Genomic DNA, 72089 nt, shown 5'->3' with positions numbered 1-72089 from the left:
AACTGGAATCCAGGCTGAATATTTTACATCAACCACCACTCGCTGCCTTCTTTCAGAAAGCAAGTTTCTAATCGAAACTGCTAAATCACCCTCAATTCTATGCCTCTGCATTTTTTCCAACAGCCTACCATGTGGAACCTTGTCAAAGGCTTTATTTTTGTCCATGTATACCATGTCAAATGGCCTACCCTCATCTACATGCTTGGTGACCTTCTCAAAAAACTCAATGAGGTTTGTGAGACATGACCTGCCCTTGACAAAGCCAAGTTGACTATCTGAAATCAAATTGATGTTTGCCAGATGATTATAAATCTTATCTCTTATAATCCTTTCCTAAACATTTCCTACAACAGAAGTAAGGCTCTCTACTGCCCTTCTTGAACAAGGGCACAACATTTGCAATCTTCCAGTGCTCTGGTACCAAATCTGCAGACAATGGCATCTCAAATATCCAAGCCAAAGTCTATGCTACCTTCTCCCTAGCTTCCCAGAGAATCCTCGGATGAATCCCATCCAGCCCAGGGGACTTGTGTATTTTCACTCCTTCCAGCATTAATAACACGTGTTCGTAACTAACCTTGATAATTTCTAGTCTAATATCTCATACTTCATTCTCCTCCTACACAATATTCTCCTTTTCCTGAGTGAAAACTGATGAGAAATGTTCATTTAGCATCTCTCCAATCTCCACAGGGTCAACACTCATCTTCCCATTCTGTCTGTGATTGGCCCTATTCCTACCCTAATCATCTTTTTATTCCTCACATACCTATAGAAAGCTTTAGGGTTCTCCTTTATTCTATGTGTTAAAGACTGCTCGTGTCCTCTCTTTGCTCTTTTTAACTCTCTCTTTAAATCCTTCTCAGCTGATCTTAATTCTCCATCTCCTCATCTGGACCATCTTGCCTCATCAACACCAAAGCCTCCTTCTTCTTCGTAACAAGAGATGCAGTTTCCGCAGTAAACCAAGGTTCCTTTACCTTATCACTTCCTCCCTGCCTGACAGGGACATACATATCAAGGACACGTAATATCTGTTCCTTAAACCAGCTCCACATTTCCATTGTCTGCATACCCTGCATTTTGCTTCCCCATTCTGTGCATCTAATTCTTGCCTAATAGCATTATAATTGCCCTTGCCCATCAATAACTCTTGACCTGTGGCATGTACTTATTCCTTTCCCTTGCTAAACTAAACTTAACTGAATTATGGTCACACTCCAAAGTGCTCACCTACAACTAAATCAAACACCTAGTCTGGTTCATTACCAAGGACCAGATCCAATGTGGCCTCCCCTCTTGTCGGCCCTTCAACATACTGTGTCAGGAAACCATCCTGTACACATTGGATAAAACTGATCCATCCAACGTATTAGTTATAGCATTTCCAGTCAATTTTGGGGAAGTTAAAGTCCCCCATAATGACCACCCTGTTACTTTCACTCCTATCCAGAATAATTTTGCTAATCCTCCCTTCCACCTCCCTGGAACTCTGTGGAGGCCTATAAAAAAAACTCCAAGGAGTGTGACCTCTCCTCTTCTGTTTCTAACCTCAGCCCACACTACCTCAGGAGACTCGTCCTCATCAAAAGTTCTCTCAGCCACCGTTATACTCTCCTCGACTAATGTGACATGCATGGACCCATTGCAGAGCTTCAAACTCCATGAGGCAGCCATACTCTGTGACAGACAGACTCAGTCTGGAACCTCCTCTGTCCTTAAGACTTTATGCACTGCCTGTGCTCCTCCATTTCCCCTTTGCACGTTCCCTTTCCAACCCACCCCACCTGCATCACTCCACGAATGGTGCTGTCAAGGGCAGAAGTCTGTGGAATACCCTCTCTAAACTTCTCTATCCTCCTTTAAGATGTATTTTAAAATCATTCTCTTTAATCAACGTTTTGATCATCCATGAAGCACCTTAGGAGATTTGCCATTGTAAAAGATTCCATACAATGCAAGTAGTTGTTGTTATTGCTGTACAGTAGGAGAAACAGGAATGATGCATTCAAAATTCCGACAAGAAAGTCACTGATAGGTGTCGTGTGCAGGCCACCAAATAATAACATCACATTGGGATGGGCAATAAACAAAGAAATAACTAATGCCTGTAAAAATGGTATGGTTATTATCATGGGTGATTGTAATCTACATGTAGTTTGGTCGAACCAGCTCAGTCAGGGTAGCCTTGAGTTTATTAAGTGTATCCATGATAGTTTTCTTGAACAGTATGAAATGGAACTGACAAGGGAGCAATCTATCCAGCATCTGGCCCTGTGCAATGAGACAGGAATAATTAATGACCTCAGAGTTAGGGATCCTCTTGAAAGAAGTGATCACTGTACGGTTGAATTTAGAATTCATATGGAGAGTGTGAAGATAAAATCTAATACCTGGGTCCTGTGCTTCAAAACAGGGAACTACAATAGAATAAGGGAGAATCTGGATAAAGTAGACTGGAAACAAAGATTTTATGGTGGGACAGTTGATGAGCAGTGGAAGATTTTCAGAGGCGCTTTACAAAGTGCTCAGCAATGATATATTTCAGTGAAAAGGAAGGACTGTAAGAAAAGGCATACTCTGCGATGGGTATCTACGGAAAGCAATCAAATTGAAAGAGAAGGCATGCAAAGTGGCCAAAAACAGCCTGAAACTAGAACTGGGAAAACTATAAAGGTCAACAGAAAGCCACAGAAGAGCTATAAAGAAAAGTAAGATGGAACATGAGAAAAATAAACTAGCACAGACTATAAAGACAGAAAACAAAATTTTATATTGAATGAGAAAAGAGTGGCTAAAGTAAATGTTGGTCCTTTGGAAAATGAGAAGGAACATTTAATTATGGGATATCACAGTGGAGGACACTAATATCTTGCCAATAATTAGCAAATAGACAAAGATAGGTGAGGATTTGGAAACTGTCATTATTACGAAACAGCTCGTGTTGGACTGTTGGAGTTAATTGAGCTAATGACAGAAAAGTCTTCTGACCCTGATGGAATGCATCCCAGGGTACTAAAGGATATGCCAGGAGAAATAGCAAATGCACTGGCAGTAATTTTCCAAAATTCACTGGACTCTGTGGCAGTCCCAGCAGATTGGAAAGCAGCAAAAGTGATGCCATGTTTTTAAAAAGGAGGTGGACAAAAGGTGGGGAATTATACACAAGTTAGCTTATTCTCTGTAGTGGGAAAGATGCTTGGGTCTATTGTCAAGGAAGAAATAGCAGGGAATCTTAATAGAAATTGTGCCATTGGACAACAGAGCGTGGGTTCATGTAGGGCAGGTCATGCTTCACAAATCTTTTGTAATTCTATGAAGACATTTCGAGCAAGGTGGACAACAAGGACCCATTAGATGCGGTGTACCCGGATTTCCAAAAGGCCTTCAACAAGGTGCTGTGCAAGAGGCTGTTGCATAATATAAAGGTGCATGGTGTTAGGAGTAGAGTATTAGCATAGATAGAAGATTGGTTGACTAACAGGAAGCAAAGTGTGGGGATAAATGAGTACTATTCCGGCTGGCAATCAGTGACTAATAGTGTGCCTCAGGGATCAGTGTTGGGACTACGATTATTTAGAATTGATACTGATGATTTGGAGTTGGCGACCACATGTAGGGTGTCAAAGTTTGCATATGACTCTAAGATGAGTAGCAGAACAAAGTGTGCGGAGGACTGTGAAACTTTGCAGAGGAACATTAATACATTGAGTGAGTGGGCAATGGTCTGGCATTTGGAATAGAATGTTCATAAATGTAAAGTCCTACTGTTTGGTTGGAGTAACATTAAAAAAGAGATTATTACTTGAGTTTTAAAAAGTTGCATCATTTGCTATGCAGTGGCACCTGAGTAACCTTCTGCATAAAGGTTGGTCACCAGGTACAACAATCAACTCAGAAAGCAAATGGAATTTTGGCCTTCATTGCTGAAGGGATTGTGTTTAAAAGTAGAGGTTATGTTCCAGCTGTATTGGGTGCTGGTGAGGCCACACCTGGAGTACTGCCTGCAGTTTTTGTCTCCTTACTTGCTCAAGGATGTACCGGCACTCGAGGGGGTGCAGAGATGGTTAACTAGGTTGATTCCGGAGTTGAGGGGGTTAGCTTAACAGAGACTGAGTAGATTGGGATTATATTCATTGGAAATCAGGAGAATGAGAAACATATAAAATAATGAATGGAATAGATAAAACAGAAGTAGAGAGAATGTTTCCACTGGCAGGTGAAGCTAGGACAAGAGGGCATCACCATAAGACTAGAGGCAGCAAATTTAGGACTGAATTGATAAGAACTTCTTGACCTCTGTGGAATTCATTGCCCAGGGAAGTAGTTGATGCTAGTTCAGTAAACGTTTTTAAAGCTAAGGTAGTTTTTTTAAAAAAGAATTAATTAATGAATTAAGGGATATGGTGAGAACGTTGGTAAATGGTTCTGCGTCCACAAAATGATCAGCCATGATCTTAATGAATGGCAGAGCAAGCTCAAAGGGCAGGACAGCCTTCTCCTGTTCCTAGTTCTTTTGTTGTTACATTTTGCATTCCTCCCACACTCTTGTCTTTCAGGTGCTGGTGTTCGATTAGGATGGACAAAATTAAAATTCACAGAACACCAGGTTATAGTCCAACAGGTTTATTTGGAAGGACTAGCTTTGCAGCTTCTTCATCAGGTGGTTGTGTGATTTTTAACTTTGTGTCTCACTCTTGTAACTGATAAACAGCAACAAAAGCCATGAAGCAGTGCGCATGCTCCAGGCAACAATGGGCCCCTGGTAGTTGATGTCAGCGGAAGACCAATGGAAAGGCAGGGGCAGAGCTGGAGGACCTGGCGGGGCATTTGGTCCTCCGACCAATCAGAGTAAAAGAAGGACGGGACGAGACTATACCACGTGATCATCCTTGCGGTGGGCGCGGATGTGCGGGACATGTGGATGGAGAGCTGTTGGTAAGGAAAGAAATAAACAGCAGGAAGTGGGAGGGAAATGGTACTGGTATGGGCTGAGAGGCTTTACAAACATTTGGTGCACATCGGAAAATACAAATTTGAAACATACAGTCCCGTTTTTGCAGTAAACTGGAAAATAACCTCATTGTGTGATCGCTGCCATCTTTATTCGGGGCAAAGATTCACTGGACACGTGCGCAGCCGCCAGCTTTGTTGGGGGCAAAGTTCAGAGGGATGTATGTGCAGCCCTCCCTGGTAGAGATTCAGAGGGCAGGATTTACCCAGAGCACATTCAAGCCCAGAGAAATTGATGTTTTGTTTTCTTGGATTTGTTTCTTCATCCATTTAAATGATTTGGATGTGAATAGAGCTGGTACTGTTCGTAAGTTTGCAGATGACACCAAAATTGGAGGTATTGTGGACAGTGATAAAAGTTATCTCAGAATACAATGGGATATTGATCAGATGGGCCAATGGGCTGCGGAGTGGCAGATAGGGTTTAATTTAGATAAATGTGAGGTGCTGCATTTTAGAAAAGCAAATCAGAGCAGGACTCACACTGAATTGTAAGGTCTTGGAGAGTCTTGCTGAACAAAGAGACCTTGGAATGCAGGTTCATAGTTCCTTGAAAGTAGAGTCACAGGTAGATAGGACAGTGAAGAAATTGTTTGCGATTCTTCCCTTCGTTGGTCAGAGCATTGAGTGAAGGAGCTGTACAGGACATTGGTTAGGCCACTTTTGGAATATTGTGTGGAATTCTGGTCTCCCTCTTATCAGAAAGAGGCACTGAAACATGGAAGGTTTGAGAATTGATTTTTTAAGGATGTTGCCAGGGTTGGAGGATTTGAGTTGCAGGGAGAGGCATAATAGGCTGGGGCCATTTCCCTGGAGTGTCATAGGCTGAGGTGTGATGTTGAAGAGGTTTATAAAATCGTGAGGGGCATGGATAGCGTAAATAGACAAGGTGTTTACCCTGGGGTGGTGGAACCCAGAACGAGAGGATATAGGTTTAGGGTGAGAGGGGAAAATTCAAAAGGAGCCTAAAGGTCAACCAAAATTGTAACATTTAAAAGGCATTTGAATAGGAAGGGTTCAGAGGGATGTCAGTCAAGTGCTGGCAAATGGGAATAGTTTAGGTTAGAATATCTGATTTGCATAGATGGCTTGGACTGAAGAGTCTGTTTTTGTGCTAGACATCTCTGACTGTGGGATCATAAAAGTGAACACTGCTCTGATTCACCTCTGGGCTCCTTGATGTCCACTTGTTTGTTATCTAGCTTTCTCAGTCTCACGTGAGTGTATTTTTGCCACGTTTAGTATTTTACTACTACGTTCACAGACCTTTTTGTAAATGGATTGTCCACTGCTGCCAGACTCCTGACCGTATGCTGCTCCATTATCAGGTTTTTTTTTTACACAATATCTTTGACAGTCAAGAATTCTTGTTTTCCAATAGTGAGTGGATTTTTCTTCCATTTCTGACAGTCAAATTCTGCACCATTTTCAATCCATATAATTCATATTGCACTCCCTGAAACATCATGTGTATTTTCTCCTTCCACAGATACCAGTGATCATTGCCAAAGCCATGTTGCCTGTGGAGAGGGTGATGTTTGACTTCCTTGTACAGCTGCAGTTGGTATGGTGAAGGTGCTCCCACAATGTGGTTGGGCAAGAGACATTACAGATTATTCACTCAGCGATAGTGAAAAGTAGAAGATATCTGTACAACTCAACATGTTTTTAATTTCACAAAAATATTGAGAACTTTTGACATAAGGCCACAGCTGGAGAATATTATGTCCAGTGACCAAAACCATTGCCAAATAAGCAATTTTTCAGGAATGCCTTAAAGGAAGAAAGCAGATCTTAGAGGGTGGGAATTCCAGACCACGTTGCCTTGGAATCTTTCGAAACAGTCACACAGCTGAACTCAAAAATAAACACATCATTGGGAGTCTAAACGAAGTTATTGAGATATGAAAGGGTGTGTGGTGCAGGAAGATAGGAATGATTACAGCCAGGAATTAAGTCAAGGGTGTGAAAGTAAATTGTTGTTGCTTATAAATGGGAGCATTTTGATGGATCAGCAAGTTCTGGTACAAGTGAGCACTTGGGCGGTAGAGTTTTCAATATTCTGGAGATTATAGGGAGGGTGATTGTGGGATGCTGGCCAGGAGTGGGTTTAGATAATGAAATCTAGAGTTAACAAAATAAATGAATGAGAGTTTCAGTAAATGAGCTGAGACTGTGGTGAGGTCCGGTGATGTCACTGAAGTCGAAATAGTGGTCATGGAGTGGGACTGGACTATCACCCTCACCTCCCCTTTGGAATTCAGCTGTTTGTCAGTTTGTGAATCCAGTCTGTAACAAGATCAGGAACTGAGTGGTCCTGGCAGAACCCAAACTGGGTGTCACAGAAGGTTATTGCTGAGCAGCTGCATGACAGCACTGTTGATGACACCTTCCATCACTTCACTGCTGAGTGAATGTCGACTGATGAAGGGAAATTGGATGCGTTGGCTCTGTCCTGCGTTTTTGTGTTGAACATCCCTGGGAAATGTTCCACAATGTTAGTAGGTGCCAGTGCTGGACTTGTCTTGGTGGGCAGCAATTTCTGGAGCACAGCCATCAGTATTATTGCCACAATTTTGGTAGGGCTGACTGCCTTTACACTACTTCTCCATTTCTTGATCTGATTTGAAATAAGTTTTCAACCAAGTTGATTCACGTCTCTGATGTCAGGGACCAATGTAGAAGGCTCATCCACTTGGCACTGCTGGCTGAAGATTGCTGCAAATGCTGTTTTCTTGTCTGTTGCATGGATGTGTGAGACCCCTCCATCAGTAAGGGTGGGGATATCTGTGATGCTTCCTGCAGTGAGTTGTTTAATTGTCCATCACCATTCCTGACTAGGTGTGGCAGAACTGCAGAGCTCCGATCTGATCCATGAGTTGTTGGATCACATAGTTCTATTTGGTGTTGCTTACGCTGTTTGGCATGCAGGTTGGGTAGCTTCACCAGGTTGGCACCACATTTTTAGTTATGCCTGGTATTGCTCCTGGCATGCCCTGCAGAACTCTCCATTGAACTAGGGTTGATCCCCTGCCTTGATGTTAATGGTTGAGTGGGGAATATACCAGGCCATGAGATTTCAGATTGGGCTGGAGTACAGTTCTGCTGCTGTTGTTGGCCCACAGTGAGACAGAAGGGTCAAGAGGGCTGATTGTGTTGTATTTTCCAGTGCATTGGTAGATGTAATGTGATCCATCCAGTTTCATTCCTTTGTTGAGACTGTGCAGTGATTAATACAATGAGTGATTTGATGGGCCACTGTCAGGAATGCAACTTTAAAAAAAAGGTTTTGTGATTTACACATGAAAAAAGTGAAACTATCATGGTATTCGAACAGGTGAAAGACTCAACAGACAATCAAGGTATTTTTCAATTGATAATTTCAGTTACATCACACTAAATTTTTGCTATAAATTCTGTGCCTTAGAATTGTGCCCTCCACAATCACCTGATGAAGGAGCGGTGCTCCGAAAGCTAGTGTGCTTCCAATTAAACCTGTTGGACTATAACCTGGTGTTGTGTGATTATTAACTGAGAATATGACCGCACTACGAACAGGGCAGCATGTAAACAGGCTCAGTCCAGTTAATCAATATATTCGGAAGGATTTCCTCCAAGTTTGATGACGCAATATTCGCCAAAACCGTCAACTTCAACACGCAATGTTGCTCTTAACAAAAACTTCAGGCTGACACAAAGCTCCCCACCCCACTGCAATGTGGTAACTGGGCCCGGCCTAGGAATTGCAACGGGGACATTTGTGGACTGTGATCTCAAAGGAAGGGAGCAAACACAATTCTGACAGATTAGTTCTCAAAGATGAGTAGCAAGTTTGAGACAAGGCAGGTGGTATGCCGCCTTGCACTTAGCTTAATTGTATTTCTTATTTACAGTTGTGTTTTGCAAAGTATAAAGAACTATGTGTTTGTTTTCCATGGTTGGAGAGTTTTATCCGAGTTGATCGCAGTTGCTGCCTCTCGCTCCCCAAGTCAAATCATAGATCTATAACAAAACAATAAACTGCAGGTGCTGGAGATCTGATAATGTTACATTTCAATTTCAGTGACTCTTCGTCTGAACGGACAAATGGTCATGAGACTTGGAGCTTCCAATGTTTTATTCCCCTCAGAGATGCTGCTGGACCTGCAGTTCTCCAGCACTGTGCTTTCTCTAGTGAACTTTATTTACAAAACCGATCAGAAAAATACTAATCTCCAAAAGTGAAAGGTTCATTGCAAACGTGAGCATAGTTTCCACACTTGAGTTACACAAGTACGTCTCGGTTTAAAAACAAGATTTAACTCTCAATAATATTCCATCTCAAAATTAGCCAAGTTACATCAGTAATAAAGCTCATCCACCCAATGATGCACTTCAGCACAACATCCTGCAGTGTTACACACAGCCACCTTTACCAAAGAATGATCACATGTCACAAAATTGAAGGACAAGAGCATGTCTCTTTAAAGGAACTGAAGTCAAACTCAGTTTTTGGAAGGATTTTTATTAAACCTGATTGAACATTTAAATCTCAGAGCATAATCTTTGCTTTTTTAAACAAAGTGTGTGGGAAACATCCCACATCTTGCTAAAGGTTCAGTTCAGTCTGATACATAGAGCCAAAGGTCAAGCAAACATCACACTTTCCATTCACTTCTACAAAGGGCTGACATCACATTTCTTCAGGATTTAAAGTATTTTACAAATTGTTTGTAAAATCATTTGTCACGTTAAAGAACTGAACAATAAATGTCATTGTATGCAATAAGAGTGAAGCCTGTGAGAGCAGATTTAGCTTTGGAGGGCAGTTTATGTGCTTTCTAAATTCTGGGAGCACTTTGGGAGACTGCTCCCAGATGGTGAGAGTGAGCATATCTGGAATGCACTGTTTAGATTTTGGAATCCTTGGGAGAGAATCTGTGGTTTCACTAATACTTGGCTTGTGTTGTTGGTGTACAGTAAGCAATTCATAAAGTTACTTATGTATTGTTGTTGACGACCTGAATGGTATTCAAATCTGCCAGGTTGCCTTCAGTAGTGTGAATGCATCTATTGTAAATATTTGGAATATTCCAGAATTGCCCAGTGCTTGGCAAATTCAGGGGGGACAAAATAATCACATTGAGTAATTTGAAATTAAGAATCCAAGAGGATGTAACCACTGAAGTATTCAATTCAAATAGTTCAATGGAGTGCCCACATTTAAAATACCTGTTATCCATAGGAATGGATGGACTGACAGAATTGGGACCAAATTCCTGGCTGGGGAGTGTGAAATGTGCTTTGAAAAAGTCACCTGCATTTACCAACAATAATTTGGCAAGCTCGGAAATTTAAAAAAACAATTCGAGCTTCATTGCTGCTCCAGTCGGGTCACAAGCTCTGTGAAAAAATAACAATGTTCAGGTTTATTGCATACACTCTGAAACACGTGTTCCTTCTGCAGATCCTGCAAGTTTCCCCAATGAGCATAGTCCATCCAAATGATGTTGCTTCCTTTGGCCAACTCATTTCTTTCCGAGCCTCTATAACCTGAAGACTGACCAGAAGCAATTACTCCACATCTGTGGGAACATTACCGACGAGGATTTTTTTCTTTCAGAATTGACTTCCATATATTCAAAGTCCAGAAAAAATAAAAAGCTTGTTACCTTTTATAGAGGAATGATTCAGTGGGAGTAAAACGCTAACCTTTTCTTGCTTAATAATCAAGCTACCTAAATTTTAAAAATGAACACTTCTTAATAGTTCGCAAGATCCTAATGAAATATTTTATGTGAAACAAATCACATGATACATAGTTATTCAGATAACAAAACAAGTTTGTTCATTGAAGAACCCAGAGGAAAAGGTCATGAAACAATGTGAGTTTGATATACCTTGTTAGAAACGAAAATCGCTTCTTAATAATCGCTCGAGACAAATTCAGGAAAACAAAGGTTTATTTACAAGTCTGCAGAGTTGGGCACCCTTCTGAGAAAAAGTTTCTCATTATTTTCAGCACAAGTCCCTCCCCTCCTTGGCTCTAACGAGCCACGAAGTTCACATTCTTAAACCGTCATTATTCTCCATTTTGCACCCTTATCACAAAGTCTGCAACAAATGTCTCCAGAGTTGTTGTGTTTTTTACCCTGTAGTCTTATCAGTCAAAGACTTATTCTTCTCTGTCTGTGCTAGCGGTCTTATCAATCTGTAGCAGATGTCTCTGTATAAATCTGTAGCAGATGTCTCTCGAGTTGTTTTTCTATCCTGCAGTCTTTTCAGTCAAGGACTCAATCTTTCCTGTCTGTGTTAATGGTTTCATCAATCAAGGACTTGTTTTTACTCTGCTCACAAAATGTCAGCATTTGCACAATTTAAATTATCCTACTTTTGAGTATACAAAATGTTTTAGAAAAGAAGCAAAAGCCTTGTCTTTTATTATATAGCAGCCTGTTGGGTCAGGCACATCTTAATTGTTTGAACCGAAATTGCCTCTCACAATTCCACCCTTTCTCTTTTTAAGATAAGCCTCCCCTCCTCAAGGGCCCGGGAAATCCTTGGTCTTTCGCAGCAACAGCACCTTAAGTTCCTGCGTCCCATGTTGTGGAACCGCCACTGCCTGGAGTTGGGAAATATTTTTCTGAATTAAAAACTGAATACAGGGGGTTGGGCAGGGTAATATGAGGAGAAGCATCACGCCCCCCCCCAACCACCAGCAACGCCGTGCGCCACCAACTACCACCCAGGAGACCATCCCACCATCCGATGCCACTAAGAGGACGCCAAGATTGTACTGGCACATGGGCCAATTTCCGAATTTCATCGGAAATTTTCAAAACCGCTTTACCATTATCGTCAATTTCTAGACAGCAGTTAGTCAGGTTAAATTTCCCGCACACGCCCCCCTCCGAGGCCAACAGATAATCCAAGGCAAGTCGGTTTTGATATATAGCAGCCCTCATCTGATTCTGCTGCTTAGCCAGCAGCTCCAGGGCCAGGGCAGTCCGGTTAGTAATAACCTCTACGACTGCTTGGAGCCTGATAATTCGATTTAACATATAGATAGGAGTACGGTATCCCCATGATCCGTCCTGTGCCCATGTAGCTGGCCCGTAGTATTCAATATAACCGGGCCGGTGGCCACTCATCCCCCCAATCACCGACTTGGATATCCCTTGGCGACCTACGGAGGGAGTCAAAGAGTTTAATTCCCAAATCGTCGCCTTCCTCCCAGGGTAATAGGAAGAACGCAGGTCGTATTAGACCCAGGAAGCATACCCCAGCCCATTTCCCATGGGCAGTTTGGAGTATGCCTGATTACCGCATATCCAAAATAGGCCATCTGGAGCAGGCCCTCCCTGCCTGACAATGTCATCCCACAGCTCCTTTACCCCAGGGACGCCCTCATAAGGACCAGGACCACTGCAATTCCAGTAATCAGCCCCCAGCTCGTCAGAGGAGGAATCAATACGTAATGGAACGCAATTTCCATGACCTCGGTTTGCAATGTACCAAGTAATATCCTCAGGCCACCATACTCGCGTGGTCGTGTCCAATACATTCTGACAGGGAATAATCCCTACCTCCACGGTCCCCTTGCCTTTAACACAGAACTGGCCCTCAGGGCTGTTTGTCAGTCTCCACCCCTGGCTTTTCCTTTCATTGACATGACTCCAAGTGGTTTGCAGCAATTCCCATATGTCTAAGCTTTACCAGTCCACGGCCATTGTTCCGACATATGCGGCCCCCCACAAACCCAGCAATTGCTAACATTTAAAACAGTGGCTATTCTAGAGGTGAGATCAATAAACAGGTTTTGTGTAACATCAGGGAGTTCAATCTTTTGTTCTACCTCTTTGTATACAGATGGCAATTTAGAGAGCACGACCGTTCCCTGACGGTCTTGCTCTTTCCCCAACCGCCGATCAGTGTTCTGTATCTTGGCCTCCTTGACTCTGTCAACCTGCTGCCTGAGCAATACGGAGGATAGGCCCCACCGCCCAGTTTTGTTAATACACACCCAGCGGTCATTTATAGGGCATGCACGGATTTTGCCACCGTATCCTTTATTATACAGCTGATAATAGGGTCTTCCACCCTCCCAACATTCGTGTCGTGCACTCACATCGTAACACCAATCGTCCACATGGGAGTGAGACACAAATGATCCCGAGTAGATTCGAATCCCGAGCCTTACTGTAGTCCAACATTTGTCACATCTCCCCTCACCCTCCCCCACATACAGGAGTAAACTGATCAATATCCCCACCAATACAGTCCAAGTAGAGTTCATTATCGCTGTCTTTTCAGTTTTACCACCAACGGCTTGTCCCCTTGCTCGCATGTCCAAGTGCTTTCTCCTTCAGGCGGAACAGGCCCCTTTATCCTTGATGCGTGGACCCACCCTTTTTCTTTCGTCCGAACAGCTGCTTCAGTTGTTAACAGAACCAGGAACGGTCCTTCCCACCGCGGCTGGAGCTTTTCGGCCTTCCAGGTCTTAACAAGTACCCAATCTCCGGGCTCCACCTTATGCAGGAGGAAGTCGAGCGGCGGAGTCTGAGCCAGGAGACCTTTCCTCTGGAGTTCTGCAAAAGAACGGGATAAGGCCAGTAAATAGTTTCTGACAAATACATCTCCCCCTTGTAGAGTGGGACATCCATCAACCTTACTCCAATATGGTAATCCGAACAGCATTTCATAGGGGGAAACCCCGACATCCCGGCGAGGTGCCGTATGTATCCTCAATAGGGCAATGGGCAGGCACTTCGGCCAAGGTGACTTAGTTTCTAACACCAGCTTAGTCAATTGGGGCTTGAGCGTGCCATTCATTCTCTCAACCTGACCCGAACTCTGAGGATGCCAGGGTGCATGGAATTTCCATTGGATACCCAGGGCAGTACAGATCAAATGGTGTAGCTTAGAAATAAAATGTGTCCCACAGTCGGAGTCGATAGATTCCATTATGTCATATCTCGGGATTATGTTCTCTAACAACAGTCGGGCCACGGTTGGTGCATCGTCATTGGCAGTTGGGAAAGTCTCTACCCAGTGAGTGTAATGGTCTACTATTACTAGCAGATATTTCCATCTCTGTACTGGGGGTAATTCTGTAAAGTCGACTTGGATCCTCTGGAATGGCCTAATTGCGAGGGGCTGACCACCGGCTGGCATAGAACGCATGGCTTTCTGGTTAATACGCCGGCAAGTGGGGCATCCGACTACCTCTTGTTGGGTTAATGTGCATATCCCCCTGCATACATAGTCTCTCAGGAACGTGTCACACATGGCTTGCACCCCCCAGTGGGTCTGATGGTGTAATCGGTGCAGAATACCCCGGGTGATCTGTTTGTTCAGTACTTGTCTCCCATCAGGAACCGTCCACTTCCCGTTAGTATCGAGCCGGGCACCCAATTGATCCATTTTATCAATCTCCCCCTGGGTGAAGACGGGTTGTTTAGCGAGCCCTTCCCTCAACGGTATTAATGTTAAAAATTGGACGGATTTTTCGACCGCTGCCCGCTTGGCTTCCTCATCTGCCAGCCGGTTTCCCACCGCTTCTGGTGTCGACCCCTTCTGGTGACCGGGTACATGGACTACTGCGAGTTCCGTAGGTAACGCCAGGGCCTCCAACGTTAGGCTGATCATTTGTTCGTGAGCCAATTCTTTTCCCCGGGAAGTTATCAATCCTCTCTCTTTCCGGATTTTTCCGAAAGTATGAACGATTCCGTATGCATACTTTGAGTCAGTATATATGGTCCCCACTTTCCCTTCCAACAACTTCAGGGCCCTCTGGAGGGCGTACAACTCACAGGATTGGGCTGACCACTTCCCAGGCAGTCGTCCGGACTCAATCGTCCGTTTTGTTGCGCCATCTACGACAGCATAGCCACTGTACCGGATCCTACTGACGCACCGGGAGGATCCGTCGATGTACAGTTCCTGTCCCTCACCCAGCGGGGCCTCTTGCAGGTCCTCTCGGCTTTTGGTCTGCAGGGCTACAAATTCCACACAATCATGCTCCTGTCCTCCATCTGCAGGACATCCGTACAGAAACTGGGCAGGGTTGCAACTGAGATCTTTTGCAAAAGTAAGATCGTCTCCGGTCATCAAAATTGTCTCATACTTGAGGATACGAGAGTCTGTTAACCAGCGGTGAGCCTTCTGATCCAGTATGGTGCTAACTGAATGTGGGGAGTATGCTATGATTCTTCCTCCAAAGGTAAGTTTCCGGGCCTCTTCTACTAACATTGCCGTAGCTGCCATTGCCTGTATACAGGTCGGCCATCCACAGGACACAGGGTCTAACATTTTTGACAAAAATGCAACCGGATGATGCTTCCCTGCACGCAGCTGGGAAAGCACACCCTGGGCAATTCCGCCGGCGCTATTGACATATAACTGGAACGGTTCCTTCAGGGTGGGTAAGGCCAATACCGGAGCTCGGATCAGTTTATTTTTAATAATATTAAATCGCTGCTCCTCTTCATCTGACCAGTCCACCTGTGGTCCTTCTTGTCCGAGTTTGTCGTACAAAAATTTTACTAGAGTGGTGTAACTTTCAATCCATATCTGGCAATACCCCACCAGCCCCAGGAATTGTCTGATCTCCTTCTTGGTCCTGGGTACTGGCATACCCGTAATCCCCAATATTCGTTCCGGCGTGATACGGCGATGCCCCTTTCTGACTCGATGGCCCAGATATCTTACCTCTTGCTCCACAAACTGGAGTTTCGTTCTGGAGACACGTAGGCCCTGTTTCCCCAGGAAGTTCAGCAGGGCAACGGTGTCTGCTCGTACTTCCTCCTCTCTTAGTCCTGAGAGTAGGAGATCATCGACATATTGGAGCAATTGATTCCCCGCGTTACACTGAAATCCTCCTAAGATCTGCTCCAGTATTTGTCCAAACAAGTTGAGTGATTCCGTGAATCCCTGCGGCAAGACCGTCCATCTTAACTGTCGCTTTCATCCTGTGAAGGGATTCTCCCATTCAAATGCGAAAAGGTTCCGACTTTCTTCGTCAAGGGGGCAACTCCAGAAGGCATCCTTCAGATCTATTACACTGAACCATTCATGTTCGGGGGGAATTTTACTCATTAACGTGTAGGGATTGGGTACCACCAGGTATCGAGCCTGGACTACTTCATTCAACCCCCGCAAGTCTTGTACCAACCTATACGTCCCATCCGGCTTCCTCACAGGAAGTATTGGAGTATTGAAAGGGGACATACATTCCTCCAGCAGTCCATCTGTGATTAATCTTTCTATCACAGGTTGTAACCCTTCCCGTCCTTCCATAGCAATCGGGTACTGTTTCCTTCTTACCGGGCCTTTTCCTGGTAACATGGTGATTTGGAGAGGTTTGATGTTTAGACCCCCTCTGTTCCCCTCTCGGTACCATACGTCCGGGTCTATTTGTTGATCATCTTCTTCGGTGAGGGTGAACAACCTTACCACCATTTCCCCGTTACTTGGTACCGTTTCAATCCCTAGTTTGACCTGCAAGTCTCTTCCTAACAAATTAAACCCCGCCGATGGCAGTAGAAGGAGGTCTCGTTTAGTAGTTCTGTTTTCATACCCAATTTCCACGTCCTCCACTACTGGGACTTGCAATTTCTGTTCTCCAATTCCAGATACTCCCATAACTGTTCCTCCTGCTCGGGCGCCGGGGGGTATTTGGATTATACTTGATCTTTCGGCTCCCGAGTCCACCATAAATGTGATCTCCGACCGTTGGGGCCCTACTTTCAAGTTTACCAGGGGTTCCTGTCGATAGTCCTTTTGCCCCAAGGGTAGGAACCCCCGACCTCCCTAATCTTCCTCCATCAGGGCGTACGACCGCACCTCCCGCTTGTAGCGGGGGCACTCTCGCTTAAAATTTCCCTTTTCATTACAATAGTAACATCTGAGTATCCTCCTCGTTTCCCTGTCGCGGTCTCGTGTTCCTCCACTCTTCCTTTGTTCAGGCCATGGTCCTCTTTTCCGCTGCTCTTGCCATGACTCTCCCCTTTCCTGTTGCTGCCACGGCTCTCCCTTTTCCCTTCTGCCAGCTGTCACTTATTGCACAGTCTGCATCATTATCTTTGTCGCCTTCTTTTGCTTCTCATCGTCCCTTCTCACAAACACCTTTTGCGCCTCCCGTAGTAGTTCACTTAGAGGTTTACTATCCCAATCATCCATTTTCTCTAACTTCTTTCGTATGTCCGGCCAGGCTTTTGATACAAACTCTACCCGTATGAGTTATTGTCCCACATTCGTCTCAGGGTCCACCCCAGCGAACTGCTGCAAGTTCTTCCTAATTCTGTCTAGGAAGTCCGTAGGGGTTTCTTCCGGGTTTTGATGATTACCAAAGGCCTTGGTAAAATTGTGCCCCTTCGGGGCTGCCTGCCTTATTCCTTTTATCCAATAATCCCGCATGTCTCTCATGTTGCGCCATCCTTCTTCTGTTTTCTTATCCCACTCGGGGTAGGTGAGGGGAAACTTCTGCTCCCCTCCTTCTCTCCCCTCTCTCTCCCAGATCAAGAGTGCAGCTTGTCGTATCATCTGTCGCTCCTGGCTAGAGAACAATGTTTTCATGATGGAACACATCTCTTCCCACGTGTAAGTATTCGGACCCAGGAACTGATCCAATTGTTCAGCTAGGCCCATGGGGTCCTCTAGTAGACCCGTCATCTCCCTCCCGAAATTCCGTACTTCAGTACTCGTCAAGGGAACGTTCACATATCCCATCCCTCCTTCCTCGCCCCCCGCCATGGGCACTTCCCGGAGTGGATTCATTCTTGCAATCGAGACAGGGTTTTGTCTGTGACTCCTTCCAGCTTGAGATCTAGTCTGTACCCCTGAGGCAGCCTGTGATTCCTCCCCATTTTCTTCCCCTTCCCCTGACTCGTCGTCACCCGAAGGAACATTTTGTGGGGCAGACGGGGTCACGTAGGGTGGCGGTAAGTGATCTCAAGGTTCCCATTCTTTCTGCCCTTTCGAGTCTTCATTAGTTACCTACATTTTGCAAGATATTGTGACCGGTAGCCAACAAAGGGCATAATCACTTTCTTAAAGAATAACATTAGGTTTCGAATTGACATATAAAATGAGAGCTTGCCGGACCCAGTCTTCGTCAGTACCGAATCTAGGCCACCACACTGAGTCGCCCTGAATAGGTTTCTGGGACCACTTTTGACAGTATTTTACCATCTTCCTTCTAGATTTTCCTTTTCTCCTACCCTGATTCCAATTATTTAACATTCTTCCTAACGGACTATCGTCAGGTACCCCGAGGTATGTGTCATTGTCCCTGTTCAAGCCCACCCTTCCCTTATTTGCCTTGGATCCCTTATTTCCCATTGCCGAGCACTTCGTATTTCTTGTATTATCCCGTGATAATCTATCACAATTTAGCCAATTCCCAGACCTTCAGTCCCGTGATCGCCCAGGTTCCTTTGCAGGCATCCCCGGTCTTTGGATTCCTGTGTCCTACGTCTCTGTGACACAGATCACAGGCACCCCGTAGGTACACGTTCCTCCTCAAACACGGTCTCTGCAAAATCCCTCACAGGCGAGCCCCGGTCTCTAGATACCTGAGTCCCACGTCTCTGTAGAAAAATCCACAGGCACCCCGTAGGTCCACAGGCCTCCGGAAACACGGTCCCCGCAAGTTTTTTTCTTACCTGGGTTCGGTGCACCGAAATTACTCGATCGTTAACTGTCCACACTGCCTCGGCCACACCCCTCCTTTGTTTTCCTGAGCCTCCCGGATATCACTCGCTCAAGCCGCGCGGGGCAACAAGCAAGGAATCAGGGACTGCCGAACTCGGCAGGGTGCACCTTCTCCGATATCCTTCCTCAGCTCCCCTCGCGGCCGGAGGGTTGATCGGACGAGCCCCCAAGTTTGTTAGAAACGAAAATCGCTTCTTAATAATCGCTCTAGACAAATTCAGGAAAACAAAGGTTTATTTACAAGTCTGCAGAGTTGGGCACCCTTCTGAGAAAAAGGCGCGCCGAGGCTTACAAAGTTTCTCATTATATACAGCACAAGTCCCTCCCCTCCTTGGCTCTAACGAGCCACGAGTTTCACATTCTTAAACCGTCATTATTCTCCATTTTGCACCCTTATCACAAAGTCTGCAACAAATGTCTCCAGAGTTGTTGTTTTTTTTACCCTGTAGTCTTATCAGTCAAAGACTTATTCTTCTCTGTCTGTGCTAATGGTTTCATCAATCAAGGACTTGTTTTTACTCTGCTCACAAAATGTCAGCATTTGCACAATTTAAATTATCCTACTTTTGAGTAGAGAAAATGTTTTAGAAAAGAAGCAAAAGTCTTGTCTTTTATTATAAAGCAGCCTGTTGGGTCAGGCACATCTCAATTGTTTGAACCGAAATTGCATCTCACATACCTCAATCATCATTTCACGGGCATTCTCTGCATAAATTCTCCTTTTCCTCCTCGAAGTATTCAACTTCTTGAATAATTGAGAGAATGAAGTCACAGTTGTACAACACAAAATCAGACCCTTCAGTCCAACTTGCCCATGCTGACCAGATATCCAAAATTGATCTAGTCCCATTTGCCAGCATTTGTTCCATATCCATCTTAAACCCTTTCTACTGATTCAGTTTATTTTACTTTATCAGCACTTGAAATACTGACATTTTCTTTCTCCCGACATTGATTAAAGAAGTTATAAGTTCATTCATCCAAGTTAATTTTGTAATCTTTCACAAAGAAAAAAGTGAGAACAACATATCGCTCAGTGCAAAACAAAATACTGCAGCTGTGCGATATCTGGGAACACTGTAAAGGTGAGGCACTGATACTGCACAAGTTTGTCAGCATGGTTTCAATTACTGACAATAATTTAGTCATGACTTAGCCTTCCCATACTTAAGGTAAATGTGAGATATCTGAATTTCATGAATTGGTTCCTATTGCACTTTGATCAAAAAAAATTATTCTTGGTTTAAACTTCTCAAATGAGAAAGTGACGACCAAAGAATTTGGATATCAGAGTCGAAAAGTGTCATGCTGGAAAAGCACAACAAGTCAGGCAGCATCCAAGAAGCAGGAGCGTTGATATTTCAGGCGTAAGCCCTTCATCAGGAATCACAGGCTTCAGAAAAATAACTGGCATAGACTTATGCCAATACATTTGTAGAAGGGTCAGATTAGAGACTAATTTCAGATTTGGTACCATTCAGTGCAACATTTCAGTATGATATTTACATATGTACCTAAAAGAGAAGTTGTCTAAAATTACAAGCTCTAGGATGATTATAGGATTAAACCTGGAAATAAAGCTGGTGACCCAGAGGGCCAAGTGAAGTCCCATCAGTATCGCCTTGGGCAGTGTCAAGTAAGAATTTGATAGCAGAGTTGCCACTTTGGTGTAACCTGCAGTCTGGCCAAAATGCAGCAAAAATCTGTTCAATTTTATCTGCAAACTATTGAATGCAAAATCCTCCTTGCACAATAATGAGGCAGCATTTTGGGATGTCATTTTTAAAATATATTATTTTCAAAGTTACTCACAATTAAGAGTGATCACTTGGTGCTGTCTGCATAACACAGTACGAAAAGGAATTAATAGAAAAAACATTATAACCCAAATTTAGAGTCACTAATTCATTGATATTGCATGGGTCCAGCATTTAGAAGTAATCAATTTTTAAAAATAAATACAGATACATTTACTAAGTATATTGGAGTACAGTCAAGTTTCTTACTGAACAGTGACAGGATTGGACAGAGTCCACATGGATTTAAGAGAGGGGAATCATACTTAGCAAATCTACTGAAAGAATCTACAGAGGTCAAATATTCAAGTAAGAAATTGCAGGATATTTAGAAAAGCTTATTATTAAACATGGTAGACTGGGTTTTGTGAAAGCGAAACTATATTTGACAGATTTGCGACAGTTCATTGAGGAGATAACAAGCAGGGTGATAAAGGGCAATCCAATAATGTTCTGTGTTTGGATTTTAAAAATGAAAATGATAATGTGCTACATAAAAGTTAATTGCACAATTTAGGAGCTCATGGTATCGGCGAAATGTATTAGCATGGACTGAGGATTGGTTAACCACACTGGCTGTTGCTGAGTCCTCACTTGCAGTGCTGTATACAGTGTTAGCTCCCATATTTAATAAAGGATAAACTAACATCGGAGACCATTCAAAAAAGATTTACTTAGCTGCTTTGAGGGCAAAAGGGTTGACCTATCAAGAATAGATAAGCAGGGGTGATCTAATGGAAACAAGATTCTGAGGAGCTTGACAGAGTAGATGTTGACTAGATCTTCTAGCACCAGTGATGTCTCAAACCAGGGGATATTACATAAGGGAACATTCATTTTAGAAGAAGTAAAGAATTTTTTTCTCTCAGTGAATGGCTCGAATTTTCTCGCCCAAACAATTGTGAAAGTTAAATGTGGGAGGGGAATCGTTGGGTTACTCTTTGGAGGGTTGTTCTGGCTTGTTGGGTTGAAGGGCCTGTTTCCACATAGTAGGGAATCTGTGATTCTGTCTCAAATTATTTTAAAAGAGGGCAGATAGATTTTTGAAATATTGAGCAGTTGAGGGCTATGCGGATCAAGCATAAAAGAGGTGTTGAGGTCTGGATTGGCCAAGCCATGATCTGATAGAATGGGGGAACAAGCTGAAGGCGATGAGTGCCCTACTCCTGCTCCAATTCCTTGAGGCTCCGTTTCATGTTTTTTTGTTGTCTCCAAAGAAGAGCGTGATACAATGTGCTAAAGATCTCAGATGTTGTGAAAATGGGGTGTTTATGTACTGGTTCAGATGGCATTGATTCATAAATCACAGCTGTGAGAGGTAATTTCGGTTTGCAATTTTAAGAATACTTGGGGGCTCATCCGGTCAACACTCCGGCCGCAAGGGGAGCTGAGGAAGGACATCGGAGAAGGTGCACCCTGCCGATTTCGGCAGTCCCTGATTCCTTGCTTGTCGCCCCGCGCGGCTTGAGCGAGTGATACCCGGGAGGCTCAGGAAAACAAAGAAGGGGTGTAGCCGAGGCAGTGGGGATGGTTAACGATCGAGTAATTTCGGTGCACCGAACCCAGGTAAGAAAAAACTTGCGGGGACCGTGTTTCCGGAGGCCTGGGGACCTACGGGGTGCCTGTGGATTTTTCTACAGAGACGTGGGACTCAGGTATCTAGAAACCGGGGCTCGCCTGTGAGGGATTTTGCAGAGACCGTGTTTGAGGAGGAACGTGTACCTATGGGGTGCCTGTGATCTGTGTCACAGAGACATCGGACACAGGAATCCAAAGACCGGGGGTGCCTGCAAAGGAACCTGGGCGATCACGGGACTGAAGGTCCGGGAATTGGCTAAATTGTGATAGATTATCACGGGATAATACGAGAAATACGACATCCTCGGCAATGGGAAATAGGGGATCCAAGGCGATTAAGGGAAGGGTAGGCTTGAACAGGGACAATGACACATACCCCGGGGTACCTGACGATAGTCCGTTAGGAAGAATGTTAAATAATTGGAATCAGGGCGGGAGAAAAGGAAAATCTAAAAAGAAGATGGTAGAATACTGTGAAAAGTGGTCCCAGAAACCTATTCAGGGCGACTCAGTGTGGTGGCCTAGATTCGGTACTGACGAAGACTGGGTCCGGCAAGCTCTCATTTTATATGTCAATTCAAAACCGGGTGATAATCTGGAAGAAAGTGATTATGCCTTTTGTTGGCTACCGGTTGCGATATCTTGCCAAATGCAGGCAACTAATGAAGACTCGAGAAGACAGAAAGAATGGGAACCTTTAGATCACTTACCGCCGCCCTACGTGACCCCGTCTGCCCCACAAAATGTTCCTCCAGGTGACGACGAATCAGGGGAAGGGAAAGAAAAAGGGGAGGAATCACAGGCTACCTCAGGGGTGCAGACCAGATCTCGAGCTGGAAGGGGTCACGGACAAAACCCTACCTCAATTGCATTAATGAATCCACTCCGGGAAGTGCCCATGGGGGGCGAGGAAGGAGGGACGGGATATGTGAACGTTCCCTTGACGAGTACTGAAGTACGGAATTTCAGGAGGGAGATGAAGGGTCTACTAGAGGACCCCATGGGCCTGGCTGAACAATTAGATCAGTTCCTGGGTCCGAATACTTACACGTGGGAAGAGATGTGTTCCATCATGAAAACATTGTTCTCTAGCCAGGAACGACAGATGATACGACAAGCTGCGCTGTTGGTCTGGGAGAAAGAGGGGCGAGAAGGAGGGGAGCAGAAATTTCCCCTCACCGACCCCGAGTGGGATAAGAACACGGAGGAAGGACGGCGCAACATGGGAGACATGCGGGAATATTGGATAAAATGAATAAGACAGGCAGCCCCGAAGGGGCACAATTTTACCAAGGCCTTTGGTAATCATCAAAACCCGGAGGAAACCCCTACGGACTTCCTAGACAGGATTAGGAAGAACTTGCAGCAGTTTGCTGGGGTGGACCCTGAGACGGACGTGGGGCAACAACTCATACGGGTAGAGTTTGTATCAAAAGCCTGGCCGGACATACGAAAGAAGTTAGAGAAAATGGATGATTGGGATAGTAAATCTCTAAGTGAACTACTACGGGAGGCGCAAAAGGTGTTTGTGAGAAGGGACGATGAGAAGCAAAAGAAGGCGATAAAGATAATGATGCAAACGGTGCAACAAATGACAGCTGGAAGAAGGGAAAAGGGAGAGCCGTGGCAGAAACAGGAAAGGGGAGAGTCATGGCAAGAGCAGAGGAAAAGAGAACCATGGCCGGAACAAAGGAAGAGTGGAGGAACTCGAGGCCGCGACAGGGAAACGAGGAGGATACTCAGATATTACTACTGTAATGAAGAGGGACATTTTAAACGGGAGTGCCCCCGCTACAAGCGGGAGGTGTGGTCGTACGCACTAATGGAGGAAGATTAGGGAGGTCGGGGGTACCTACCCTTGGGGCAAAAGGACTATAGACAGGAACCCCTGGTAAACTTGAAAGTAGGACCCCAAGGATCGGAGATCACATTTATGGTGGACTCGGGAGCCGAAAGATCAAGTATAATCCAAATACCCCCTGGCACCCGAGCAGGAGGAAAAGTTATGGGGGTATCTGGAATTGGAGGATAGAAATTACAAGTCCCAGTGGTGGAGGACGTGGAAATTGGGTATGAAAACAGAACTACTAAACGAGATCTCCTTCTACTGCCATCGGCGGAGTTTAATTTGTTAGGAAGAGACTTGCAGGTCAAACTAGGGATCGGAATGGTACCAAGTAACGGGGAAATAGTGGTAAGGTTGTTCGCCCTCACCGAAGAAGATGATCAACAAATAGACCCGGAAGTATGGTACCGAGAGGGGAACAGAGGGGGTTTAAACATCAAACCTCTCCAAATCACCATGTTACCAGGAAGAGGCCCCGTGAGAAGGAAACAGTACCCGATTGCTATGGAAGGACGCGAGGGGTTACAACCTGTGATAGAAAGATTAATCACAGATGGACTGCTGGAGGAATGAATGTCCCCTTTCAATACTCCAATACTCCCTGTGAGGAAGCCGGATGGGACATATAGGCTGGTGCAAGACTTGCGGGGGCTGAATGAAGTAGTCCAGGCTAGGTACCCGGTGGTACCCAATCCCTACACGTTAATGAGTAAAATTTCCCCCGAACACGAATAGTTCAGCGTAATAGATCTGAAGGATGCCTTCTGGAGTTGCCCCCTTGACGAAGAAAGTCGGAACCTTTTTGCCTTTGAATGGGAGAATCCCTTCACAGGACGAAAGCGACAGTTAAGGTGGACGGTCTTGCCGCAGGGATTCACGGAGTCACCCAACTTGATTGGACAAATACTGGAGCAGATCTTAGGAGGATTTCGGTGTAACGCGGAAAATTAATTGCTCCAATATGTCGATGATCTCTTACTCTCAGGACCAAGAGAAGAGGAGGTATGGGCAGACACCGTTGCCCTGCTGAACTTCCTGGGGAAACAGGGCCTACGCGTCTCCAGGACAAAACTCCAGTTTGTGGAGCAAGAAGTAAGATATCTGGGCCATCAAGTCAGTAAGGGGCATCGCCGTATCACGCCAGAACGAATATCAGGGATTACGGGTATGCCAATACCCAGGACGAAGAAGGAAATCAGACAATTCCTGGGGCTAGTAGGATATTGCCGGATATGGATTGAAAGTTACACCACTTTAGTAAAATTCTTGTACGACAAACTGGGACAAGAAGGACAAAAGGTGGACTGGTCAGATGAGGAGGAGCAGCGATTTAATATTATTAAAAATAAACTGATCCGAGCTCCGGTATTGGCTTTACCCACCCTGAAGGAACCGTTCCAGTTATATGTCAATAGTGCCGGCGGGATTGCCCAGGGTGTGCTTACCCATCTGCGGGCAGGGAAACGTCAGCCGGTTGCATTTTTGTAAAAAATGTTAGACCCTGTGTCATGTGGATGGCCGACCTGTATACAGGCAGTGGCAGCTACGGCAATGTTAGTGGAAGAGGCCCGAAAACTTACCTTTGGAGGAAGGATCACAGTATATTCCCCACATTCGGTTAGTGCCATACTCTCGCATCCTGAAGTATGAGACGATTTTGATGACCGGGGACGATCTCAATTTTGCAAAAGATCTCAGTTGCAACCCAGCCCAGTTTCTATACGGACGTCCTGTAGATGGAGAACAGGAGCATGATTGTGTGGAATTTGTAGACTTGCAGACCAAGAGCCGAGAGGACCGGCAAGAAGCCCCGCTGGGTGAAGGACAGGAACTGTACATCGACGGGTCCTCCCGGTGCATCAGTGGGGTACGGTACAGTGGCTATGCTATCATAGATGGTGCAGCGAAGCAGACGATCGAGTCCGGACGACTGCCTGGGAAGTGGTCAGCCCAATCCTGTGAGTTGTACGCCCTCCAGAGGGCCCTGAAGTTGTTGGAAGGGAAGGTGGGAACCATATATACTGACTCAAAGTATGCATACGGGATCGTTCATACTTTTTGGAAAATCTGGAAAGAGCGAGGATTGATAACTTCCCAGGGAAAAGAATTAGCTCACGAACAAATGATCAGCCTAACGTTGGAAGCCCTGGCGTTACCTACGGAACTTGCAGTAGTCCATGTACCCGGTCACCAGAAGGGGTCGACACCGGAAGTGGTGGGAAACCGGCTGGCAGATGAGGAAGCCAAGCGGGCAGCGGTCGAAAAATCCGTCCAATTGTTAACGTTAATACAGTTGAGGGAAGCGCTCGCTAAACAACCCGTCTTCAACCAGGGGGAGATTGATAAAATGGATCAATTGGGTGCCCGGCTAGATACTAAAGGGAAGTGGACGGTTCCTGATGGGAGACAAGTACTGAACAAACAGATCACCCGGGGTATTCTGCACCGGTTACACCATCAGACCCACTGGGGAGTGCAAGCCATGTGCGACACGATCCTGAGAGACTATGTATGCAGGGGGATACACACATTATCCCAACAAGAGGTAGTCGGATGCCCCACTTGCCGGCGGATTAATCAGAAAGCCATGCGTTCTATGCCAGCCAGTGGTCAGCCCCTCGCAATTAGGCCATTTCAGAGGATCCAGGTCGACTTTACAGAATTACCCCCAGTGCAGCGATGGAAATATCTGCTAGTAATAGTAGACCATTTCACTCACTGGGTAGAGGCTTTCCCAACTGCCAAAGCCGATGCACCAACCGTGGCCCGACTGTTGTTAGAGAACATAATCCCGAGATATGGCATAATGGAATCTATCGACTCCGACTGCGGGACACATTTTATTTCTAAGCTACACCATTTGATCTGTACTGCCCTGGGTATCCAATGGAAATTCCATGCACCCTGGCATCCTCAGAGTTCGGGTCGGGTTGAGAGAATGAATGGCACACTCAAAACCCAATTGACTCAGCTGGTGTTAGAAACTAAGTTACCATGGCCGAAGTGCCTTCCCATTGCCCTATTGAGGATACGTACGGCACCTCGCCGGGATGTCGGGGTGTCCCCCTATGAAATGCTGTTCGGATTACCATATTGGAGTAAGGTTGATGGATGTCCCACTCTACAAGGGGGAGATGTATTTATCAGAAACTATTTACTGGCCTTATCCTGTTCTTTTGCAGAACTCCGGAGGAAAGGTCTCCTGGCTCAGACTCCACCGCTCGACTTCCTCCTGCATAAGGTGGAGCCCGGAGATTGGGTACTTGTTAAGACCTGGAAGGCCGAAAAGCTCCAGCCGCGGTGGGAAGGACCGTTCCTGGTTCTGTTAACAACTGAAGCAGCTGTTCGGACGAAAGAAAAAGGGTGGGTCCACGCATCAAGGATAAAGGGGCCTGTTCCGCGTGAAGGAGAAAGCACTTGGACATGCGAGCAAGGGGACAAGCCGTTGGTGGTAAAACTGAAAAGACAGCGATAATGAACTCTACTTGGACTGTATTGGTGGGGATATTGATCAGTTTACTCCTGTATGTGGGGGAGGGTGAGGGGAGATGTGACAAATGTCGAACTATAGTAAGACTTGGGATTCGAATCTACACGGGATCATTTGTGTCCCATTCCTATGTGGACGATTGGTGTTATGATGTGAGTGCACGCCATGAATGTTGGGAGGGCGGAAGACCCTATTATCAGGTGTATAATAAGGGATACGGTGGCAAAATCCGTGGATGCCCTATAAATGAGCGCTGGGTATGTATTAGCAAAACTGGAAGGTGGGACCCATCTTCCGTGTTGCTCAGGGAGCAGGTTGACAGAGTCAAGGAGACCAAGATACAGAACACTGATCGGGGGTTGGGGAAAGAGCAAGACCGTCAGGGAACGGTCGTGCTCTCTAAAGTGCCATCTGTATACGAACAGGTAGAAGAAAAGATTGAACTCCCTGATATTACACAAAACCTGTTTATTGATCTCACCTCTAGAATAGCCACTGTTTTAAATGTTAGCAATTGCTGGGTTTGTGGAGGGCCGCATATGTCAGAACAATGGCTGTGGACTGGCCAAAGCTTAGACATAGGGGAATTACTGCAAACCACTTGGACTCATGTCAACGAAAAGAAAAGACAGGGGTGGAGACTGACAAACAGCCCTGAGGGCCAGTTCTGTATTGAAGGCAAGGGGACCGTGGAGGTAGGGATTAGTCTCTGTCAGAATGTATTGGATGCGACCACGCGAGTATGGTGGCCTGAGGATATTACTTGGTACATTGCAAACCGAGATCATGGCTCGTGCGTTCCATTAAGTATTGATTCCTCCTCTGACGAGCTGGGGGCTGATTACTGGAATTGCAGTGGTCCTGGTCCTTATGAGGGCGTCCCTGGGGTGAAGGAGCTGTGGGATGACGTTGTGAGGCAGGGAGGGCCTGCTACAGATGGCCTATTTTGGATATGCGGTATTCAGGCATACCCCAAACTGCCCATGGGATGGGCTGGGGTATGCTTCCTGGGTCTAATACGACCTGCGTTCTTCCTATTACCCCGGGAGGAAGGCGATGATTTGGGAATTAAACTCTTTGACTCTCTCCGTAGGTCGCCAAGGGATATCCAAGTCGGTGATTGGGGGGATGAGTGGCCACCGGCCCGGGTTATTGCATACTACGGGCCAGCTACATGGGCACAGGACGGATCATGGGGATACCGTACTCCTATCTATATGTTAAATCAAATTATCAGGCTCCAAGCAGTCGTAGAGGTTATTACTAACCGGACTGCCCTGGCCCTGGAGCTGCTGGCTAAGCAGCAGAATCAGATGAGGGCTGCTATATATCAAAACCGACTTGCCTTGGATTATCTGTTGGCCTCGGAGGGGGGCGTGTGCGGGAAGTTTAACCTGACTAACTGCTGTCTAGAAATTGACGATAATGGTATAGCGGTTTTGGAAATTTCCGATGAAATTCGGAAATTGGCCCATGTGCCAGTACAATCTTGGCGTCCTCTTAGTGGCATCGGATGGTGGGATGGTCTCCTAGGTGGTAGTTGGTGGCGCACGGCGCTACTGATGGTTGGGGGGGGGGTTGTGATTCTTCTTCTCGTATTACCCTGCCTAATCCCCTGTATTCAGCTTCTAATTCAGAAAAATATTTCCCGACTCCAGGCAGTGGTGTTTCCACAACATGGGACACGGGAACTTAAGGTGATGTTGCTGCGAAAGTCCAAAGATTTCCCAGGCCCTTAAGGAAGGGGGGGTCTTATCTTGATCAGGCACATCTTAAAAAGAGAAAAGGGTGGAATTGTGAGAGGTAATTTCGGTTTGCAATTTTAAGATGTGCCTAGACCACAGACTGATCTATAATAAAAGATAAAACTTTTGCTTCTTTTCTAAAACATTAGACTTTTGCTTTCTTAAAACATTTTGTATACTCAAAAATAGAATAGTTTAAAATAGTGCAGTTTGTGAGCAGAGTAAAACAAACAGGCCCTTGATTGATGAAACCATAAACACAGGCAGGGAAGGATGAGTCCTTGACTGATAAAGACTGCAGGACAGGGAAACGACTCGAGAGACATCTGCTACAGATTGATACAGAGACATCTGCTACAGCACAGACAGAGAAGAATAAGTCTTTGATTGATAAGACTACAGGGGGAGAAAAAAATAACACCTCTAGGTTCTGGAGGCATTTGTTGCAGACTTTGTGATAAGGATGCAAGTTGGAGAATAATGATGTTTTTAAGAATGTGAACCTCATGGCTCGTTAGAACCAAGGAGGGGAGGGACTTGTACTGTATATAATGAGAAACTTTGTAAGCCTCAGCGCGCCTTTTACTCAGAAGCCTGCCCATCTCTGCAGACTTGCTAATAAAGCTTTGTTTTCCTGAATTTGTCTAGAGCGATTATTAAGAAGCAATTTTCGTTTCTAACAACAGCTATACAGTCATGAGTGGGAAGGCAATTCCCTCCATGAATAAAGGAAATCTACTGCAGAGCTCACACAAAGGGAATTCCTCCCCTCAGTAAACTCTCCCATCACATGACCCAACATATCAGCAAAAGCAGGTCGCACCGCGCATGCTCTAGCCAACAAAGTGACCCGCGGGTGATTGATGTCAGCACCGGATCAATGAAAGGACGGTGAGCGGAGCTGGAGGACCTAACGGGATGTTGGTCCTCCAACCAATCAAAGTAAATGAAGGGCGGAGCTAAACTAAACCATGTGATCACCCTCGCGCGCGGCGCAGAGTCGCTGTAATGAATGTTCGGGAAGTTATGGAGAGAAAGGATACGGTAAGGAAAGAAATAAACAGGGAAACGGGAGAAAAACTGTGTTGCTATGAGCGGAGAGGTTTTACAAACAAATTGTGCACGTCGGAAAACATAAATTTGAACGTTCCAGTCCCGTGTTTGCAGTAAATGGAGAATTGCCTCAGCGCGGCTGCAGACCTGAGTAAGCGCCGCCATCTTTATTCGGGACAACGATTCACTGGACACGTGGAGCCGCCATCTTTGTAGGGGGCAAGGTGCAGCCAGGCGCATGTGCAGCCTTTCTCTATTATAGAGTCATTATGATCACAGCAGCCAATACTGCTCTGATTCACCTCTGGGCTCCCTCATGACCACTTTGTCAATATCTAGCTTCCTCAGTCTCGAACCATGGGTGTATTTTTGGTCTGTTTAGTACTGTATTATTACTTTTATAGACCCTTTGTAAATGAGTTTTTCACTGCGGCCCAGCCCCTGACCATGTGCTGCTCTATTATCAGATTACTTTTTTCTTGAATATTTTTGACAGTCAAGAATTCTTTTTTCCAACAAGCAAGTGTATTTTCCTTCCATTTCTGACGATCAAATTCTGCACCATTTTCATTCCCTGTAATCCATTTTGCACTCCCTGAAACATCAACTGTGTTTCTCCTTCCACAGATACCAGTGATTAATGCCAAATCCCTGTTGCTTGTGAAGAGGGTGATGTTTGACTTTCTTGTACAGCTGCAGTTTGTGTGGTGGAGGTGCTCCTACAATGTGGTTGGGTAAGTGGCATTATAGATTATTCATTCAGCAACAGTGATGATTTGAAAATAATGTCCAAATCAACAACAGTTTGTATTTTTATTATCATGCTTATAATTTCTCAAAAATACTATTGAGAACTTTAGACATAAGGCCAGAGATGGAGATATTAGGTCAGGTGACCAAAAGCATTGCCAAAAAGCAGGTTTTGAGGGATGTCTTAAAGGTGGAAAGCAGACCTGTGAGGTTTTGGTTGCGAAGTTCAGACCAAGCTGCTGCAGCAACTGTCGAAACAGCCACACAGGTGAAGCAATGAATTAACAAATGGTTGGGAGTCTCTAAGAAAGTGGGTTGTCGAGGTCTCAGTGTGTGTGGTGCAGGGAGATAGGGATTATCACAGCCAGGAATTAAATCAAGTGTGAGAATTTTAAATTGAGGGATATTGGCCAGGTGCTGGCAGGTGAGACTAGATTGGGTTGGGTTATCTAGTCAGCATGGACGGGTTGGACCGAAGGGTCTGTTTCCTTGCTGTACATCTCTATGGCTGTATGTTGATTATAATTAGGAGCCTTTTGATGAATCAACAAGCAGAGATTTAGACTTTCTTGAGATTACAGGGAGATTGAATGTGGCAAGCTGGACCTGAGTGTGTTTGGAAAATGAAGTCTGGAGATGAGACAAGGGTGGAATCAGCTAGAAATAGTGGTCTTGGAGTGGGGCTGAGTTATCTCACACACCTCACCTCCCCTCTGGGATTCAGCTGGTTGCCAGATTGTGAATCAGGGCGGTAACACAATCGGGAGCTGAGTGGCCCTGGTGGAGCCTAAAATGAGGGTCGCTGATCTGACTGTTGCTGAGCAGCTGCTGCTTGGTAGCCCTGTCGATGACATCTTCCATCACTTTACTGCTAATCGAGTGTGGACTGATAGAGGGAAATTGGCTGGGTTGGATTGCCCTGTGTTTTTGTGTTGAACATCCCTGTGCAATGTTCCACATTGTAGATAGGTGCCAGTGCTGGAGTGGTACTTGGCTTGGTGGGTGGCAAGTTCTGGAGCACAAACCATCAGTATCATTGCCAGAATATTGGCAGGGCCCGTAGCCTTTGCACGACTTAACAGTTTCTTGATGTTATTCAAACTCAACTGAACTGCTTTAAAACTCACATCTGTGATGTTGGAAACCACTGGAGAAGGCTGAGATGGATCATCCCACTTTGCACTTCTGGCTGCAGATTGCTGCAAATGCTGTCATCTTATCTGGTGCATGGATGTGTGAGGCCCCTCCATCAGTAAGGGTGGGGATATCTGTGATGCTTCCTGCAGTGAGTTGTTTAATTGTCCATCACTGTTCACAACTGGGTGTGGCAGAACTGCAGAGCTCCGATCTGTTCCATTGGATGTCGGATCACTTAGCTCTGTTGTTTGCTGCTGATGCTGTTTGATATGCAGATAGTCCTGTTTGGTCACTTCACCCAGTTGGCACTTCATTTTTAAGTCTGCCTGGTGCTTCTCATGGCATGCCCTCCTTTACTGTCCATTGTGATGGGTGAGAGCAGGATTTACAAACCCATGAGATTACAGATTGTGCTGGAGTACAGTTCTGCTGCTGTTGATGTCCCACAGTGCCTCAGAGATACCCAGTTTGAGATCCTACATCTCTTCAAAGTCTATCCCATTTAGAACGGTGATAGTGTCACTCAACACGATGGAGGTTTTTCTCAACTTTAAGGCAAGACTTTGTCTCCAAGAGGAATGTGTGATGGTCCCTCGTACTGATACTGTCATGGCCAGATGTATCTGCCGCTGGTCAATTCATAACAATGAGATCAAGTATGTTTTTCCCTCTTGTTGGTTCCCTCACCACCCGCTGCAGACTCAGTTGAGCAGCTATACCCTTTAGGACCTGGCCAGCTCAGTCAGTAATTCTGTTGCAGAGCTAGTCTCGATTGTGGACATTGAAATCCTGTACCCAGAGTACATTTGACACCATTTTATTGCCTCAGTGCTTCCTCCAAATGTTATTCAACATGAAGGAGGAGTGATTCATCAGCCAAGGGAGGACGGGACGTGGTAATCAGCAGGAGCCATGAGACTTCCTGGTCTCCAGAGCCAATGCTGTGTACTCCGAGGGCCAATCCTCCCCATCTGTACACCACTGTGCCACCACCTCTGCCTGGTCTGTCCTGCTGGTGGGGCAGGACATATCCAGAGATTTTAGGAGAAAGTGAAGACTGCAGATGCTGGAGATCAGAGTCAAGGGTCTGGTGCTGGTAAAGCAAAGCAGGTCAGGCTGATGAAGGGCTTAGGCTAGAAACGTTGATTCTCCTGCTCCTCGGATGCTACCTGACTGTTGTGCTTTTCCAGCACCACACTCTCGATATCTTGGGATGGTGATTGTGGTGTCTGGTCATTGTTTGTAAGGGATGATTCCGTGGGTATGACTATGTCAGGCTGTTCCTTGACTCGTCTGTGAGACAGCTCTCCACATTTTGGCACCAAAAACCATATGTTAGTGAGGAGGACGTTCCACTATCGAGAGGGCTGATTCTGTGGTTGTAATTTCTGGTGCCTTGTTCGTTGCCAACTGGTCCATCCAGTTTCATTCCTGTGTTGAGACTTTGCAGTGATTATTTCAGTGAGTAGCTGGCTGGGCTGCTGTCAGGTTGGCAGGATTTTTTTTGCCAATGACAATGGTTTCATGGAGATCAGGAGATTCCTAATACGTTGTTTTTTTTTCTTGAATTCAGATGCCACCATTTGCCAAGATGGGATTCGAACCTGGACTTCAGTCATTTGTTTTAATATTCTGGATAAAACCTAAATACATCAGGTTTGTTCATTCATTTTAAATATCACTAACCCTGGTTTTGTTTCTTTGTAAAACACTGCCCATCATCCTGTCTCCTCCATCCTCCCCTCCAACAACGAGTGAGGAGCACATGGAGTTTCTCTGTCACTAAGACTGAGATAATCCGATCTGCTGCTTCTCTCCCTCCCGCTAGCCCACTGAGCCAAACTGCCTCACGTGGTGTTCCTGGTTTTGTCCTGAACCTACATCTTTCTCCAGTGTCTTGTCAAGTCTTATCAGAGCTCACTTTGACACTTTACCCTAATCTCACTAAACTCACTTTCCAACTCTCTTTCCTCTGCTGCCGCCTCATCACTCCCCCTCGCCAATTCATAGATATTGTTCCTTGTTCTGTCTGTTGGTCTTTTTTTTTGGTTATGTCCTTCTCTCCCATTCTGTGAAAAACTAATACTTGACCTCACTGTTGTTGGAAAATCCTGCTCCATCTCCACTCTCCTTTTCCTTTCTGAATTCCTTGCATTTGGTGTCCCTCAACGATCTATCCTTGGTCTCTCCTGTATCTCACGTACATCGTGCCAGGAGGTGATATCATCCAAACACACTGTGTTAGGTTTGACATGTACACGGACGATGCCCAGCTCTCCCTCCCCATCATCCCTCTCCATTACTCCACTGTTACTCAGTTATCAAACTGCTTACCACACTCCTACTACTCGATTAGCTGCAGTTTCCTCCAATGAAACATTGTCATGGTTAAACCCATTGCCTTACATTTACCTTTCTGCTGAGCCCCTCCCTCTCACTGGGAACTCTCTGAAGCAGAATGACACTCTTCACAATATTGCTGTTATATCTGACCCCAAGGTGACCTTCTGATCAGACATCCACACAATCACAAACACCAGGAATTCCAATCTCTTAAACGTTACTTTTTTCCACCTCACCCCAGCTCCATTGCTACTGAAACCCCTTACCTGCGTCTGTGTCACCTTAAACTTGAATCCAAAACCGAACCCTTGATTCCGTGACTCATAATCTGGTTTCAGACTCCCCTCTCAGTATTTACCCTCAGACACATCCTCTCAGTGTTTATCCTGTCAAACCCCTAAAGAATCCCATCTGTCTCAATGTGATCACCTCTCTTTCTCCAAAATCCAGTGAGTAGAGACCCAACCTTTTCAACCTTTATTTAAAAGATAATCCCTCCAAACCAGGGATCATCTCATTGAATCTTCCCTGAAATGCCTCCAATAAAGTGACACATTTCCTTATCTAAAGGGACCAAAACTGCTCTCATTACTGCAGATATGGTGGTCTCACCAGCACTTCCACACGTTACTCTCAGGTAGAGACTCCAAACTCTAATACTGAAAACTTTTGAAACAAAACATTCGATTCCCCTTCCTGATTTCCTGGTGTAACTGTGTGGTAGCTTTCTGTGTTTCCTGAACAATTACCACAGGTCCCTTTGTGGTGCAGCTTTCTACAGTTTCCACCATTTAAATAGTACTTTGTTCTTTTATTATCTCCTCCAAAATGAGCAACTTCCCATTTTTCCCAAGTTACACCCCATCTGGCAACTTGTTGCCCCCTTCTCCTGTGCATCTCTCTCTTTTCATAATCCTCCTAGACCTTTACAGTTATGCCTTTTCTAGGAGATATCCCCCCTTCCCATTCTTCCAAACATTTACTGGGAGCACTGGGCAGTGGGAAGCAGACAGAGTTGCTGTCTTTTTAGGGATACGCTTTGGAGTGATTGAGAGGATCTTCCTACCCATTGGTCAGGATGGAGACAACTTGCCCATCGTTAGGCATTAGCCTTTCACACCCATGTCTTATTGATGAGGCAGAGCGGCAGCACGGAATGAAAGAAAAGAAAGTAATTCTTGTTCCCCATATCTCACTGACCCTTGGATCATTTTCTCCAATGTGTCAAAGAACTGCTGTGTTCAGTCACATGAGATCTCAAGTTGGAATGTCCTAGAAACCCACAGATTTCCCTCTGAGTTGACTGCTGATGTCCTCTAGGGTAATATGTACAGTAATCCTGGGCCACAAGGAGGGGATGCTGTGAGTTTCTAACTTAAACTGATAGTGACAGATTTTATAAACTTGTATTACGGGATATTACAGGTGGACATTCAGTTGGTAATCTCAGTAAATATTCTGCTAAACTCTGATTGAATTACTCAGTATATCAGGATCTGGATATTCACATTGTGTGTGTGAGTATTGTGTTCCAGATCAATCCCATTTGCTGCTTAAAAATTCTCCTTTGAATCATCACATTCTCTCAAAAGGTCTCCCCAAACCTTCAATGTGTCATGTAATCCTTTTATGATGACCTGATGAGTGTAAGGTTTATAATTCGAATGTGTAATTTTTGTATAAGGATGTCTCAGAGAGGGAGCAGAATATTCTTAAAGGGGAGAATAACCATTTTGTGGGGAGGCTGTTGTTTATTGGTATCAATGACATAGGAATAGAAGAGTTCACATTATTGGATCATTGGAATCTCTTGTGGGGTAGAATTGCCCTCCATCAGAAGGATGGATTGTACTGGCACTGGAAGGGAACAGTTGCTAGTGCTATTCAGGAGGCATTAAACCAGTGAAGATTGTGGGTAAACTCAGAGAGAGAGTGAGGGAAGAGCTCAGTCTGACGCTGGTACAGTTCAGACGTCAAACAGTCAAGGCAGACAAGGGCAAGACACAGAATGAGCAGTTATACTGCATATGTTTCAATGCAGGGGGCAGAGGAGCTCAGGGTATGGTTTTGAACATCGCACTGGAATATTATAGCAATTACAGAGGCATAACTTAATGACGGATAGGGCCAGCAGCTTAATGTTCCACTGTATAGATGCTATAGCAAAGATAGAAAGGGGGCAACAGAGCAGGGGGAGAGGTATTTTTGATAAGGGATAACATTACAGCTGGGCTTCAAGAGGGTATTCCTGGGAGTACATCCAGGCAGAACTGAGAAATAAGAAAGGGATGATCTCCTTATTGGGATGGTACTATTGACCGCCCCCCAACTTCCCCAATACTCAGCAGGGAGTTGAGAAGCAAATTTACTAAGAGATCACTTATCTGTAAGAATAGTATGGTTGTGTACAAGACTTGACCTTCTTTGTTATTCATTCACAGGATGAGGGTGTCACTGGCTGGGCTCAAAGGGCAGTAAAGAGTCAACTACATTGCTGTGGGTCTGGAGTCACATGTAGGCCAGACCAGGTAAGGATGGCAGATTCCTTCCCTGAAGGATGTTAGCGAATCTGATGAGGGTTTTTTTCGCAATAATCAACAATGGATTCGTGGTCTTTAATAGATTCTTAATTCCAAATTTTTATTGAACTCACATTCCACTGTCTGCCGTGACCGGATCCAAACCCTGGGCCTCAGAACGTTATCTGGGTGTCTGGATTATCCATCTAATGATAATCTCACTCGGCCATTTGGCAGGGTGAGAGACTGAAGTATCCGTGGGGCAGCACATCAGCACCAAAGATCCCATGGTCTCTGCAGAAGATAGAAAGGGCTGGGGAGGGAGATATATCCCTGGTGGTGGGGTCTGACTGTAGGTAGCAGACATAGCAGAGGTTAATGGAGATTAGTGGGTGGCAGGTGAGGACCGGGGGATTATATTCTTATTGTGGTTGGAGGTGTGGGGGGAAGGCAGAGGTACAGGAAGTGGAGGATATGCGTTGGAGTGCATTGTTGATCAAGTGGGTGAGAAACGCGGTCCTTGAAAGAGGAAACCTTTCTGGGATGTCCTGGAGTGGAATTGCTTCTTCTGGGAGCAGATATGGCAGAGGCGGAGGTATTGGGAGTACAAGATCACGTTTTTACAGGAATATACTCGAGGGTAATCAGGAGAGCAAAAAGGGGACTTGAAATATCTCTAGGACATAGTTTAAGGAGAATCCAAAGAGATTCTACAAATACTTTAAGCATAAAATAATAACCAGACAGACAATAGGACCCCTTAAAGATCAACAAGGCCATCTATGGAACAACAGGATGTGGGAGAAATACTATGCTCTTCTATTCTACAGAGTTTGGAGAAATAAGTAGTGATAACTTGAAAAGTGTCTATGTTACAGAGGAGGAAGTACTGGATGTCTTAAACAGTAGCAAGGTGGATAAATCCCTGGGACCTGATCAGGTGTATCCCAGAAATTTGTGGAAAGCTAGGTAGGTTTTGGCAGTGCCCCTCCCTGAGGTATTTATATCATTGTTTGTGACAGGTGAGGTGCTGGAAGATGGGTGCCATTATTTAAAAAAGGTGGTAAGGAAAGGCCAGGTAACAAGAGAACAGTCAACCTAATGTCAGTGGTAGGTAAGTTGTTGGAAGGGATTCTGAGGGACAGGATTTACATGTATTTGGAAAGACGAGGATTGATTAGGGCTAGTTAACATGGCTTAGTGTGTGGGAAATTCTTCCTCTCTCTAACTTGATTGAGTTATTTTGAAGATGTGACAAAGGTGATTGATGAAGGCAGACTCTGGACGTTGTCTATATTGACACTGAACCATGTTCCACAAAGCAGACTGGTTAGCAAGGTTAGATAACATGAAATGTTGGGAGAACTAGCCATTTGGATACAAAACTGGCTTGAAGGTAGGAGGCAGAGGGTGGTGATGGAGGGTTGCTTTGTGGACTGGAGGCCTGTGAGCAGCATTGTCCTGCTGGAATGGATATTGGGTCCTTAAATAAATGACTTGGATGTGAATATATGAGATATGGTCAGTGGGTTTACAGAAGACACCAAAATTGGAGGTGTAGTGGACAATGAAGAAGGTTAGTTCAGAATGCAACAGTATCTTGACCAGATGGGACATTGGAGCAAGGAATGGCAGACTGGGTTCAATTTAGACAAATGTAAGCTGTTGGATTTTGGAAAGACAAATCAGAGCAGGACTTGTACACTTAATGGTAAAGTCCGTGGGAATGTTGCTGAACATAGAGACCATGGAATGCAAGTTCATTGTTCCTTGAAAGTAGAGTCGCAGGTAGGCAGACTAGTGAAGGTGGTCTTTGGTATGCTTATATTTATTGGTCAATGCATTGAGTACAGAAGCTGGGACGTCAAATTGTGGTTGAACAGGACATTGATTAAGCCATTTCAGGAATTATGTTTTAAGTTCGAAATTCCCTGTTCTGGAAAGGATGTTGTGAATCTTGAAAGAGTTCAGACAAGATTTACAAAGACTTTGCTAGGGTTGGAGGATTTGGGCTACAGGGAGAGGCTGAATAGGCCAGGGTTAATTTCCCTGGAGAGTCAAAGACTGAGAGGTGACTTCATGGAGATTTATAAAATCATGAAGGGCATGGATAAGGTGAACAGCCAGGGTCTTTTCCCCCCAGTTAGGTGGGTTCAAAACAAGATCACATTGGTTTACGTTGAGAGGGCAAAGATTAAAAACGGATCCAAGGGGCAAAGTTTTCAAGCTGTGTGTGGTGTATGTGTGGAATGAGCTGCCAGATGAAGTAGTGGAGGCTGATACAATTACAACATTTGAAAGGCATCCGATTGGGTACATGAATAGGAAGAGTTTCCAATAATACGGACCAATAGCTGGCAAATGGGGCTCCATTTGTTGAGGATTCCTCGTTGTCATGGACCAATTGGACCAAAGGTCTGTTTCTGTGCTGTACATCTCTATGACACTAATAAATGAAAATAAGATGTGTTCCTCTTTTGTGGAGAGCTAGCAGAAGCACAGATAATTGTCCTTTGAGCTGAGAAGGTTAAGCAATGATTTTGACCATGTGCAAATTTGTTTCTAGGATATCTAATCTGCAGAGAGAGGGGAATTGTTAACAATGTCACAATTTTAGTAACTATTTTCAGGTAATTGGCAAATAATGTGAATATGTGAACTTTTTTTATTCAGTAAGTTCTGAGTATCTGGAACAGTCTGAATGGCAGCTGGACACAGACTCAGCAGTTATTCATAAACAGATTTGGAATTTTACTTTTTAAGGGAAGATTTGGGGGTCTATGGGCAAATGGGAAGAGAATTGGGTCAGATTTGCAGCATCTCCAGAGGGAGAGGGTACATCCCAAATGGGCTGAATAGCCCCAGCCCCTGTGCTCTGTGATACTGCCCCATTGACTGAATATTGAAGCTCATCCCAGGGCAGAGAGAGGGAGGATTCCACCACTCGCCTCACAATGGGCCCCGAATGATTGATGTCAGCGCAGGTCAATAGGGGACAGAGAGCAGTACTGGAGGACCAGGTTGTACCAGTTTGTCCTCCAACCAATCGGAGTGAATGAGGGCATCCTCAAGGCTGGAACTAAAGAAAGGCACATATCGCAGAGATCTGAGAAACTGGAGGACATGAGATAGGGAGCGTTCTGTGGCTGGTGAGGAATTATATAAATAAGGAAGAGTTGTGAGGCTGGATGAAGTGACAGTGATCGGGAGAGTTGAGGATGGAGGAATTTAGAGTTAGTGAGGATTAGAATCATATTGTTATCCAGCAAGGAAACAGGCCCTGTGGTCCAACCAGTCCATGCCAACCATAATTCCAAACTGAACTAATTGTACCTGCCTCCGCTTAGTCCTCATCCATCCAAATATTTCCTATTTATGTACTTATGTGAAAGTCTTTTAAATATTGTGATTGTATTCACAGCTACCACTTCCTCTGGAAGTTCATTTCACACGTATAATTTTTTTTTAAAACCCTAATGTCTTTTCCCAAATCTTTCTAATTTCTTCTCAAAATGAATGCACCTGAGTTTTGAATTCCCCCCCACCCCCGGCTATCCAGCCTCTCCTTCGAACACAATCCCTCCATTCATGGAAACATGCTGGTAAATCTCTTCTGAACCTGCTCCACTTTAATAATATCCTTCCTATAACAGCACAACCAGAACTGGACAGAGTATTCCAGAAGAGGCCTCCCCAATGTCCTGTACATGCTCAACATAACGTCCCAACTCCTGGACTCAGAGGTCTGAACAATGAAGGTAAGTTTGCTAAGCACCTTCTTCACCAGCCTGTCTGCATGTAACACACACTTCAAAGACCTGAAGCCCTCGGTCGCTTTGTTCCCATATCACTACTCAAGACCCTACTTTTATTGAGTGTAAGTCCTACCCTCGTTTATTTTGTCAGGATGTTATATTTTGCATTTATTCCAATCCAAAAAATTTTTGAGTATAAAGGCAGTAGGAGTATAATTAAGAGGGGAATCAGGAGGCAAAAAAGGGGACGTGAGATAGCTTTGGCGAATAGGGTTAAGGATAATCCAAAGGGCTTTTGTAAATACATGAGGAACAAAAGGCCAACTAGGGAGAAAATAGAGACCCTCAAAGATCAGCAAGGCAGCCATTGAGTGGAGCTGCAGGCGATGGGCGAGATAGGAAACAAGTATTTTGCATTAGTGTTTACTGTGAAAAAGTACATGGGAGATATAGAATGTGGGGAAATAAATGGTGACATCTTGAAAAATGTTCATATTACAGAGGAGGAGGAGGAGGTGCTCAATGAGTGGCTAAGGAGCTGGTGCAGGGGAAAAGGATTCACGTTTTTTGGATCGTTGTGATCTCCTCTGGAGTAGAGTTGACCTGCATAAGAAGAATGGTTTGTACCTGAATTGGAAGGTGTCTAATATCTAGGCAGGGACACTTGCTGGTGATACTCGGGAGGCATTAAACCAGTGAGGGAGTGGGTGTAAACCCAAGAAGATGCTGAGAAAAGTGGTATGTCTGAGGCTGGTAGAGCTCAGAAGTCAAATAGTCAAGGCAGGCAAGGGTCAGTATTAATATGATGGGCTGAATGAAGTCGGACTGAGCAGTTGCACTGCATTTACGTCAATGCAAGAGTCCTGACAGGGAAGGCAGATGAGCTCAGGGTATGGTTTTGAACATGGCACTGGGATATTATAGCAATTACAGAGGCACCACTCAGGGATGGATAGGACTGGCAGCTTAATCTTCCAGGGTATAGATGCTATAGGGAGACTAGAAAGGGGACAAGAGAGGGAGTGGCATTTTTGATATGGGATGGCATTATGTTTTTGCTTAGGGAAGATATTCCTGGGAGTACGCCCAGTGAAGTTATTTAGGTGGAACTGGGAAATAAGAAAGGGATAATCACCTTATTGGGATTTTCTGCAAGGATTTCGTCCGGGTGCTCTGGTTTCCTCCCACAGTCCAAAGATGTGCAGGTTGGGTGGATTGTCCGGGCTGAATTGCCTACAGTGTTCAGGGATGTGCAGGTTGGGTGGATTGTCCAGGTTGAATTGCCCACAGTGTTCAGGGATGTACAGGTTTGGTGGATTATCCAGGCTGAATTGTCCATAGTGTTCAGGGATGTGTAGGTTGGCTGGCCCTGGGAAATGCAATGTTACAGGGGAAGGTTAGGAGGCTCTCCAGGTCAAGATCAATGTGATGGGCTGAATGACCTGCTTCCACACTGTTGGGAGTCTCTGATGATTCTACTAGTTTTAAAATAGTTACAGAAAATAATATACCAGATCTAAACGTTAAGGTTCTGAATTGGACAAAGGCCAATTTTGATGGCACAAGGCAAGAACTTTCATCTGGCCCCTCAAGCCTGCTCTACCATTCAATAAGATCAGAGCTGATCTTTTCATGGCCTCAGCTCCACATTCCTGCTCTCTCACCATAACCCTTAATTCCTTTCCTGTTCACAAATCTACATTTTGCCTTAAAGGCATTCAAGTTGACAACGTCAAATGATGCACTCGGCAGGGAATTCCACAGATGCACAACCCTTTAGCTGAAGAAGCTCCTCCTGAACTCAGTCCTAAATCTGCTCCCCCTTATTTTGAGGTAATGCTCTGTAGTTTGACCCGCCCGCAGTGGAAATAGCCTCCCTGCTTCTGTCTTATCTACTCCCTTCATAATTTTATTGTTTCCTCTCCAACCTCCCATTCTTCTAAATTACAATGATTATAGAACCAGTTTTCTCAATCTCTCCACATACACCAACCCTCAACTCCCAACTCAAATTAGTGAACCTCCTCTGTACTCCCTCCAGTGCCAGTACATCCTTGCTAATGCAAGGGGACCAAACCTGTACACAGTACTCCAGGTGTGGCCTCTCCAGCACCCTGTACAGCTGCATCATAACCATCCCTCTAGCAATGAAGGACAATATTCCCTTCACTGCCATAATTACCTGCTGCACCTGCAAACCAACTTCCTGTGATTCATGCACAAGGACACCCAGCTCCCTCTGCACAGCAGCATGCTGCACGTTTTCACCATTTCATCATCAGTTTGCTGTTAGTCCGACCAAAATGGATGACCTCACATATCCCAACACTGAACTCCATCTGCCAGACCCTTACCCACTCACTTAACCTGTGCAGACTGACAGAGGCCTCTGCAGACATTGCTCTACCTCATCTTTGTATCAAATATGAACTCTGACACCGTACACTTGGTCCTCAACTCCAAAACATTTGTGTAAATTGCAAACAGTTGTCGTGCCAACATTAATCCAAACACCCGTTTATTCCCATTCTTTATTTTTTGTTGGTTAACCGATCCAGTATCAATGATAATACATTACCCACAATGCCATGCATTTTTACCTTATTCAGCAGCCTTTTGTTGGCAACGTATCGGATACCTTCTGGAAATCCATGTACACCACATCCACAGAGTCCACCTTGTCCAACGTACTCGTCGTATCCTCAAATAATTCCATTAAATGCGTTAAACGTGACCTGCCTTTCATGAATCCATGCTGTGTCTGCTCAATGAGACAATTTCTACCCAGATATCTCACCACTACTTCCTTGAGAGATTCAAGCATTTTCCCCACTACAGAAGTTAAGCTAACGGGTCCTTTTTGAAAAATAGTAACACCACATTTGCAGCTTCCAGTCTGTCAAAACCATCCCAGAATCCAACAAATGGTAGTAAATTATCATGAGGTCTATTTGTTACTCCCCCCCCCCTCCCCCACCATCTCCTTTAGTCCCTGGGATGCATTCCATCAGAGCCTGGATACCCATCTACCTTTAGGCTGTTATCTTTCCCAACATTTCCTCTTTACTGAGAATGATTGCGTCTGTCTCCTCATCTGCCATTGCCTCCATAGGCCTGCGACAATGAGAGTACACAGACAGTATGTTCCTGTTAAGGTCAAGGCTGGTAGGTGTAAAGAATGCTGCCTGACGAAAGATATTGTGGGCCTGGTCAAGAAAATGAAGGAGGCATATGGCAGGTACAGAGAGCTGTGTTTGTGTGAATCCCTAGAGGAGAATAGGGGCAGTAGGAGTATACTCGAGGTAAACCAGGAGGGCAAAAAGGGGACATGAGATAGCTTTAGGAAATAGGCTTAAGGAGAATCCAGAGTGATTGTACAAATACACTAAGGACAAACGAGTAACCAGGCAGATAATAGGTACCCACAAAAATCATCAAGGCTGTCTGTGGAACAGCAGGAGGTGAGAGCGATTCTGTATGAGCGGTGAGATTTTACAAACAAAATGTGCACGTCGGAAAACACAAATTTGAACGTCCCAGTCTCGTGTTTACAGTAAACGGGGAATTGCCTCAGTGTGGCTGCAGGCATGAGTGCGCGCCGCCATCTTTATTCGGGGCAAGAATTCTCTGTACACATGTGGAGCCACCAGTTTTGTAGGGGGCAAGGTGCAGCCAGGCGCATGTGCAGCCTTTCTCTGGTACAGAGTCATTGGGCAGGATTTACACAGACAGAGCACATTCAATCTCAGAGAAATGGATGTTTATTTCTGGATTTTTTTCGTCATTCATTTAAATAATTTGGTATCGTAAATGAGTTTACAGGTCATACAAAATTGGAGGGGTGTGGATAATGAAGAAGGTTACCTCAGATTACAATAAGATATTGATCAGATGGGGTTTAATTTAGGTAAATGTGATGTGCTGCATTTTGGAAAAGCAAATCAGGGCAGGACTTGTACACTGAATGGCAAGGCCCTGAAGACGTTTGCGCAACAAAGAGAGCTTGGACTGCAGGATCATAGTCCTTTCAAGTCAAGTTGCAGGCATATAGGATGATGAAGAAGGTGTTCAGTATATTTTCCTTTATTGGTTTGAGCATTGAATATAGGATGTGGGAGGTCATGTTGCTGTACAGGACATTCGTTAGGCCACTTTTGGAATATTGTGTGCAATTCCGGCCTGCCTCCTATCAGAAGGGTGCTGTGAAACTTGAAAGGTTTCAAAAAAGACTTACAAGGATGTTGTTCGGGTTGGAGGATTTGAGTTGTAGGGTGAGGCATAAAAGGCAAAGGTGCTCCGGTGTTAGAATCATGAAAGTGATGGCCCCTTAACAGCGCATCAATGAATATTCATGGGCTATGCATATACCTACGTGAACACAGGCCACTCACAATATGAACACCTATCTCCCTCTCTCTGCCTACATTCCTTGTCTATGTGCCCTTTCCTGCTTCCCTTGTAACATTGTGGGTCTGATTACCCTCCCTGTACTGCAGCTATTCCCCTGTGTTTCTCCGTTTGCCTCAGCTCTCATGGCCCAATTCAGAATGTGGTTAGAATTATCTCCCACTGAGAGTCCCATGTTTATAATTACAGTTAAATAGGGTCCCATGTCATCTTTTAAATACATCAAACCGATTTCATCATCCCCCGTGGTCCTTACATACATCAGGCTTCCTTTCTGTATGATCCTCGATATCACCCTTTTGTCTCTGAGTCACCAAAGTTATTTTAGCCCATTCAGCCTGTCCCCTCCCCAGTGTGTCCCTGTAATATCTGTAAATGCCTGGAGCCACTGATCGGCTGTGCATTGGGGGAACAGACTCTCACCCTCACCCTCTTATTGCAGGGACGGATTCTGCTGTACACGTCAGGACATCTTGGGCCGAGGGAGGGTCCGTACATCATTTTCAGTGAGACTGTGTACCTCTACTAATTCATCCATATTGTCCCAATAAGGCCCATTATTACCAATTCTCTGTCAGGCTGGGTGTTCATTCACCAACATCTGTCGTTCAGCTGGATAAACGGTTCAGGTTCCGTTTCTGTCAGTTCCCCTTGTTGCTCCCTACTGTCTGTCCAAGTTTGAGCTTTGATGCACAGTGGAGCCATAGACAGGGCCTTCTGGGTCTTATAGGGCGGTGGGTCATCCCACCCATTGTCGTCCCTCTGTCCATACGTGGCTGCTTCACCATCTAACCCGTTCCAGTCAGTGTCACCATCCTCACTGCCTTCTGAGGAGAGCGGGGCACTAGGTACCTCCCCCACTGTAACTACCACCTGGCCCTTTGGCTTTAAGGCCTCACGTCTGAGAGCCACCACCTTCACTTGTTCCTGTTTCCCATAATAATGTAACACATCCTGTCATTCCTGGAATAAAACAGAGCAAAATGTAAATTTGGTTTGACTTGGAATATTAATAATTTGACATTCACTTTGACATATCTATAGAGGTGAGAATTGTACTGTGATTATTTAAGTGAATTTAACATGATCATACAATGAATATAACTCTGATAATCAACGACAATGAATGAACTGAATAATATGTGATTATTTGTACCAGTTCTTGCATTGAAAATTCAATTTTATTTTAATGCTTGTCACCCATTACACCGTGGGCATTGTTATTAGGGAATAATGTAATGGAAGGATATCAGAGAAAATAAATTGACTTTAATTTTAGCTTCACTGCAATAATGAACCAAAACAATATTTGGAAATATGGTTAAACTACATAACAAAGTTTCCAGTGTCATTATTGACATGAAAACTATTTTAGTTTGCAAGTTGTTTTGCTCTAAGAATAATTGGAAATGAATTGTGATTATGAATTGACCATTTAAAATATATTTTGAAGAGAATAGTCAGATATATTTTTTGGAGGAAACTTAGGAAAGGAAATAAATATGTATGCATTGGTATTAATAGTTTTAAAATGTTTGGAAGTTGACTAGAATTATTTAATCGAGAGAGGCTGCATGATTATTAAGACTAATTCACCTTTTTCATTTCATTGTTGTTTTCCCTAGAATCTGTTGTGGTGTAAGCTCTTGTTGTGTGCAATGGACTGTCACTAATAGCTTAATTAACCTGCGAGTCTCAGATCAGGTTTCCTTTGTCTGTAAGTCAGTCTGTAAGTGCGCGACACACCTGCTTTTCTGAAGGGAAACAGAGACTCTTTTCAAAGGAAATAAGTGACAGTTCTCACTGAGAATGATTTCTACCACACACCATAAGCAGGGAAGTGTTTTTCTGAAGAATTTCATTGTCTATCTACAAACTGATGGTGTGTTTGTCATATACCTGTGTTTGTCAGTTTGTGGAGGATTCAGCACCTTTGTTTTGAGCTAGTTTTATACAAGTAGTTGGTTCATTCTGTCTTTGCCAAGAATGTTGTTTACTTTCCCCTTTTACTGTGATTCTGCAGGTTAGAATATTCTGAGAGTCAGTAATATTCAATAACTGAACATTGAATGATTTTGACTCTAACAGAGCAGTCGCCTTGTTTTCAGCTGATTATTCACTTTCCATTTCCTGGTTGTGTTGAATGTTACAGAAACAGGCTCTGAGCAATGTTTCCATTCACTTGTGTTGGAGTCACTGACAGCCACGTGGTCAGTCAGTTTCAGGCTGATGGATCAGTTTCTCTGTCCTATTAGATGGTGGTCACTTGCTCAGTTTCTGATGGCTCACCTCAGTGTCAGTCCATCAGCTGCTGAAACCCTGCATCCAGCATTTGTTCCCTCTCACAGTGACTACTCCAACACAGTCCCAGCTTGTCTCCCACCTTCACCTCCACATCCTCATGATCACCTCAGATTCTACTGTCTGTGTCCTTAAAGCAAGTCACGTAAGACATCTCCCTCCATTTTAACCTCATCGACATTATGTTCAGAAATATGATTTCAAAATTTGGTTCACTGCTTTTAAACCTACCCATGCCTTCACCCTGTCCTCCCAGTGTAGTTCCACACCTCCCTGAGGTAGCTGCACTTATCCAATTCCAGCTGCATGAGAGTTTCTTGTTTTCATCTCCTCCCTGTTGGTGGCTTTAGTTTCAGCTGCTTTGAACCTAAACTTGGTAATTCTCTTCCCCCAATCCCTTCAACTCTCCTCCATTCTATCAGCACTCCTTTATTTAATCCAGTTTGATCAAGGTTTTGGTTTCCACCCGTAAAACTGTCCCTTTGTAGCTCGGTAACAGCCTCGTGTTATCATTGCTGAACTGTTAATCCAGAGACCCAGCGAATATTCTGGGGACCCTGATTCAAATCGCATTACAGCAAATGTGGACCTTGAATTTAATAATCATCTAAAATTATGGGTCTGTTGATGACCATGAAACTATTATTGATTGTCAGGAAAAACCCATCTGTGTCACTGATGTCCTTTAGGGAAGGAATCTGCCATCCTTACCTGGTCTGGCCTGCATGTGACTCCTGACCCACAGCAATATTGTTAACTCTTAACTGCTCTCTGGGTAATAAATGTTGCCCTAGCCAGTGGCGCCTACATCCAGTGAATGAATTTTAAACAAAGCTCTCAGTCTGGGATCATGTGAGAAAGAAGCAGAAGGTGACCATTATGCCCCTTGAGCCTGCTCCACCATTCAAGAAGACCAAGCCTGATCTGTTTGTGATTTTTATTCCATCTTGCCCCAATGCCCCTTAACACGAATCTATCAACCGGTGTCTTAAAAATACTCAGTGAATCCACCTTCTGGGGCAGAGTTCCAAAGTTGCACAGCCTTCTGAGAGGAAACAAATTTCATTATCTATGTCCTGAAAGGGTGAAGCCAATTTTAAAGCAGTTCCCTCTAGTTCAGGAATGACCCACAAGAGGAAATATCCTTTCCACATCCACCTTATCAAACCATGCAGGATCTTATATACTTCAGTCATGTCACCCCTCACTCCAACTGAAACAAAACCAGCCTGTCCAACCAACCCACATTTTATTTCTGTCATGCCGGTATGAGTGGGGTTGAAATGTTGTCTAATCTTTATTATGCAGTGAATGTGTTGCTTCACTGTGTAGGTTTCAAGAATCAACATGAGCCATACTAGCTTTCCTGTCTCACTGTATTACATATAGCTTACATCACTGTAGTGTTTCCATGCCTCCCTACTTTGTCTAATGAAAAGGAAGGAGAGATAGATTGAGAGAAGTTGTTTGAAAATTTGTTGTCGTCAAAAAAAATATTTGGTCTTTTTGTAGAGATTGCATTATAATTGAAATAACCAGTTCGTTAAATATTACTGACAAAATAGTACCAACAATTTACCAATGACTGAGGCCAGGATTAATACCCAGTTATTTCCCTTCTTTTTCCTTACTCCCTTCTTGTAGTTGGGGGTTATATTAGCAATGTTCCTGTCCTCTGGGACAGTCCCTGACTCCAGTGATACCGGAAAGCTCACAATTAAAGCCTCCACTATCCCTTCAGCTATCACCTTCTGGGGCGTGGTCCATCTGTCCAGGTAATAGATCTATTTTCAAATTTTTCAATTTTTTAGCATTTTCTCCTTGGTGACTCTTAAATGCTCTCTGGGTAATACATTTTGCCCTAGCCAGTGGCACCTACATCTAGTGAATGAATTTTAAACAAAGCTGTCAGTCCTGGGATCATGTGAGAAAGAAGAAGAAGGTGACCATTCGACCCCTCGAGCCTGCTCCACCATTCAATAAGACCAAGCCTGATCTGTTCGTGATTTATATTCCACACTCATCTCTGTTCCACCGCCACCCGCCCCACCCCCACCCCCGCCACCCCGACTGTCCCTGAAATTTTGGGATATTATTTGTGTCTTCCACCATGGAGACTGATGCAAAGTACTTATTCAGTTCCTTATCCATTTCTTTGTTCCCCATTACTATTCTTCCAGCCTCAATTTCCAGCAGCACATGTCCATTTTCGCCTCTCTTTTGAACTTTATGTAACTAAAGAAACTCCGGCAATCATGTTTTTAATATTACACACTCGCTTTCTCTCATGCTTAATCTTCTTTCTCCTTATGTTTTTTCTTCATTGTTCTCCATTGTTCTTTTTTGGCTTCCCATTTCACTGACATCCCACTGCCCTTTGCCATGTGATATGTTGCTTGTATGCTTTCCCTGACTTCCCGAGTCAGCCATGGTTGCCTCACCCTCCCTGATCCATGCTGCTTTTTCCTCGGGATGAATTTTTACTGTGTCACCCGGACACTCCCAGAATCCCTAGCCATCACTGTTCCACTCTCTTTCCTGCTTGACTCCTCTCTCAGTCAATTCACTCCAGCTTCTCCCTCATGTCTCTGTAGCTGCCTTTATTCAGCTGGAATACAGTTACATCTGATTCCATCTTCTCCCTCTCAAACTGCCGCGTAAATTCTATCATATTATGGTCCCTGCCTCCTCAGTGTTCATTCACGTTAACCTCCCTTATCAAGTCTGCCTCATTGCACAACACTAAATCCAGAATTGCCTGTTCCCTAGTGGGCTCCACTGCAACCTTCTTCAAAAAGCCATGTTGCAGAGATTCCACAAATTCATTTTCTTGCAATCCACTATCATCCTGATTTTCCCAGTCCCCCTGCATATTGAAATCCCCCCGATCACTGTAACCTTACCTTCCTTACATGCTTTTCCTATCTCCTCATGTAACTTATGCCCAAATCCTGACTATTGTTTGGAGCTCTACAGATAACTCCCATTATGTTTTTTTTAACCTTTGCGGTTCCTCATCTCCACCCACACAGATTCTACATCATCTGAGCCAATGTCATTTATTGCTCTTGACTTAATTCCATTTCTTACTGTTCACTAACCCCAGCCTCTCTGCCCACCTGCCTGCCTTTTCATTTGGATGTGCATTCTTGGATATTTAGCTCCCAGAAAGCTTCAGCCTTATCTTTCGCACTGATGTGTTCAGCTCTTCCATCATTGATGATGGGAATATTTGTAGAACCTCCTTTTCCGGTGAGTTGTTCAATTCTCCACCACCATTCTCGACTGGATGTGGAATGAATGTAGAGTTTAGGTCTGATCTGTTGGTTGCTGCATCGCTCAGCTCTATCTGCAGGTGGGACCTGTCTCCAAAAGGACTGTGCTGTGGTAACCGACACTGACATGGACTGTCTCATTTTCTTCTTCAATCCAATCAAGCGACCTATTGCATTTTATTCCCTCCGTTTTCCGATCTTAATAAATATCCAATCAATTTCAGAGCAAAATGCTTTCAAAATATTGAATCAATTTATTTGTTTAGATACTAGCACTAATTATCAAGTCATTGCCTTGACAATAATTGCATAATAATTTAAATTAGTTTTGCTAACAGGTATATTGTGGTTCATATATCAATTTAATTTATTGACTCTTAGGACAAATTGTATAACATTTTCTTTTTTCAGAATTCTAACAACAATTATTAAGTCATCAGCATTACAATAATTTCACAAAGCTTTAACTTATTCTGGCTAACAATTACAGTGAATTTCATATTTGAAAATAATCTAGTGTTCCCTTGTACTAATACAGTAATATAAAAATCCATTTTCTTTCAGATCATCACACATACAAAAGAATCAATGATTTCTGATACAACACTCGTTGTAAAAATCTGACTTTTTTCTCATTAAGAGTCATCGAGTCATAGAGGCATACAACATGGAAACAGACCCTTCACTCCAACCCATCCATGCCGACCACATTTCCCAACACAATCTAATCCCACCATATCCCTCCAAACTCTTCCTATTCATATACCAATCCAAATGCCTCTTAAATGTTGCAATTGTACCAGCCTTCACCACTTCCTCTGGCAGCTCATTCTATACACTTACGACCCTCTGTGTGAAAAAGTTGCCCTGTAGGTCTCTTTTATATCTTCCCATCTCAACCTAAACCTACCATCTTTAGTTCTAGACTCCCCGACCCCAGAGAAAAGACTTTGCCTACTTACCCTATCCATGCCCCTCAAAATTTTGTAAATCTCTCTATGGTCACGCCTCAGCCTCCAATGCTCCAGGGAAAACAACCCCAGACTGTTCAGCCTTTCCCTGTAGTTCAAATCCTCCAACCCTGGCAACATCCTTGTAAGTCTTTTCTGAACCCTTTCAAGTTTCACAACTTCTTACCGGTAGATAGGAGGCCAGAATTGCACGAAATATTCCAACAGTGGCCTAACCACTGTCCTGTACAGCCCAAAACATGACCTTCTGACTTCTGTACTCAATACTCTGACCAATAAAGGAAAGCATACCAAACGCCGCCTTCACTATCCTATCTACCTGCGACTTCACTTTCAAGGAGCTATGAACCTGCACTCCAAGGTCTCTTTGTTCAGCAACACTCCCAAGGACCTTACCACTAAGTGTATAAGTCCTGCTAAGATTTGTTTTCCCAAAATGCAGCACCTCGCATTTAACTGAATTAAACTCCATCTGCTACTTCTCAGCCCATTGGTCCATCTGGTCCAGATCCTGTTGTAATGTGAGGTAGCCCACTTGGCTCTCCAGTGCACCTCCAATTTTGGTGTCATCTGCAAACTTACTAACTATACCTCTTATGCTCGCATCCAAGTCATTTATATAAATGTCAAAATGTAGAGGAACCATCACCGATCCTTGTGGCACTCCACTGGTCACAGACATCCAGTCTGAAAAACAACCCTCCACCACCACCCTCTGTCTTCTACCTTTGAGCCAGTTCTGTATCCAAATGGCTAGTTCTCCCCATATTCCGTGAGATCTAACCTTACTAATTAGTTTCCTATGGGAAGAACACCTTACTGAAGTCCATATAAATCGCATCTACTGCTCTGCCAAAATCAAACCTCTTTGTTACTTCCTCAAAAAACTCAAGCAAGTTTGTGAGATATGATTTCCCACGCACAAAGCCATGATGACTATCCATAATCAGTGCTTGGCTTTCCAAACACATGTACGTCTGGTCTCTCAGGATTTGCTCCAACAACTTGCCCACCACCGAGGTCAGGCTCACTGGTCTATTGTTCCCTGGCTTGTCCTTACTGCCCTTCTTGCCCTAACGTTGGCACCACATTAGCCAAAGTCCAGTCTTCCGGCGCCTCACCTGTGACTATCGATGATACAAATATCTCAGCAAGAGGCCCAACAATCACTTCTCTAGTTTCCCGCAGAGTTCTGGTATACCTGATCAGGTCCTGGGGATTTATCCACCTTTACCCATTTCAAGACATCCAGGGTTTCCTTCTCTGTTATCTGGACATTGTGCAAGATATCACCATCTATTTCCCGACAGTCTATATCCCTTCCATATCCTTTTCCACGTTAAATACTGATGCAAAATACTCATTTAGTATCTCCCCCATTTTCTGCGGCTCCCCACAAAGGCCGCCATTTGAATGACCTCGGTAACTTCAAATTTATTAATTTTGAAAACCTTAATTACTTTTCCCTGCAATAATTCCTGTTTATGTCCACACATAGCTCAGTCAAATAGCAAGGTGAGATTTATCATTATTCTAATGTTCGCTAATAGAGCTTTGAAAATCTATTTGTTGCTAATATGTAATAACTGTTCAGTTCAGTACATAGAACATCGAACAGTACAACACAGTACAGGACATTTGGTCCATGTGCTAACCTTTTATCCTCTTCTAAGATCAAACTAACCTATATTCTCTTCATTTTGCTATCATTCATTTACGTAGCCATGAGTTACTTAGATACACTTACTGTATCTGACTCTACTACCACTGCTGGGAGTACATTCCGCACACTCATCACTCTGTAATAGGAACCTACCTCTGACATCTCCACTAAGCATGCCTCCATTCACCTTGAAATTATGCCCTCTTATGATAGTCATTTCCACCTGGGAAAAAGAGTCTCTGGTTGTTCACTCGATCTAAGCCTCTCATCACTCTATCTAAGCCTGTCTGTCAAGTTGCCTCTCATCCTTCTTTGCTCCAATGAGAAAAGCCCTCGCTCCTTCAACCTTTCATCAGAAGACGTGCCCTCTACTTCAGGCAGGATCCTGGTAAACCTCCTCTATGAGGGATCTATGGACATGGACTCCAAGATCCCTCTGTTCCTCCACACTGCCAAAAATCCTACATTTCATTCAATAGTCTGCATTCAAATTCAAAATTCTAAAATGAATTTCTTCACACTTTTCCAGGTTGAACTCAGTCTCCTACTTCTCAGCTCAGATCAATGTCAATGTCCCGTTGAAATCTTGAAACACAGTTTAAAAGACAAATCAAATGAGTCCTAGATGAGTGTTCGCTACAAATAAAGGTACGTAGAATTCAGGAAGAGCTGACCTATTTGAATGATTAAACAATTCCTTCTAGAAAACACAGTAACTAAATCTTTCTTACAATTCAGTAATCCTGCAACTAGATTATACTTCTCAGTTTACATATCTTAATGAATATCTAATTAATGTCTGTGTAAACTGCTGGAAAATGTTTAATCATTTCATTTGTTAAAACGCCACCGTTAATTATCACATCGCTGTCACAATAAGTGAACTCTATTTTAATTATTGACTGAGGTCAAGTGACCTGTGGCCCGAAATTGAATGTTTGAAATTTACCGACAGCCACAGAAATCTGATCGAAAAGAAACCTGCTCAAATGAAATCAAACAGAGCCAGCATCATTCAGCTCCAGAAAAGAGGTCACAAAAGTTCCGGGGATCCAGTGACAACCAGCCTGAGAGTTGTGTATTCGAGAGGTTGAACCAGATTTTCTGGCATCTTGGCTTCCAGCCAGTTCCTGATCATAGCACGCCTCTCATGGGAAGGAAAACAGTGAAGGATGTTTGTACCAACCCACTGGATGGATCGAATACAGCTCATGATCATCCTCAAAATTTTGTCACAAGATTATTAATCATTTGCCAAATCATGCAAAATAGCCCAATGCTACTGAAATCAAATTACTCTTAATCACTGCACATAAAACCAAACGATGGTCTTCAAGGTCACCTAATCACTGTTCACTGAATATCTCTTTGTAATAATCTTATTTTTCCCAGGATGAATAACCACAACAAACATCACCATAACACCCCATCCAAAGATATGCAATAGGCACCTTCTTATAATTTACACACATCTTTCTCTGACCAATAATCACCCTTCATCATTAATAGATGAGCAAGCTAATACTGACATTTATTGAGATGAAGAAATTCCTGAATATTACTAATGTTTGTGATAGGTTTCTCGACTATTCATCACAGCAAAAGTGTAATTATGGCTCACTGTATTTGTAGCTGCAAGCATTTGCGCATAACCGATTATACATTTTTTCAGAGAAATTTTGAAAATAATTGTGCGACAAATACTGTTGCCTATTTTTTGCTGTGATACCCACATTCCTTATCTATTTATTCTCTTCCCAACTCTGACTCAAATTTGTAAATATTGATGATATGAAAAATTCCATGAAATTATTCTTTTTGGGAAGAAATGTAAAGCAAGAAATTCTTGAATAACTGAGAATTATGAATGACAAAACAATGATAATTAATAATCACTGAATGTCTAATATGTTTTTTGTCAATCTACCAAAAAAGCAATTTAATCTTCATGTCTCTGATCTCAATAAAAAGTCTAATCAACATTAGAGCAAAATAATTTTAAAATATCGAATCATTTAATTTGCCAGAGTACTAAAATTAATTGTAAATTCATTGTCACTCCATTAACCAGACGGTAATTCAGTTAAATCTTTGTGACAAGCATCGTGAGATTCCCATTTTAGTTTAATATGTTATTTCTTACAATGAAAAATGTAGTCATTCTATCCAGGTTAAAACATCCACAAACCAACCAATGAAACAACCAAGCATTCATAGTAAATATGTTATCTCTTCTTGATGTGAAAACACAAAGTAATCATGGAATTAATATGAAACCTTAAGTCATGTCAGATTGCTATTCTACTCTAATAATTACTGTTCATGTCTACACTTTACACAGTTGCACAGTAAAATCAGATTTCTCACCAATTTAATGTTTGACATTAACTGTTTTTCAGACTAATTGTTGCTTATATCCAATATTTAATAATAGTTCAATCCAGTACATTCATCCCAAAGTGTAGTATCATGTTTCCATACAATGACTTGTGTAAACACATTGCACTGTACAGTTTTGCAATCATAGCAAATGCTGATTTTTATTGTAATAGTGCAATGCTAGTTGATTTTTAGTTCAATAATGGAATTCGTGTTGATGTTTATTTTAATCCTGTTTCATTTGCTTTGATTATATTTCAATTCCATACGAACATGCATTTTAATTTAAATGATTACACTAAAAGCTACATTGTGTTTCTTGCTAAAAAAAATTTTAAAGTTCCCATTCCACTTTCTTTTGTGAGAAATGAAGTTACCTACATCTCTTGTTCAGGTCAACAAACACAATAACTTTTGAATTCTTGAAAGTTGTACCCCTTTTTTTTAAAAAAAAGGAAAGTATCTTTTAGCTGAAATATCACGTCAAGAGATTTTTTGCTTTTTCAGATCATGTGCCCTGCAGAAGTGTTTTTATGTTCAATTTGTTACAACAAACAGCTGCTTTGGAACTGTTGATTTTGTTTTAATGTTTATTACAACATTACTTATTAATGTTCAATAATCACAAAATCATGCAAATTGATTTTCTATCAAATGTCATTGACTGTATCTTGTGGTCACTCAGATATTCACTTTCTTTACCAATAATTTTCTTCCAAATTCAGGTACTAATGTTTCAACATTGATCAGGATAAAATCACATAAATTAAAAATACATGTTTCTACAATTAATTGAATTGAATGAAATGCATTACTGTATTTTTTGCGAGAAATGAAGTTACCTACATCACTTGTTTAGTTCAACAAACACAATAACTTTTGAATTGTATTGTCTGCATTTTTCATCAAAAATAAATTATTTTCAATAATAACTGAATGGCTCATTTATTGTTCCCAGTCCATCAATCTCGCGACTATATTTCAGTTTTCAGTTTACTGAGCATAATGAACGTCTAATCAACATCAGAGCAAAGTGTTTTTAAAATATTGAATTGATTTATTTGTTCAGATTACAGCATTTATTTTGAATTCATTAGCCTTATAATAATTGCAGAATAATTTGTTTGTGTTTCTAACGTGATCCACATTTTAATTTAATGTATTGTTTAATTTAATCCACTGTAACAATATTGTTGTTTTCAGGTCAACTATCCCACAATGGAACCAGTGATTTTGCATCCAACATATTTTGAAAGTATCTGACTTTTACTGATTTGAATGATCGCATTAATCTCAGCCGTAGAAATTCAGGGAACTGCAATTACATTTCACTGCAATAATTCTTGTTCATGTCTACACATTGCACAGTCACATTGCAAAATTAAATTGCTCCTTCTTCTAAGTGCGTAGATAGATTTTCAAAATTCTAATTTCTAATAATTGTTCAGTTCAGTCAGGGGTATAAATGTGCAATAATGGCTCAGTGCAAGAACTGTTGTGAAGATATTGCAGTGTACAATCTCACAATCATTGTAAAGATCAATTTCTGCTTTAACCATGGAAACATAGTTGAATTGATTTAATTATATTTCACTTCAATGTTCATATTCATTGTGTTTTTAATCACAATAAGAGTGAACTATTTTACATGACAAAATTAAAATTCATTCCACTTTATTTCTGGACACAAAACAGAATTAACACACGCTCGTTCTCTCCTTTACCAATCACAGTCAACTTTGAATTGTAGAATGGTAGATTGGCACAGCACAGAAACAGCCCATTCAGCCCAACTTGGCATGCTGGCCAGGTTTCCTAAACTAAACTCGTCCCATTTTCCTGTGTTTGTTCCATACCCCTCTGGATGTTTTCTATCCATGTAACTGTCCAAAAGTCGTTTACATGTTGTAATTGTACCAGCCGCTGCCCCTTCCTCTCACAGCTCATCCCATATGTGCCAAACATATTGTACGAATAAAATTGCCCGTCAGATCCCTCTTCGATCTTTCCCCTCTCAATTTAAATATTATTTACACTGTAGAATCTTTAATACTGCAAAGTTGATAGGTATTTAGAAGCAGCATAATCCCCTTTATATTTTAATCAGTGACCTAAAGCCAATAAAGTGCAGATATTGCGGTCATAGCAATGAACAACAGATACAAGTTGAGGAAATGTTGGATTGAAAAGCAATTCAATAGACACCTAGATATGTTCTAACCAACTCACAGAGGTGCTTTGACACATCTCTGTTGAAGGTGGGAATTCAACCCATGCCTCCTGGTGTATTAGTACAGACATTACCAGAGCGCTCAATAATGTTCCCATGCAGGATGGGCAGGACTATAATCATATACTTACTATGGTTACTCAATGGGAAACTGCTCAGATATTTATTGTGATAATTGGACTAGGATTGTATTAGACAGTTCAGTGTGTAATGGACCAATTAAAATAATTAGTAATTTCTAATACTGATGGACCGAAGCGACATTGATCTCAATGAAATAAAAATGTCACGATAGTCAAATAATTCGATATGTTTGAAACAATTATTCATATACAGAAATTAAAATTAAACTGCTTTGTAATGCATATGAATTGGAAATAAAGAATTAGTCATTCAATGTGACTACTCAGCGAAAGACAACTTCCCTCATTTTCACAAAATTGTGATTTCTAAGAATTCAAGTTTTACTGTAATAGAACAAACATTTCGGGTGTAGGTTTGCTCGCTGATTTTTAGGTTTGATATCCAGACGTTTCATTACCTGGCTAGGTAACATCATCAGTGGCGACCTCCAAGTGAAGCGAAGCTGTTGTCTCCTGCTTTCTATTTATATCTTTCTCCTGGATGGGGTTCCTGGGGTTTGTGGTGATTTCATTTCCTGTTCGTTTTCTGCGTGGTTGATCGATGGCATCTAGATCCATGTGTGTGCTTATGGCGTTGTGGTTGGAGTGCCAGGCCTCTAGGAAATCTCTGGCATGTCTTTGCTTAGCCTATCCCAGGATAGATGTGTTGATCCAGTCGAAATGGTGTTTTTTTTTCATCCGTGTAAAAAAAACACATTTCAACTGGGACAACACATCTATCCTGGGATAGGCTAAGCAAAGACATGCCAGAGAATTCCTAGAGGCCTGACACACCAACCACAACGCCATAAACAAGCACAGAGATCTAGATGCCATCTGTCAACCCCGCAGAAAACGAACACGAAATGACATCACCACAAAACCCAGCAATCCCACCAAGGAGAAAGATATAAATAGAAAGCAGGAGACAACAGCTTCGCTTCACTTGGAGGTTGCCACTGATGATGTTACCTAGGCAGGTAATGAAACGTCTGGATATCAAACCTACAGCTCAGCGAGCAAACCTACACCCTAAACCTCAACCTGAGGTATAAACCGTCACAAACCTTGCGAGAACAAACATTTGTTAATTCTGTTTTGCATACGGAAGAAATACATGAAATTGAAATGATATTTAGCATGAAAACAGTTAGTTCTTATTGTAATAATCAGAAAACAGAAATGTTGGCATTGAAATGAAAAACAATCAGGACAAGAATGCAAAAAACGGTGGCTACTGGAAATCAGAAACAAAATCAGAAATTGCTGGAAAATAGTTCAGCAGATCTGGCAGCATTTGTGAAGAGAAATCAGAGTTAATGCTTTGGGTCCAGTGACCCATCTTCAGAATGCATTTTTGCTCACAGTCAGTTCAATCCAACTAAGCTTCCACACTTCAAACTATTTTTGGTAAGATTAAGAGATTGTAGAGTGCAATACGTTTTGCATCAGTTGATGTACTGAGCCGTAATTCCTCATCTAAAGTTGGAGATATTAGATTTCAACAATGATTACCGGTTTGTTAATTGCAATAATTAGTTTTAAAATGGCTGATAGCAAATTTAAGAATGATGAGAAAACCCTTATTGCAATGTAATTGTGCAATATGTTGGAAAGAACTGAAATATTTATGTGAAAAATAGTTAGCCACTTCTTAATTGATAAGGCTGATTAATATTCCTTCCATTAATATGAGAATTCAAATGAAAGAAAACGAGATAGTTATTATGAATTTTGGATGAGAAACCATTGGTGGATTGCAGGTCTGTTGACCTGAAAAGAAAGTTAATATTTCATTATGATACTTGCAATCAGAAATAATGGATTAAACTGAAATGTGAATCGCCTGATGCTCATTACTAAGATTAAAATACATTATGGTGTGGTAATTGAAATGACAATAAACTAACAATTAATGTTAGAACTCAACACTTAAAATGATTCAATATTTTCAAAGCTTTTTTTTTACTCGGTATTCATTAAGATCAGAAAACTGAGAATTAAAATATTGGGTTAATTTAAAAACAAAAATAGACCTTCAGAGATTATTCATCAGCATTGTTCTGTCATTGAAAAACCGCATTTATTCAAGAATTCTGCATTTCTTTCATTTTCTGTCTTTTTTTCCAAAGGGATCTGAACTGAAACTTTTCTGTTTGTGATAAAAATGGATATAAGTGACATGGATTAAAATCGAATTGAGTGAGTTAATAGGTTTGCAGGCATTACAAAGTTCAGTGGAGTTGTGGATAATGTAGAAGGTTGTCAAGGAATACTGCAGGATAAAAGATAAATTGCAGATATGGGCAGAGAAATTAAAGGTGAAGTTTAATCCATATAAGTGTGAGGTGTTTCACTTTGGTAGATCTAATACTAAGGAAAAGTACATAATGGCAGGACCCTGAACAGCTTTGTTGTTCAAAGTGATCTTGGCGTTCAAGACCATGGCTCCCTGAAAATGACCATGCAAGTAGATAGGGTGGTAAGGAAGGCAAATGGCATGCTTGTCTTTATTGGTCACGGAACTGGTTACAAGAGTCAGGAAGTCATGTTGTAACCAAAGTCATGTTATAAGACTTTGGTTAAGGCATACTTAAACGATTGTATTCATATCTGTTTGCCACATTACAAGACGGGTATGGAGGCTTTGGAGAAGGTACAGAGAGCAGTTACCCGGATGCTGTCTGGATTTGGAGAGGCGAGAAAAACTCATTCTACCTTTTTGTGGAGTGGCAGAGGCTGGGGGAAGACTTTATGTAAGTCTATGCAATCATGAGATACATAGATAGGTTTGACACTCTGAATGTTTTTCCCAGAGTTGAAACGGCAAAACTATGTGACTTGCGTTTAAGGTTAGGGGAGACAGTTCAAGGGGCAATTTGTTTTTTTACACGGGAGTGGGGGTAGGTGTCTGGAATGAACTTCCAGCGATGGTGGGAGAGGCAGATGCGTTAAGGCTCTTTACTGTTCATTTAGATAATTTGGAAGGATATGGACCAAGGGTAGGCCGAAGCGGTGAGTGTCTTTTGCATTATGTTCAGCACAACGTTATGGGCCAAATGACCTATTCCTGTGCTGCACAGATCATTGAGAGAAAACTAATGTCTCACTCATATGACATTTAATCTAATCAATATTAATCACTGGTGTCAGAAATACGAATAAAGTAAGTAGAGAATGAACTTAACTATAATCAAAAGATATAGTCAATGACATTTACAGAGGTTTTTTTTATATTTGTTCTGAATTGTCAGATTAATAACTTTGGTGATGTATTGAAATGTTTACAGTTACAGATGTGCTGAGCCAAAATTACCCTTTTTATACTGAAGATTGAACTAGAAACATGTTAGAAAGCTTGGAAATATTCAGTAAGGTGAGATTCGCACATCAGTTTAATCCATTATTTCTTAGTGCCGATACTGCAATTAAAAAAAACCGTTCAGGTCTACACCAAAAAGCATTGCTTTTCCACCCAATGCTCATTGGAAATATTTGAATGCTACTCATTTCTACAAGAAACGTAATCACAACCTGATCAATTATGAGATATCTAATGGCATTTCACCAATAATTACTGTTTATTTCGACACATTGCTCATTCAAATAGCAATGTGAGATTTCTCATTAATATTCAGTTCACTGACAGTATAATAATAATTTTGTTATTGCTAATATCTAACCATTGCCTATCCAAATGGAGTATGAAGTTGGAATTATGGCTCAGTACATCAACTGGTGGAAATAAATTGCAGTGTTCACTCCCCCAATTATTGTGAATATCAATGTGTATTTTAATTTGGTTTGATTATATTGTTCTTCAACGCCAAGATTTATTGTATTTCTGTTCACAGTAAGATTTAAATATTTTAAAGCTAAAATAAATTTCAAATTTGTGACATTTTGTGTAAACAAGAAAAAAGGATTTTACAGCTGTTTGCTCTTTCCTTTATCAATCAGAGTGAATATGCAATTGTTGGAAGTTATACGTTTGTGGAAGGAGGGGAAGTTCTCTGCAGCTGAATAGTCACTGTGAATAACATTTTCTTCAGATTGCGTCCTACTGCTAAATGTTCTAATGATCTTTCTATTATAAGAAAAAAAACACTTTAAACATATACAGCAGTTGTATTTTTTTATGAATTTACAATAAGTGCATGATGTGTCTATTTATCTTTCTCTCAATTATCATAATCTTAATTTTTAAGTAAGAGCATATGTGATTAGTTCCATCATTATTGTGAATTGCCATTTCATTCTCAGTCGATTACACAGAAACAGTCTAATTAATTACCAGCCCAGTTATCGGAATGAACACTGGTTCGTTTGCATTTGAGTAATCCCAATCGATTATAATCCCACCCTTCCTTGGTGGGAAGATAACGAAAGGAACTTGTGGAGCTCTACTAGTGTCTCTCTCCTAGGAGAATCAAAGTAATCACAACCTGATAAATTATGAGATATCTAATGCCATTTCACCAATAATTACTGTTGGAGGTGTGAGTTCATCTTGAACAGAGATGCATCAGAGCAGCTTAGAATGGTGATTAGAATATAACTAAGCGGAGTTTGCATTGTTTTTAAATCCAGTTTTGGATCTGCTTCTGTCTGTGATTCATTCTAATAATCTCACAATCTGCAATCTTTTATCTGCAGGTTATTAATAAAAGGATGTATCACATTGCATTGTCTCTAAATTTTAAGTTTGAGGACTTAGTAGTTTTCAAAATTTAATATATCTAAGAAATGAAATTCATTTGATTTTAAAATCAAAATACCTTGCTACATCCAATTATTATGCATATGGTGGACAACAGGATTTTAATGCCAATCAGATCATGAATGCCCAAACATTGTTTATTCTGTGAACTTAATTCTGCAGAAGAGATTCAATAAGCATTTAGCACATCAGTATTGTATATTTGAACACCTCACATGTACTTATCCTTATTTTCTAGTCCAAGCAAGATGAAAAAAAAGTTCGATTTTTCTTCAGTAAAATGAAGCAAATGCCACTTGCTATTACCCTTCAGTTCTTCAGATTACCTTTATTATACAATACAATGTTGTAATTCATCTCATTATTGCTATGTCTTTTATTAAGTTTAATTTCTACTTAATGTTCAATTGATGAACTGCCTGAGAGTTCGGTTTATTTTTCCTCCGAGCAGAGCGCTTTAGGGAACATCTCCGAGACACCCGCACCAATCAACCAAACCGCCCCGTGGCCCAACATTTCAACTCCCCCACCCACTCTGCCGAGGACATGGAGGTCCTGGGCCTCCTTCACCGCCGCTCCCTCACCACCAGACGCCTGGAGGAGGAACGCCTCATCTTCCGCCTCGGAACACTTCAGCCCCAGGGCAACAATGTGGACTTCAACAGCTTCCTCGTTTCCCCTTCCCCCACCTCATTCTAGTTTCAAACTTCCAGCTCACTTACTGTCTCCTTGACTTGTCCGACCTGCCTATCTTCTTTTCCACCTATCCACTCCACCCTCTTCTCTTTGACCTATCACCTTCATCTCCTCCCCCACTCACCCATTGTACTCTATGCTACTTTCTCCCCACCCCCACCCTCCTCTAGCTTATCTCTCCATGCTTCAGGCTCACTGCCTTTATTCCCGAAACGTCGATTTCGCTGCTCGTTGGATGCTGCCTGAACTGCTGTGCTCTTCCAGCACCACTAATCCAGTATTTGATTTTCAGAATCTGCAGTCATTGTTTTTACCTTATTTTTCCAATGGCCGAGTCAAATTGATTGTAAAGATGAAATGCTTTGAAAATCGATTTTGCATATATCTCACTTATCACGTGGTTTTTCAGTTTGTTTCACGAAGTTAAAAAAATCACACAACACCTGGTTATAGTCCAGCAGGTTTATTTGGAAGCATTGGTTTACCTGGCGCTGTCTGTGCATCAGATCACCCGATACAGAGGCAGCACCTTGAAAACTAGTGATTCCTAACAAACCTGTTGTATTATAACCTGGTGTCATGTGATTTTGAACTTTGTCCACCCCGGTCCAACTCCGGCATCTCCAAATCATTGTTGCACAAAGGAATCCTCGTAATTTTATAAAGAAAATATGACATTAGTTAAGACTTTTAACACACGATTATTAATCCCTTCCGTTATTAGTAAAATATCTCAATGTAATTTTTAAAAAAATGCTCACAGACACGGCGCATACAGTCACACAAAGTCTTCCTGGTCATCTAATTACTGCTCAGGAGAAAAACCTGAGGAAGTATCTTATTGTTCCTGAGAACAAGAACCACAGTAAATATTTGGTGAACAATTCCACCCAATACATGCACTTGATTTCTTACATCTGACTTCAGTAATTGCACAGGAAATATTTCACTAAAACCAATAACCATGCTTTATTACAAATGACCGAGGATTCGAACATCAACATACGGAGCCGCTTTCCAATCAGGGTTCCAGTTGGAGTGTCGCACAATAAAGTAACTTAATTTTGACTTAGTACAACTGTAGGTGAAAACATTTTGAGCTCGCACTTTAAACATCTTTATCTGCTTAGTCAGAGAAAATACTGAATGGTGACACTGTAAAATTAATTTATTTTGACTTTCACTCCTGCAAATACTCGTGAATTGCTTCTCGTTTTCTTCCTAGTTCTGATACAAATGTCGAAATAAATTAGGATAATAAAAGTTTAGGAATAATAAGAGTGTTCTTTGCAAGGACGATATGAAGATGTTCACAGTCGTCGAATTACTGTTGAGTAGAACATTTTTCATAAGGGTCTTATTGTAACGAGCCAATGCTTTTTGTGACTGTTTTTAGTTGTGACTGGTATTTTTGTGACTCGTGTTTTTTGTGTTCAAGTGAGTAAATATTGAAATGTCAAACCTTCAAAACCTTTGAGGGACAAAGAAATGATGAGAGCAGAATCGCTGACACTCCAAGAATCTGTTATTCAAAATATTTGGAAAGGCACATTTGGTGACATACAAGGAATAAATTTCACAAGTATAGAAATAGCCTGTGGCGAGGTAAAGTTGTAGGGGTGGGGTGTAGTCGGTTGGAAGCCGCGGGGAAACAATGTCTCAGTTGGTTGACTTTAAAAGTCTAGAAATTACGTGAACATGCACAGCTGAATAAGATTTTGTTTCAAATACCCTGGATTTGGAAAGATTTGGCATACTATGCCATCTGAAGCATTGCAAATGGAACTCAGTGGATTTTTTTATTGTAAAGGAAAGATATTACATAATGAGCGGTAAGTGAACCGTTACTTGGAGATCGACTTCCTGCTTTAATCACGTGGCTAAAAGATGTGATCACCATGATGTTTGATCCATTTAGTGATCATTGAACTCTGCTAAAGCACGAGCAACAGAACTGTTGGTTTTTCTTTTGGACTTTAATCGTCTCTTTTTCTAAGCAGTATTTTCTTTCAGCTGAAATAAATCAGAACAAATTTGCATATATCATTAATCGTTCCAATGAGATAAATCTTATTCACTTCCAATTATTACAATGAACAGTGTGACTTTCAGTTTAATTAATAAAATGAAACGATCAAACCAGCGTTTCTTGCGATTTAACCCAATTCAGTTAATCCATATGAGAATGGCTATTGAACCGCAACCTCGTCTTTATATCCCTCTCCATGGCTACTTCTTCACGTGAGAGAGAACGTCACTGAAGAAATTATGAGTCAAGGCAAAATGTGGGTGTGAATATGACGGGAAATTCTTGTTTGCTGTTTCATTCTGACACAGTTCTGATTCAGAATGAATCAATGACAGATGTTCATTCCGACGAGCATGGCTATTTCTTGAATTTTGCTGTTATTGTAATTCTGGTGAAAGCAGAAACAGTATGATGTGGAATCAATTTAGCTCTAGACATTTCTCATCCACGGATTTCACCACATGTAACCTTGATGAGGTCACATGTCACCCCTTTCCAAAACGTGCTGAGGAGACCGGGAGATTATGGGTTATTATACTACGGTGCTCCACATTCACGGGTTGAGTCACATTTTGGTTGCTCTTTCCACATAACACTACTGCATTTTTATTTTGCATCTCACACCTCTGGTTTACACTGGATCGAGAATTTTGTTCTTGCCCTTCACTGCACGGGAAATTCACGAATGATAATCACCACATTAAAATTGAAATAAAGAATGAGAGCAGATGTTCTAATCAGTTGTAAATTAAATTGGTGTAATGAGAAGGTACACATTTTTTTCTTTATGTCCCTCATTCCATCTTGTCCTTCCATTAATTTAAATGACTGATAGAGAAATAACTAACAAGTGATCGGGAGCACAAGTTTATCCAATGGGATTATTCATGATTATTTTAAACTAACAGTCCACACAATGATTTGATCAGTATTTCAAACAGACACTCGGAATTGGAACCGCAGCAAACTGCTCCAATGAAACGAACCTTTCATTCTTTCACATGCAGCGTGATGACTGACTCGCTAACTGTACAAGGCCGACCAATTTTCTTCAGCAATCATAGCGTCTGTAAACCGCCACCTGTGCTGTGCAGAGTGTCATTTGTTGTCCCCAGGTCACTGCACATTTCTTCTTCATGACCTTATGAGCTTCGTTCCTGATCTGTTTGATAAACCTTTTCTATCATTTCATCGCATCCACTCACAATTCTCAATTTATGAATAAAATTTGGCGTTAGACCAAATGTTAAACAAAGTGGACGTATGCCATTCATCCCATCGAGTCTGTCCCACCATACAACGAACTCATGGTTGATCTGATAATCTTCAACTCCATTCTGCTCACTTACCTCGACAAACTTCATCATCTTTCTGATTAAGTACCTGACACAATTTGAAAATAACCAACAACTTAACCTCTACTTCGGTTGCCAAAAAAAAGCCACATATTCTCTGAGCATGGAAATTACTCTTCATTTCTCAATTAACTGAGCGCTATCTCATTCTGAGATTATGTCCTCTGGTGCACGGCACCTGCCTGTATCTACCCAAAATCCCACGACTTTGTTTCAAGGAGAATAATCCCAGCCTGACCAATCATTCCCCGAAGCTCCATTTTATCCAAAGTTGACAACATTCTCGTAAATCTCTGCTGTCCCTTACAGCACGGGAACTGGAATTTGAAATGAAATTGCGATTGGAATCGGATTAGTCCACACAAATACAATAATAATAACTTTGACAAATGTGAATCTAATTATATTCTAATGACATTCAATGGTTTCGTTGTAACTGACGTCCTCCGTGCAATCGCCCTCAGAGCTAATATTTAGGAGAAATGGAACCTGACCGCCCATATAAAGAAGTTGACGACAAAAAAATGTCCGTCAGTCGACTTCGTTTGATTATTAACACAACTCATGTCTCCGTGAAGCCTGCATCATCTTTAAGGCACACATTAGATGTGTAACAGACCTCACTCCATTTGCCTGGATGTGTGCAGCTTCAATACCACTGATGGAACTGGACATCCTCCACGACAATGCAGTCACTTAATTGTACCACGTTCAATACCTGAATGTTTATTACCCTCACCGCTAAGGCAAAATTGCAGTAGAGTGCACCACCTACAAGATGCGGTAGAGTAAGTCATCTAGGCTGTGTTTCCAGAACATTCAAAGCTCAAAAACTGTACCGACGAGAAGGACAAGGCTGAAGATGCACTGAAGCGCTACTATTTGCAAGTTACGCTCCAAGGCACATAAAGGTATGACTTGGAGATGTATCAGAGGTAAATTCACTGAGTGATGAAGCGGTCTTGATGGCCAAAGTTGTATACTTCAGCCCTCCATCATTTATCTTACATCTTTTAAAATGTTGATGATTGCATTGAAACGACTTGTGCTCATTCTTTTAGTTGTTTCCTAAACTGGTGGTTGCTAAAGATCGAATATCATCCACAGTCTGAGATCAACAACAGAAAATATCCAAAGATACTCTCGACCAACTGAGCTCCCTGATCAAAAATCTTCAGTGATCTGTAAATATCCACTCCAAGATCTCTTTGTTCCTGTTTGTTCCGTTCACCACTCAGAATCCTCACTGTTATTGTTACAACTCCCCAAATTCATTACACTTACTGGTCTGGATTCAATTCCATTCGCCGCTTTTATTTTCCACCTGATTGATACATCTCTGCAGGCCCTGACATTATTCATCATAGTCAAATACACGACCAATTGTTGCATCCTTTGCAAACTTCTAAATCATGACTCCTACAACTAAGTCTGAATCGTTGATCTACATCAGGAAACAATGGAACTCCCCTGGAAACAGGCGTTCAAGCATGGTTCATTACTGGATGTGATGAACACCTGCAATAACAGCACAATCGGACCCCTGATGTCATTTGTAAACCTGATGGTGACTCTGCCAGTTGGCCTCCTGAGTGATCCCTTCTCACATATGGGAGTGGTGAATGACCTATCCACATTGTGCCTGGGCACGTAGGTTTACACTTCAGCGGGTAATTGAATCCTTTCCGGATGTCGCCCTATGGAGCTGACTTCTTGGCGGTGTGGGTATCCATGTGTCTATTTAGCTTGGATAATCAGTTGAATTTGAGTCCAAACAGAGATGACTCCCAATTTTCCACGTCATCCATTTTTCTATTCTTCTTTATTCTCCCACGGAGTGTGGCCATCATGATCTGAACATTATTTGTTGTTCATTCTTAATTCACCTTGAACTGAGTCAGAGTGATTCTATGGGTGAACCGCACTTTTGTCAGTCTGGAGTCATATGTTGGCACGTCTCGTTAAGGACGGCAAATTCCCCTTTCAAAGGGACAAGAATGAATGAGTATTCGGAAATCAAAATTTTTTGCCTCTGTTCCTCTGATCGGGGTTAATACTCCAGATTTTATTCATCGATGTAAATACCAGCAGCTGCCATGTTCCAGTCTCCAAGGGTTGCTCGCCCACGATATCGCCACTACATTTGCATTTGACTCGAGGATTGGTGAGTAGCAGAAAGCATAGGGATCAGTCAAAGAATGAAGAATATAGATAGACAGGAGAGTTGAGCGGAGAAGTGGCAGATGGAGTTCAATCGAGGCAAATGTGAAGTGATGTATTTTGGGAAGCCTAATTCTAGAACCAACTACACTGTAAACGGGACAGCCTTGGACAAATTTGATGATCTGGGAGTTCAGGTCCTTTGTACCATGACGATGGCGGCACAGGTGGATAGAGCGGTCAAGAAAGCATATGGCATGCTTGTCGTCATAGGGCCGGGCTTTGAGTCTAAGAGCTGGCAGGTAATGCTAAAATTGTACAAGATTTTGGTTCGGCCACGTTTAGAATACTGCGCACAGTTCTGGTAAAGTTACCAAAAGGAAGTGGACGTTTCAGAGAGGGTGCAGAGAAGGTTAACGAGGATGTTGCTGGTATGGAAGATGCTTGCTGTGAAGAGAAATTAAGAAGTTTATGATTGTTTTCAGTAGAAAAAAACGAGATTGAGGGGTCCTGATTGAGGTCTACAAAATCTTGCAGGGTACAGACCGGGTGAATAGAGATATGCTTTTTTCCCCAGGTGAGTTATTCAATAATGAGAGGTCACGCCTTCAAGTTGAGAGGTGAAACGTTTAAGGAGGATAGGTGTAGAAAATATTTTGCACAGAGGGTGGTAGGTGCCTGCCAGCAGAGGTAGTAGAGGCAGGCACGGTCGTTTCATTCATGGTGCGCCTTGAGAGATGCGTGAGTAAGTGGGGAGCAGACGGAAACAGATGCTGAGGAATTGGGTGATAGGTTTAGACAGTTGATTTGGTTCAGCTCAGGCTTGGAGGTCCAAAGGGCCTGTTCCTGGGCTACAAATGTTATGTGTTCTTTATTCTTCTTTGTTCACTACACTACCATCTCAATGCTACGTTGCTCCATCTCAGAGAATGACATTGGAAATTCCAATCATCTCAGAGGGAGTGAGAATATGACATGTGGCTGTGTCGGAATGAAACTGATGTACGCTGTACTGGAGTGTTTGCTGGGAGCAAGAGGATGATGTGATCAAAAAAACTGTTCTTAAGGTCAAAATAACACAACATTGTTAAGGAAAATTGCACTGAATGCTTGCAATACATCGACCTCTCGCTTAAGGCTGCAGCACGCTTCCGCTGAGCCAATCTGCAATGCGGGTTAATGCTGTTGTTGTATCATAATAATCTAATAACCGGAGACAAATATGCCCTTCCTCCCCGACTTTGACCAGGAGAACTCCCAGTCTCGGAATTTCATGCCATTCTGTACCATCATATAAGGACAATGTGCTCACCGATCGCATTACTGGTGTGACAGAGTAGCTTCACGTGTTCATTTCCATGCCAATTTCCAGTTTGATCTTTGCAGCCCATTGATTCTGGGTGGAGGAACTGCGATTATGTGATCCACTGCAGAAATGGGTACTTCCTTCTGTGGGGAAGCTCGTGAGGCAACAAATGTGAAACCACATTGCTGATGAAACATACATTTCAACAATATCCTGCAGTATCCCTTGAGAATTTGATGTTTTGTAAAAATCTATCAACCTCAGTCTTCAATATGCAGTACTCGATGGATCTTCCTCAGCCTCTTGAAACATCCAATTTGAATATACAGCCAATTCTGAGTTCCCACACGTCTATTATTGCTCGCCATATAGTCCTGTTGTGTCTCTCCATTCTTCCTAACATGTCCTATGTTTCTGTCGTTACTGCTCTTTTCAAACACGCATCTCTGCATGGCCCAGTGATCGTATAATGTTCAGTGTTGTGCGTTGTGGCCGCAGTAACCTCGTTAGAATCCGAGTTACGGCATGTAACCTTCTCCCCTTTTTAACTCCTTGTGGTACATGCCAACGAAACACAGAAATGAATTAATTGATTTTACATGAAAACTTTCTCTAACATTAATGATTTTTCATCAATCCCTTCTCTCATACATCTCTGTGAGGTAAATATCAGAATTCAGACTCACCCATTCTTGGAGACTTCTCTCCCTCCCACAATCACTGACCTCCTTTACGCTCCCCCTCCTATTTCCCTTACAATCATTTTCACATTGAACCCTGTTCAGTCTGTGCTGCTGCGCTCGCTGTTGCTGGATGAACGTGCCACAATCATACCATTGCGACCTTCAGACCAGTCAATCCATTTCGATACTGTGGTTTTGAGATCAATGGTCAAGTAACAGTTTTTAATGACATGGATCAGATATTATTGGAACTTCAGGCTCAGGAAAAGAACACAGGGCAGCTCTGAGGAAAAGAAACTTTTTTCCAAAAAGACCTTTTTCTGCAGACTTCCACATCATTTATTTCACTTGCTCAATCGGCTCTATGTAGACTATTCCGTGCAGTTCTGCAATCACATTAACACTGGAAATGATGCAGGGATGATTTGCCAGAACGTTGTCTGGGTAGAAGAGCTCCTGTTATGAAGAGAGATTGGATAGACTGAGAGCAGAAGAGATCGAGAGAAGACATGATTGAGATATAAAAAATAATCAGGGGTACGGATGGCGTGGACTGAAATAAAAGTTTCCTTATAATGGAGAGATCACTCACGGGGTAATAGATTTAAGAACAGAGGAGGGAAGATTTGAGTGAATGCGCAGACAAACGTTTTGAAACGGCGAGTGGTTGAAAGGAACTCAGTGCATGCAAAGGTTGGAGAGGCAGAAATCCTCATAACTTTCAGAAGTATTTAGATGTGAATTTTTGATGACAAGACCTACAAGGCTGTCGGTCAAGTGATTTAAAAACAGAGTTCGGATAGTTAATCGATTATTGATTTCCAGTACTGATACATAGGCTTCTTTTTGCATAGAACTCAAGGGTAATACCACTGCCTGTCACTGCGTGAGATTGGGTTCAATTCGCATCCGGGACGGGCGCTTACAGATTGGGAGGGCTAAGAGGCCAGAAACCCGCATTCGATTCCAGACTGATGTGACTGACTGTGTGGAATTTACACGCTCCTTTTCTCTCTCTTCCGTGTGGGTTTCCTCTGATTGGTCCGATTCCTTCTCACTGTCCAAATGAGTGCAC

General features: G+C 42.7%; 1 long non-coding RNA gene across 5 annotated transcripts; it reads left to right on the top strand.

Annotated features, from left to right (window-relative positions):
• Positions 1–30118: 30118 nt before the first annotated feature.
• On the top strand, positions 30119–63420 carry LOC140494041 (uncharacterized). 5 transcript variants are annotated; one of them, XR_011963874.1, is made up of 7 exons: positions 30119–30204; positions 30841–30947; positions 33674–33756; positions 36885–36971; positions 40616–40720; positions 49086–49200; positions 63237–63420. It is a non-coding gene; the product is annotated as an uncharacterized lncRNA (long non-coding RNA). The 5 variants fall into 5 exon arrangements; XR_011963873.1 differs by lacking the exon at positions 63237–63420 and adding an exon at positions 54290–55807; XR_011963876.1 differs by lacking the exon at positions 63237–63420 and adding an exon at positions 51265–51670.
• The last annotated feature ends 8669 nt before the right edge of the window (positions 63421–72089 follow it).

This window comes from Chiloscyllium punctatum, chromosome 23 (genome assembly GCF_047496795.1).
Source record: "Chiloscyllium punctatum isolate Juve2018m chromosome 23, sChiPun1.3, whole genome shotgun sequence".
Classification (NCBI taxonomy): domain Eukaryota; kingdom Metazoa; phylum Chordata; class Chondrichthyes; order Orectolobiformes; family Hemiscylliidae; genus Chiloscyllium; species Chiloscyllium punctatum.
The sequence above is the reverse complement of the archived record's forward strand: the minus strand, read 5'-3'. Positions and strand labels throughout refer to the sequence as shown.